At 43.2% G+C, this 72,089-nt stretch overlaps 3 protein-coding genes across 3 annotated transcripts in view; 1 reads left to right on the forward strand and 2 right to left on the reverse strand.

The window, feature by feature from the left end:
• Window positions 1-24,432: 24,432 nt before the first annotated feature.
• Window positions 24,433-31,008, reverse strand: LOC124653505 (protein ZINC INDUCED FACILITATOR-LIKE 1-like). The gene is made up of 17 exons (XM_047192560.1): window positions 30,909-31,008; window positions 28,674-28,714; window positions 27,782-27,842; window positions 27,547-27,649; window positions 27,320-27,422; window positions 27,195-27,248; window positions 27,030-27,092; window positions 26,869-26,918; window positions 26,675-26,753; window positions 26,217-26,384; window positions 25,868-25,955; window positions 25,674-25,759; window positions 25,482-25,589; window positions 25,194-25,238; window positions 25,013-25,101; window positions 24,816-24,859; window positions 24,433-24,631 (listed from the first exon to the last, which is right to left on the reverse strand). Exons 2-17 carry the CDS (start codon window positions 28,683-28,685, stop codon window positions 24,525-24,527), a joined length of 1,260 nt encoding a protein of 419 aa, XP_047048516.1. The 5' UTR covers window positions 28,686-28,714; window positions 30,909-31,008; the 3' UTR covers window positions 24,433-24,524.
• Window positions 31,009-34,361: 3,353 nt separating this feature from the next.
• LOC124658395 (2'-deoxymugineic-acid 2'-dioxygenase-like) lies at window positions 34,362-35,935 on the reverse strand. The gene is made up of 4 exons (XM_047196738.1): window positions 35,756-35,935; window positions 35,410-35,660; window positions 35,010-35,328; window positions 34,362-34,757 (listed from the first exon to the last, which is right to left on the reverse strand). The coding sequence occupies exons 1-4, from the start codon at window positions 35,879-35,881 to the stop codon at window positions 34,506-34,508; spliced, it is 948 nt and encodes a 315-aa protein (XP_047052694.1). The 5' UTR covers window positions 35,882-35,935; the 3' UTR covers window positions 34,362-34,505.
• A 36,117-nt stretch (window positions 35,936-72,052) lies between these two features.
• LOC124655535 overlaps window positions 72,053-72,089 on the forward strand; it is a 1,480-nt gene continuing 1,443 nt past the window's right edge. The window contains exon 1 of the mRNA XM_047194411.1: window positions 72,053-72,089. This exon is cut by the window's right edge and continues 1,443 nt beyond it. The gene's annotated coding sequence lies outside the window, so the exon portion shown is untranslated.

Genomic DNA, 72,089 nt, shown 5'->3' on the forward strand with positions numbered 1-72,089 from the left:
CCAAGGCATCCCCTTCTTCATCGACAAATTATCAGGTTCCTCCCCTGAAACTATATTTTTATTCGGCCACATCTTATGTGCTTTTTCTTGGAGCGTCGGTTTGTTTTTGTTTTTGTTTTGTTTGAATAAAATGGATCCTAGCATTTACTTTATGGGAGAGATACACGCTCCGCTGTAGCATATGGACAAATATGTCCTTGGTTTCTACTCATAGTATTCATGGCGAAGTTTCTCCTTCGTTAAATTGTTATACGGTTGGAATTGGAAAATGATACATGTAGTAATTGCTATAAATGTCTTGGGTAATGTGATACTTGGCAATTGTTGTGCTCATGTTTAAGCTCTTGCATCATATGCTTTGCACCCATTAATGAAGAAATACATAGAGCATGCTAAAATTTGGTTTGCATATTTGGTTTCTCTATGGTCTAGATAATTTCTAGTATTGAGTTTGAACAACAAGGAAGACGGTGTAGAGTCTTATAATGCTTTCAATATGTCTTTTATGTGAGTTTTGCTGTACCGTTCATCCTTGTGTTTGTTTCAAATAAGCCTTGCTAGCCTAAACCTTGTATCGAGAGGGAATACTTCTCATGCATCCAAAATACTTGAGCCAACCACTATGCCATTTGTGTCCACCATACCTACCTATACTACATGGTATTTTCCCGCCATTCCAAAGTAAATTGCTTGAGTGCTACCTTTAAACAATTCAAAATTTATTACCTCTTATTTGTGTCAATGTTTTATAGCTCATGAGGAAGTATGTGGTGTTTATCTTTCAATCTTGTTGGGCAACTTTCACCAATGGACTAGTGGCTTCATCCGCTTATCCAATAAATTTGCAAAAAGAGCTGGCAATGGGATTCCCGAGTCCCAAATTAATTAACAAAAATAGACACTCCTCCATGGTATGTGATTGTTGGACGGCACCGAAGGATTCGGTTAGCCATGGCTTGTGTAAGCAAAGGTTGGGAGGAGTGTCATCATAATAAAACTAAAATAAAAAGGCACTCCTTCATGGTATGAGATTGTTGGCGGGCACCCGAGGATTCGGTTAGCCATGGTTTGTGAAAGAAAGGTTGGAAGGAGTGCCATCCAAAAATAAAATAAAATGGGAGCCGCTCTTTGAAGGTTTGTCTGGCAAGGGGGTTAGAGTACCCGCTACCATTCGTTGACAACAACATACACCTCTCAAAACTTTACTTTTATGCTCTCTTTATGTTTTCAAAATCAAAGCTCTAGCACAAATATAGCAATCGATGCTTTTCCTCTATGAGGACCATTCTTTTACTTTCATTGTTGAGTCGGTTCACCTATTTCTCTCCATCTCGAGAAGCAAACACTTGTGTGAAGCTGTGCATTGATTCTTACATATTTGCATATTGCATTTGTTATATTGCTTTGCATTGACAATTATCCATGAGATATACATGTTACAAGTTGAAAGCAACCGTTGAAACTTCATCTTCCATTGTATTGCTTCAATGTCTTTACTTTGAATTATTGCTTTATGAGTTAACTCTTATGCAAGACTTATTGATGCTTGTCTTGAAGTGCTATTCATGAAAAGTCTTTGCTTTATGATTCAGTTGTTTACCCATGTCATATACATTGTTTTGATCGCTGCATTCACTACATATGCTTTACAAATAGTATGATCAAGTTTATGATGGCATGTCACTCCGGAAATTATCTTTGTTATCGTTTTACCCGCTCGGGACGAGCAGAACTAAGCTTGGGGATGCTGATACGTCTCCAACGTATCGATAATTTCTTGTGTTCCATGCCACATTATTGATGTTATCTACATGTTTTATGCACACTTTATGTCATATTCGTGCATTTTATGGAACTAACCTATTAACAAGATGCCGAAGTGCTAGTTGCTGTTTTCTGCTGTTTTTGGTTTCAGAAATCCTAGTAACGAAATATTCTCGGAATCGGACGAAATCAACGCCCAGGTTCCTATTTTACCCGGAAGCATCCAGAACACACGAGAACCGCCAGAGAAGGGAGGCGGGGCCACCAAACCCTACCCCGGCGCGGCCAAGGGGGGGCCCTAGGGTGTGGGCCCCCTTCGACCTTCCTGCGCCGCCTCTCCGCCTATAAAAAGCCCCTGGATCGAGAAAACCCTATCACGATTGACGAAACCCACGAAACCTTCCGGAGCCGCCGCCATCGCGAAGCCAAGATCGCGGGGACAGGATCTCCGTTCCGGCACCCGTCGGAGCGGGGAAGTGCCCCGGAAGGCTTCTCCATCGACACCGCTGCCATATCCACCGCCATCTTCATCACCGCTGCTTGCTCCCATGAGGAGGGAGTAGTTCTCCATCGAGGCTCGGGGCTGTACCGGTAGCTATGTGGTTCATCTCTCTCCTATGTAGTTCAATACAATAATCTCATGAGCTGCCTTACATGATTGAGATTCATATGATGATGCTTGTAATCTAGATGTCATTATGCTAGTCAAGTGAGTTTTACTTATGTGATCTCCGGAGACTCCTAGTCCCACGTGTGTAAAGGTGACGAGTGTGTGCACCGTGTGGGTCTCTTAGGCCATATTTCACAGAATACTTACTCATTGAATGGCATAGTGAGGTGCTTATTTATATCTCTTTATGATTGCAGCATGTTGTATCACAATTTATCTATGTGCTACTCTAGTGATGTGTTATTAAAGTAGTTTATTCCTCCCGCATGTGTGCAAAGGTGACGATGCGTGCACCGTGTTAGTACTTGGTTTACGCTATGATTATGATCTCTTGTAGATTATGAAGTTAACTATTGCTATGATAATATTGATGTGATCTATTCCTCCTACATATGCATGAAGGTGATAGTGTGCATGCTATGCTAGTACTTGGTTTAGTCTGTTGATCTATCTTACACTTAAGGTTACTAAAACATGAGCATTATTGTGGAGCTTGTTAACTCCGGCATTGAGGGTTCGTGTAATCCTACGCAATGTGGTCATCATCCAACAAAAGTGTAGAGTATGCATTTATACTGTTCTGTTATGTGATCAATGTTGAGAGTGTCCACTAGTGAAAGTGTAATCCCTAGGCCTTGTTCCTAAATACTGCTCGAGTTACTACTCGCTTGTTTACTTGTTTTACTCGCGTTACTATTGCTGCAATACCACCACTATCAACTACACGCCAAGCACTTTTCTCGGCACCGTTGCTACTGCTCATACTTATTTATACCACCTGTATTTCACTATCTCTTCGCCGAACTAGTGCACCTATTTGGTGTGTTGGGGACACAAGAGACTTCTTGCTTTGTGGTTGCAGGGTTGCATGAGAGGGATATCTTTGACCTCTTCCTCCCTGAGTTCGATAAACCTTGGGTATCCACTTAAGGGAAACTTGCTGCTGTTCTACAAACCTCTGCTCTTGGAGGCCCAACACTGTCTACAGGAAAGGAGGGGGAACGTAGACATCATGGGTGTATCCATTACATCATTCATACAATGATATAACCTTGTTATTAATAACATCCAATGTTCATGATTATGAAACTAATCATCCATTAATCAACAAGCTAGTTAAGAGGCATACTAGGGACTCTTTGTTGTTTACATATCACACATGTATCAATGTTTCGGTTAATACAATTATAGCATGGTATATAAACATTTATCATAAACATAAGATATATAATAACCACTTTTATTATTGCCTCTTGGGCATATCTCCAACATATCCTTCTTTCAATTACCTAAATGTATTTGGATTATCTACGGTCAAGATTCTTTTGGCAAGGGGATAGTGAAAAGAAGAAATACCCACCTCACTAAGTGGAGTATTGTGTGTCGGCCTAAAGACCAAAGAGGGCTTGGTGTTCATGACCAAAGAATATTTTCAGGAAGTGAGCCTAGCTCAACTGGTTGGGAGAGTGGATGTACAAACCCAACACCTGAGTTTAAATCCTCACGGACGCGAATTAAGATTCCTATTTATACTTAAGGCCCAGGCTGGTCTTGGCACTCATGCAATTTATCTTGAGGACTATGCTTTAATCTTAACCAAGATTAAAAATCTTAGTACTCATGCCAAATGGCTGTGTGCATCCCTGGTTGGTGCAAAGACCGGGAAGTGAAATTCTCCCCATTTTTTAGAGGAACAGAGCAAGGGCGGATCAGAAGGGCAGAGCAACGGACGACGGAACTCCTTCCCCGCTCGATCTCCCTCTCCCTCCCGGGTCGCTCCCCCTCGGGCGGCTCCGGAGGGGATCCATCTACCCCGACCCTATCCCTCTCCACACCTGCCCCGGCAAGGCCGCTGCCATCGTCGGCGCTGGCGCTGGTGGCAGCGCCCGACCCGCCAAACGGTGGAGTGCAGAGGAGGCGGTAAGTCCGGTGGCGCATCTAAGCGGGGAGGTGCGACGGAGGAGGCAGCAAGGCGACTGGATGTGGGACGCCGGCGGTTGGGCGGCGATGGCGCGATGATCTGGCGGCAGCGTGGGCCTGATTTGGGCCCGATATAGGCCTAGAGGGTATGGACGTTCTGCTTCGAACTATGCAGCGCCGCCGGGTTTCTGGACGGGGATCGCAACCCGCTGCCGAGTCTTCTTCTCTGCAGTCGCCATGGGCTTGGTGGCGACGGCTTAGCGAGGCATACCTCCTTCGTCTTCGTTGGGCGACGGATGGCGGCGTGGGGGCCTATTCGTCCGCGTCGAAGAATAAAGGTGGCGGTTCTAGGATTCTTTTCGGACCAAGTTTGACGATCTTTTGGATGCTTGTTCCAACCAGTCTGGGTGGATTGTCGTGTTTCGGAAGGCCCTGCCGGTGAAATTCATTGTGCGAATAATGCCTAATTATTGCTGGATTGGGTGGTTTCGGTCGTGCGCACCCATGTTTTTTATCTGTCCGTTTGGTTTTTGAGGGGGCGCATTGAAGCTCTGCTGGCTGTTAATATCATGGAGCTCGTTTTCTTTCCATGGTGCTAGCGGAGAAGTGCATCAAGCCGAGATCGGTGGAATAGCTATGATGGTCGGATCTTGGTGCTGAGGTGGAATTGGCTTGGCGATTCATGACTTGTAACAACGAATGGTATGTGGGGGTGACTGCACATGAGAAGTTCAGAGTCTTATCTTTCAGGGTGAAAATCCAAGGTCTGACCTTAATTGGTTGTGCCTGGAAATGTTCTTGTTGAAGGCATTGTTTTGAGAAAGATGACTTTCTTCAGGGCGAAAACCTAAGATCTATGATCGGGGCGATGATATCATTTGTGCACTGTTTTCTTCTTGGAGGTGTCACTTACGAAGAAGCTGAGCTTCTGGTGTTGTCTTGGTGGTGTCAGTGTTGATGTTTCAAGTTATGGATCTCTGTTGCGGGACCTTTCTTTTCTGTAATTCTTTTTCTCTTTTTTGGCTGTGTGCATCCTTTATGTCTGATGTCTACGGGTGCTTCTATTCTTGTAGACAGTGTTGGGCCTCCAAGAGCAGAGGTTTGTAGAACAGCAGCAAGTTTCCCTTAAGTGGATCACCCAAGGTTTATCGAACTCAGGGAGGAAGAGGTCAAAGATATCCCTCTCAAGCAACCCTGCAATCACGATACACGAAGTCTCTTGTGTCCCCAACACACCTAATACACTTGTCAGATGTATAGGTGCACTAGTTCGGCGAAGAGATAGTGAGATACAAGTAATATGGATGTATATGAGTGGTAATAACAATCTGAATAAAATATGGCAGCGAGTAAACATGCAACAGAACAGTAAGTAAACGGAGTTTCGATGCTTAGAAACAAGGCCTAGGGATCATACTTTCACTAGTGGACACTCTCAACATTGATCACATAATAAAACCACTCTACACTCTTTTGTTGGATGATGAACACCACTAATTGCGTAGGGCTACAAGAGCACCTCAATGCCGGAGTTAACAAGCTCCACAACATTCAATGTTCATATTTAAATAACCTTAGAGTGCATGATAGATCATTGCAATTACACCAAGTACTAACATAGCATGCACACTGTCACCATCACACTATGAAGGAGGAATAGATCACATCAATACTATCATAGCAATAGTTAACTTCATAATCTACAAGAGATTACAATCATAACCTACGCCAAGTACTTACATGATGCACACACTGTCACCGTTACACCATGAAGGAGGAATAGAGTACTTTAATAACATCACTAGAGTAACACATAGATGAATAGTGATAAAACCTCATATGAATCTCAATCATGTAAGGCAGCTCATGAGATCATTGTATTGAAGTACATAGGAGAGAGATTAACCACATAGCTACCGGTACAGCCCTTAGCCTCGATGGAGAACTACTCCCTCCTCATGGGAGACAGCAGCGGTGATGAAGATGGCGGTGGTGTCGATGGAGATGCCTTCCGGGGCACTTCCCCGTCCCGGCGGCGTGCCGGAACGCAGACTCCTGTCCCCGGATCTTGGCTTCGCGATGGCGGCGGCTATGGAAGGTTTCTCGTACCGTGGCTTTTTTCGTATCGAGGTTTTAGGTCAGGGACCTTTAAATAGGCGAAGAGGCGGAGTCGGAAGGCTGACGAGGCGGTGACACAATAGGGGGGCGCGGCCCAGGCCTTGGCCGCGCCACCCTGTCATCTGGTGGCCCTGTGGCCCCCCTCTGCTGGCTCTCGGGTGTTCTGGAAGTTTCGTGGAATTCTAAGATGCTGGGTGTTGATTTCGTCCGATTCCGAGAATATTTCCTTACTAGGATTTCTGAAACCAAAAACGGTAGAAAACAGCAACTGGCCCTTCGGCATCTCGTCAATAGGTTAGTTCCGAAAAACGCATAATAATGACATATAATGTGTACAAAACATGTAGGTATTGTCATAAAAGTAGCATGAAACATAAGAAATTATAGATACGTTTGGGACGTATCAAGCATCCCCAAGCTTAGTTCCTACTCGCCCTCGAGTAGGTAAACGATAACAAAGATAATTTCTGAAGTGACATGCTATCATAATCTTGATCAATACTATTGTAAAGCATATGAGATGAATGCAGCGATTCGAAGCAATGGTAAAGATAATGAGTAAACAAATGAATCATATAGCAAAGACTTTTCATGAATAATACTTTCAAGACAAGCATCAATAAGACTTGCATAAGAGTTACTCATAAAGCAATAAATTCAAAGTAAAGGCATTGAAGCAACACAAAGGATGATTAAGTTTCAGCAATTGCTTTCAACTTGTAAAATGTATATCTCATGGATAGTTGTCAACATAAAGCAATATAACAAGTGCAATAGGTAAACATGTAAGAATCAATGCACACAGTTTAAACAAGTGTTTGCTTCTAAGATAGAAAGAAGTAGGTAAACTGACTCAACATAAAGTAAAAGAAAGACCCTTCGCAGAGGGAAGCATTGAGTACTATATTTGTGCTAGAGCTTTTCATTTTGAAAACAAGAAACAATTTTGTCAACGGTAGTAATAAAGCATATCTGTTATGTATAATATATCCTATAAGTTGCAAGCCTCATGCATAGTATACTAATAGTGCACGCACCTTGTCCTAATTAGATTCGATTAACACGGATTATCATTGCATAGCATATGTTTCAACCAAGTGTCACAAAGGGGTACCTCTATGCCGCCTGTACAAAGGTCTAAGGAGAAAGCTCGCATTGGATTTCTCGCTTTTGATTATTCTCAACTTAGACATCCATACCGGGACAACATAGACAATAGATAATGGACTCCTCTTTAATGCATAAGCATTCAACAACAATTAATATTCTCATAAGAGATTGAGGATTGATTGTCCAAACTGAAACTTCCACCATGAATCATGGTTTTAGTTAGCGGCCCAATGTTCTTCTCTAACAGTATGCACACTCAAACCATATGATCATGAAAATCACCCTTACTTCAGACAAGACGAACATGCATAGCAACTCACATGATATTCAACAAAGGTAAAAGTTGATGGCGTCCCCAGAAACATGGTTACCGCTCAACAAGCAACTTATTAAGAAATAAGACACATAAGTACATATTCTTCACCATAATAGTTTTAAGCTATTTGTCCCATGAGCTATATATTGCAAAGACAAAGAATAGAAATTTTAAAGGTAACACTCAAGTAATTTACTTTGGAATGGTAGAGAAATACCATGTAGTAGGTAGGTATGGTGGACACAAATGGCATGGTTATTGGCTCAAGGATTTGGATGCACGAGAAGAATTCCTCTCAATACAAGGCTAGGCTAGCAAGGTTGTTTGAAGCAAACTCAAGTATAAAAGGTGCAGCAAAGCTCACATATGAACATATTGTAACTATTATAAGACTTTACATTGTCTCCTTGTTGTTCAAACACCTTAACCAGAAAATATCTAGACTCTAGAGAAACTAATCATGCAAACCAAATTTTAACAAGCTCTATGTAGTTCTTCATTAATAGGTGCAAAGTACATGATGCAAGAGCTTAAACATGATCTATATGAGCACAACAATTGCCAAGTATCAAATTATTCAAGACATTATACCAATTACCACATGCAACATTTTCTGTTTCCAACCATATAACAATGAATGAAGAAATCAACCTTCGCCATGAACATTAAAAGTAAAGCTAAGAACACATGTGTTCATATGCAACAGCGGAGCGTGTCTCTCTCCCACACAAGCATGATGTGATCCAATTTATTCAGAGAAAGAAAATAACAAAACGAAAATAAAAGCACACAGATGCTCCAAGTAAAGTACATAAGATGTGACCGAATAAAAATATAGTTTCAAGAGAAGAAACCTGATAAGTTGTCGATGAAGAAGGGGATGTCTTGGGCATCCCCAAGCTTAGATGCTTGAGTCTTCTTAAAATATGCAGGGATGAACCACGGGGCATCCCCAAGCTTAGACTTTTCACTCTTCTTGATCATATTGTATCATCCTCCTCTCTTGACCCTTGAAAACTTCCTCCACACCAAACTCAAAACAAACTCATTAGAGGGTTAGTGCATAATCAAAAATTCACATGTTTAGAGGTGACACAATCATTCTTAACACTTCTGGACATTGCTCAAAGCTACTGGAAGGTTGTGGAACAAATCCATCCAACACAGCAAAAGAGGCAATGCGAAATAAAAGGCCGAATCTGTCAAAACAGAACAGTCCGTAAAGACGAATTTTAAAGAGGCACCAGACTTGCTCAGATGAAAATGCTCAAATTGAATGAAAGTTGCGTACGTATCCAAGGATCACGCACGTAAATTGGCAGATTTTTCTAAGTTACCTACAGAGAGGCATATTGAAATTCGTGACAGCAAGAAATCTGTTTCTGCGCAGTAATCCAAATCTAGTATTGACTTTACTATCAAAGACTTTACTTGGCACAACAATGCAATAAAATAAAGATAAGGAGAGGTTGCTACAGTAGTAACAACTTCCAAGACTCAAATATAAAACAAAATTGTTGTAGTAAAATAAAGACATGGGTTATCTCCCAAGAAGTGCTTTCTTTATAGCCATTAAGATGGGCTCATCAGTTTTAATGATGCACTCGCAAGAAATAGTAGTTGAAGCAAAAGAGAGCATCAAGAAGCAAATTCAAAACAAATTTAAGCCTAACCCACTTCATATGCATAGGAATCTTTTAAACAAATAAATTCATGAGGAGCAAAGTGACAAGCATAGGAGGATAACACAAGCGCAATTTCAAGATTCTCAACATAAAGAGGGGAAACTTAATATTATTAAGATGCATATAACCTTGTTTCCCTCTCTCATAATAACTTTCAGTGGCATCATGAACAAATTCAACAATGTAACTATCACATAAAGCATTCTTATTCACATGCATAAAAGTATCATTACTCTCCTCATAAGCATAATCAATTTTATTAGTAATAGTGGGAGCAAATTCAACAAAGTAGCTATCATTATTATTCTCATCATCAAATATAGGAGTGATACGTCTCCGACGTATCGATAATTTCTTATGTTCTATGCCATATTATTGATGATACCTACATGTTTTATGCACACTTTATGTCATATTCGTGCATTTTCTGGAACTAACCTATTAACAAGATGCCGAAGTGCCAGCTCCTGTTTCTCACTGTTTTTGGTTTCGAAATCCTAGTAACGAAATATTCTCGGAATTGGACGAAACGAAGACCCGGGGCCCTATTTTTCCACGGAGCTTCCGGAAGACCGAAGAACACACGAAGTGGGGCCACGAGGTGGCCAGGCTATAGGGCGGCGCGGCCCAAGCCCTGGCCGCGCCGACCTATAGCGTGGGCCCCTCGTGACGCCCCTTGACCTGCCCTTCCGCCTACTTAAAGCCTCCGTCGCAAAACCCCTGATGCGAAAAACCACGATACGGAAAACCTTACTGAGACGCCGTCGCCGCCGATCCCATCTCGGGGGATTCTGAGATCTCCTCCGGCACCCCGCCGGAGAGGGGATTCATCTCCCGGAGGACTCTACACCGCCATGGTCGCCTCCGGAGTGATGAGTGAGTAGTTCACCCTTGGACTATGGGTCCATAGCAGTAGCTAGATGGTTGTCTTCTCCTCATTGTGCTTCATTGTTGGATCTTGTGAGCTGCCTAACATGATCAAGATCATCTATCTCGTAATTCTATATGTTGTGTTTGTCGGGATCCGATGGATAGAGAATACCATGTCATGTTAATTATCAAGTTATTATACATGTGTTGTTTATGATCTTGCATGCTCTCCGTTTCTAGTAGAGGCTCGGCCAAGTTTTTACTTTTAACTCCAAGAGGGAGTACTTATGCTCGATAGTGGGTTCATGCCTCGCATTGACACCTGGGGAGTGACAGAAACCCCTAAGGTTGTGTTGTGTCTGTTGCCACTAGGGATAAAACATTGGCGCTATGTCCGAGGATGTAGTTGTTGATTACATTACGCACCATACTTAATGCAATTGTCCGTTGTTAGCAACTTAATACTGGAGGGGGTTCGGATGATAACCTCGAAGGTGGACTTTTTAGGCATAGATGCAGCTTGGATGGCGGTCTATGTACTTTGTCGTAATGCCCAATTAAATCTCACTATACTTATCATGTCATGTATGTGCATTGTTATGCCCTCTCTATTTGTCAATTGCCCGACTGTAATTTGTTCACCCAACATGCTTTTATCTTATGGGAGAGACACCTCTAGTGAACTGTGGACCCCGGTCCATTCTTTAATACCGAAATACAAATCCGCTGCAATACTTGTTTTTACTATTTTCTCTGCAAACAATCATCTTCCACACAATACGGTTAATCCTTTGTTACAGCAAGCCGGTGAGATTGACAACCTCACTGTTTCGTTGGGGCAAAGTACTTTGGTTGTGTTGTGCAGGTTCCACGTTGGCGCCGGAATCTCCGGTGTTGCGCCGCACTACATCCCGCCGCCATCAACCTTCAACGTGCTTCTTGGCTCCTCCCGGTTCGATAAACCTTGGTTTCTTTCCGAGGGAAAACTTGCTGCTGTGCGCATCATACCTTCCTCTTGGGGTTGCCCAACGAACGTGTGAAATACACGCCATCAAGCTCTTTTTCTCGGCGCCGTTGCCGGGAGATCAAGACACGCCTGCAAGGGGAGTCTCCACTTCTCAATCTCTTTACTTTGTTTTTGTCTTGCTTTATTTTATTTACTACTTTGTTTGCTGCACTTATATCAAAACACAAAAAAATTAGTTGCTAGCTTTACTTTATTTACTATCTTGTTTGCTATATCAAAAACACAAAAAAATTAGTTTACTTGAATTTACTTTATCTAGTTTGCTTTATTGTCTTGTACTCAATATTAAAAATACAAAAAAATTTAGTTACTTTTGTTACCATGTCTAGTCCCGTAGTTGTTACTCTATCACCTGAGGAATCAATCTTCACTTTTAAACAAGGAGGTGAAGAGAATTTCAAAGAAGCATGGTCTAGAATTTTTGATTCTTATAGTAAAACTGAACCTAAAATGACCTTAAGCTTGCTCCTTAGTAATTTCTACTTTGGACTTATTCTTCGTTATAGATATGCCTTAGATGTTGTAGTGGGAGGAGATTTCCTTCATTGTGATGGGGATCAAGCTTTTAATGCTATAAGGAAATTGATTACATCATTTAGCTCTGATAATAATTTTGATCCATCCCATGCTAGTATGCATAATAAATTAAACACTATTGAAACAGATATATCTTGCTTTAAAAAAGTGTATAACCGAATTCGCGAATACTATGATTATGTTCCATTAAGCTTCGGACCTTCAATGTGGGTGCCTACCATTAAAACTACTATTGGTGGTGAAATTTTTTATGCTCGTTGTGATATTATGTCTGAGTTTTGCCTTATGCCCGAAAATATTTATAAATCTTTGACACTATGGGAACTCACTCGAAGGAGGAGAAGAAATAACTCTTGCGGATAACTCTGTTGTAATTCCTAAGGGTATAGCTGAAGGTGTTTTCACAACCTTTCTTGGAAGGACGGTATCCACTGATTATCTCGTTATTGAATGTGTAGGGACAGGACAAATCACGTTTGGAAGATCCCTGCTAAAACTCATGGGAGCAGTCATAGATGTTGGGAAAGGCACTCTAAATTTTACCTCTAAATTCCCTAGACCAAAGAGTAAGAATAAGAGTAAGAAAGGTAAGAGCAACACCCCTGGTAAGAATGCCAACGCACCACCCTTTGACAACACTTGATACACACTTTCTGCGCCTAGCTGAAAGACGTTAAAGAAAAGCGCTTATGGGAGACAACCCATGTTTTTACTCCAGTATTTTTGTTTTATATTTGTGTCTTGGAAGTTGTTTACTACTGTAGCAACCTCTCCTTATCTTAGTTTTATGTTTTGTTGTGCCAAGTAAAGTCTTTGATAGAAAAGAAAGTACTAGATTTGGATTATCTGCGCAGTTCCGCATTTCTTTGCTGTCACGAATCTGGGTCTATCTCCCCGTAGGTAGCTCAGAAAATTACGCCAATTTACGAGCATGATCCTCAGATATGTACGCAACTTTCATTCAATTTGAGCATTTTCGTTTGAGCAAGTCTGGTGGCCTAATAAAATCCATCTTTACGGACTGTTCTGTTTTGACAGATTCTGTCTTTTATTTCGCATTGCCTCTTTTGCTATGTTGGATGAATTTCTTTGATCCACTAATGTCCAGTAGCTTTATGCAATGTCCAGAAGTGTTAAGAATGATTGTGTCACCTCTGAACATGTGAATTTTTATTATGCACTAACCCTCTAATGAGTTGTTTCGAGTTTGGTGTGGAGGAAGTTTTCAAGGATCAAGAGAGGAGTATGATGCAATATGATTAAGGAGAGTGAAAGCTCTAAGCTTGGGGATGCCCCGGTGGTTCACCCCTGCATATATTAAGAAGACTCAAGCGTCTAAGCTTGGGGATGCCCAAGGCATCCCCTTCTTCATCAACAACATTATCAGGTTCCTCCCCTGAAACTATATTTTTATTCGGCCACATCTTATGTACTTTGCTTGGAGCGCCGGTTTGTTTTTGTTTTTTGTTTTGTTTGAATAAAATGGATCCTAGCATTCACTTTATGGGAGAGAGACACGCTCCGCTGTTGCATATGGACAAATATGTCCTTAGGCTCTACTCATAGTATTCATGGTGAAGTTTATCTTCGTTAAATTGTTATACGGTTGGAATTGGAAAATGATACATGTAGTAACTCTAAAATGTCTTGGATAATTTGATACTTGGCAATTTTTGTGCTCATGTTTAAGCTCTTGCATCATATACTTTGCACCCATTAATGAAGAAATACTTAGAGCTTGCTAATTTGGTTTGCATATTTGGTTTCTCTAGAGTCTAGATAACATCTAGTATTGAGTTTTGAACAACAAGGAAGACGGTATAGAGTCTTATAATGTTTACCATATGTCTTTTATGTGAGTTTTGCTGTACCGTTCATCCTTGTGTTTGTTTCAAATAACCTTGCTAGCCTAAACCTTGTATCGAGAGGGAATACTTCTCATGCATCCAAAATCCTTGAGCCAACCACTATGCCATTTGTGTCCACCATACCTACCTACTACATGGTATTTATCCGCCATTCCAAAGTAAATTGCTTGAGTGCTACCTTTAAAAATCCATCATTCACCTTTGCAATATATAGCTCATGGGACAAATAGCTTAAAAACTATTGTGGTATTGAATATGTACTTATGCACTTTATCTCTTATTAAGTTGCTTGTTGAGCGATAACCATGTTTCTGGGGACGCCATCAACTATTCTTTGTTGGATATCATGTGAGTTGCTATGCATGTCCGTCTTGTCTCGAAGCAAGAGAGATCTACCACCTTCATGGTTGGAGCATGCATATTGTTAGAGAAGAACTTTGGGCCGCTAACTAAAGCCATGATTCATGGTGGAAGTTTCAGTTTGGACATATATCCTCAATCTCATATGAGAATAAAAATTGTTGCCACATGCTTATGCATTAAAGAGGAGTCCATTATCTGTTGTCCATGTTGTCCCGGTATGGATGTCTAAGTTGAGAATAATCAAAAGCGAGAAATCCAAAATGCGAGCTTTCTCCTTAGACCTTTGTACAGGCGGCATGGAGGTACCCCATTGTGACACTTGGTCAAAACATGTGCATTGCAAAGATCCGGTAGTCCAAGTTAATTAGGACAAGGTGCGGGCACTATTAGTATACTATGCATGAGACTTGCAACTTGTAAGATATAACTTTCATAACTCATATGCTTTATTACTACCGTTGACAAAATTGTTTCATGTTTTCAAAATAAAAGCTCTAGCACAAATATAGCAATCGATGCTTTCCTCTTTGAAGGACCATTCTCTTTACTTTTATGTTGAGTCAGTTCACCTATTTCTCTCAACCTCAAGAAGCAAACACTTGTGTGAACTGTGCATTGATTCCTACATATTTGCATATTGTACTTGTTATATTACTCTATGTTGACTATTATCCATGAGATATACATGTTACAAGTTGAAAGCAACCGCTGAAACTTAATCTTCCTTTGTGTTGCTTCAATACCTTTACTTTGATTTATTGCTTTATGAGTTAACTCTTATGCAAGACTTATTAATACTTGTCTTGAAGTAATATTCATGAAAAGTCTTTGCTATATGATTCACTTGTTTACTCATGTCATCACCATTGTTATGATCGCTGCATCCACTACATATGTTTACAAATAGTATGATCAAGGTTGTGATGGCATATCACTTGTAAATTATCTTTGTTATCGTTTTACCTGCTCGGGACGAGCAGTAACTAAGCTTGGGGATGCTTGATACGTCTCCGACGTATAGATAATTTCTTATGTTCTATGCCATATTATTGATGATACCTACATGTTTTATGCACACTTTATGTCATATTCGTGCATTTTCTGGAACTAACCTATTAACAAGATGCCGAAGTGCCGCTTCCTCGTTTTCTCGCTGTTTTTGGTTTCGTAAATCCTAGTAACGAAATATTCTCGAATTGGACGAAACGAAGACCCGGGGCCCTATTTTTCCACGGAGCTTCCGTAAGACCGAAGAACACACGAAGTGGGGCCACGAGGTGGCCAGGCTATAGGCGGCGCGGCCCAAGCCCCGGCCGCGCCGACCTATAGCGTGGGCCCTCGTGACGCCCCTTGACCTGCCCTTCCGCCTACTTAAAGCCTCCGTCGCAAAACCCCGATGCGAAAAACCACGATACGGAAAACCTTACCGAGACGCCGTCGCCGCCGATCCCATCTCGGGGATTCGGAGATCTCCTCCGGCACCCCGCCGGAGAGGGGATTCATCTCCCGGAGGACTCTACACCGCCATGGTCGCCTCCGGAGTGATGAGTGAGTAGTTCACCCTTGGACTATGGGTCCATAGCAGTAGCTAGATGGTTGTCTTCTCCTCATTGTGCTTCATTGTTGGATCTTGTGAGCTGCCTAACATGATCAAGATCATCTATCTCGTAATTCTATATGTTGTGTTTGTCGGGATCCGATGGATAGAGAATACCATGTCATGTTAATTATCAAGTTATTATACATGTGTTGTTTATGATCTTGCATGCTCTCCGTTTCTAGTAGAGGCTCTGGCCAAGTTTTTACTTTTAACTCCAAGAGGGAGTACTTATGCTCGATAGTGGGTTCATGCCTCGCATTGACACCGGGGAGTGACAGAAACCCCTAAGGTTGTGTTGTGCTCGTTGCCACTAGGGATAAAACATTGGCGCTATGTCCGAGGATGTAGTTGTTGATTACATTACGCACCATACTTAATGCAATTGTCTCGTTGTTAGCAACTTAATACTCGGAGGGGGTTCGGATGATAACCTGAAGGTGGACTTTTTAGGCATAGATGCGCTTGGATGGCGGTCTATGTACTTTGTCGTAATGCCCAATTAAATCTCACTATACTTATCATGTCATGTATGTGCATTGTTATGCCCTCTCTATTTGTCAATTGCCCGACCGTAATTTGTTCACCCAACATGCTTTTATCTTATGGGAGAGACACCTCTAGTGAACTGTGGACCCCGGTCCATTCTTTAATACTGAAATACAAATCTGCTGCAATACTTGTTTTTACTATTTTCTCCGCAAACAATCATCTTCCACACAATACGGTTAATCCTTTGTTACAGCAAGCCGGTGAGATTGACAACCTCACCGTTTCGTTGGGGCAAAGTACTTTGGTTGTGTTGTGCAGGTTCCACGTTGGCGCCGGAATCTCCGGTGTTGCGCCGCACTACATCCCGCCGCCATCAACCTTCAACGTGCTTCTTGGCTCCTCCTGGTTCGATAAACCTTGGTTTCTTTCTGAGGGAAAACTTGCTGCTGTGCGCATCATACCTTCCTCTTGGGGTTGCCCAACGAACGTGTGAAATACACGCCATCAAGGAGGCATATTATAATCATAATTAAATTTATCCTCCATAGTAGGCGGCACCAAAAGACCACTATCATTATAATCATCATATATGGGAGGCATATCATAATCAACATAAACTTTCTCCTCAATACCCGGAGGGCTAAAGAGATCATTTTCATCAAAACCGACCTCCCCAAGCTTAGAATTTTCCATAGCATTAGCAACAATAGTGTTCAAAGCATTCATATTAATAACATTCCCATTAGCATGCATATAAAGTTCCATGGGTTTTTTAATTCTCTCTTCAAACACATCATGTCCTAATTCAAGATAAAGTTCATAAAGATCTCTCATATTTTTGTTGTTTTCCATTATGCCTAACTAGTGTAAACAAGAAACAAAAAGATGCAATTGCAGGATCTAAAGGAAATAGCTTCGAGCACACACACAACGGCAACAGAAAAGTGCTTAGTTACCTGAGACCGGAATATGAGTGCCTTTTACCTTTCCTCCCCGGCAACGGCGCCAGAAACGTGCTTGATGTCTACGGGTGCTTCTATTCTTGTAGACAGTGTTGGGCCTCCAAGAGCAGAGGTTTGTAGAACAGCAGCAAGTTTCCCTTAAGTGGATCACCCAAGGTTTATCGAACTCGAGGAGGAAGAGGTCAAAGATATCCCTCTCAAGCAACCCTGCAATCACGATACAAGAAGTCTCTTGTGTCCCCAACACACCTAATACACTTGTCAGATGTATAGGTGCACTAGTTCGGCGAAGAGATAGTGAGATACAAAGTAATATGGATGTATATGAGTGGTAATAACAATCTGAATAAAATATGGCAGCGAGTAAACATGCAACAGAACAGTAAGTAAACGGAGTTTCGATGCTTAGAAACAAGGCCTAGGGATCATACTTTCACTAGTGGACACTCTCAACATTGATCACATAATAAAACCACTCTACACTCTTTTGTTGGATGATGAACACCACTAATTGCGTAGGGCTACAAGAGCACCTCAATGCCGGAGTTAACAAGCTCCACAACATTCAATGTTCATATTTAAATAACCTTAGAGTGCATGATAGATCATTGCAATTACACCAAGTACTAACATAGCATGCACACTGTCACCATCACACTATGAAGGAGGAATAGATCACATCAATACTATCATAGCAATAGTTAACTTCATAATCTACAAGAGATTACAATCATAACCTACGCCAAGTACTTACATGATGCACACACTGTCACCGTTACACCATGAAGGAGGAATAGATTACTTTAATAACATCACTAGAGTAACACATAGATGAATAGTGATACAAAACTCATATGAATCTCAATCATGTAAGGCAGCTCATGAGATCATTGTATTGAAGTACATAGGAGAGAGATTAACCACATAGCTACCGGTACAGCCCTTAGCCTCGATGGAGAACTACTCCCTCCTCATGGGAGACATCAGCGGTGATGAAGATGGCGGTGGTGTCGATGGAGATGCCTTCCGGGGGCACTTCCCCGTCCCGGCGGCGTGCCGGAACGAGACTCCTGTCCCCCAGATCTTGGCTTCGCGATGGCGGCGGCTCGGGAAGGTTTCTCGTACCGTGGCTTTTTTCGTATCGAGGTTTTAGGTCGGGGACCTTTAAATAGGCGAAGAGGCGGAGTCGGAAGGCCGACGAGGCGGTGACACAATAGGGGGCGCGGCCCGTGCCCCGGCCGCGCCACCCCGTCATCCGGTGGCCCCGTGGCCCCCTCCGCCGGCTCTCGGGTGTTCTGGAAGCTTCGTGGAATTCTAAGATGTTGGGCGTTGATTTCGTCCGATTCCGAGAATATTTCCTTACTAGGATTTCGAAACCAAAAACAGCGAGAAAACAGCAATCGGCCCTTCGGCATCTCGTCAATAGGTTAGTTCCGAAAAACGCATAATAATGACATATAATGTGTATAAAACATGTAGGTATTGTCATAAAAGTAGCATGAAACATAAGAAATTATAGGTACGTTTGGGACGTATCAATGTCATTAGGACATGATGTTGTTGCAGAGACTGGGTGGAATTGGTATCTCCGCGATATTAATATATGCTCTTTATCAAAAAAAAGAACAGGGCTCTGCTAGGTAAATGGTTGGCTAAGCTACTCACCGAAGATATGGGGTCTGGCAAACTATTTTAAAGAGGAAGTATGTTGGCTTAAAAGCGATATCCCAGGTCTATTGGAAACCCGGGGACTCACACTTTTGGGCTGGACTTATGGCGACGAACAAGTTATTCTTTTCATTTGATTTTTTCTCTATTGAAGATGGGTCTCAAATTAGGTTCCGGGAGGATAGGTGGCTTGGGAACACCACTCTCCGGGAACAATATCCATCTTTATATAATATTGTGCGTCATAAAGGGGTACCCTGGCAAAGGTGATGGAGTCTTTCCCACTAGCCGTGACGTTCAGAAGAGATCTCGTCGGGCCTAGGCTTGCATCTTTGAATGCACTTCTATTGCGGTTAGATTATGTCATCTATCGCAAGGGTCATATGAGTTCAGTTGGAATCTAAACGAGAATGGTAAATTCTCGGTGGACTCCATGTATAGGGCTTTGGTTCAATCTAGTCAGCAGGTAGTTGATAATAAACTTATTTGGAAGATGAAGATACCACTAAAAACAAAGGTTTTTTGCATGGTATCTTCGCCGCCTTACTAAGGACAACCTTGCTAAATACAACTGGCAAGGGAGTAAAAAGTGTGGTTTTTGTCATCAAGATGAGACAATTAAACACTTATTCTTCAATGTCATCTAGCGAAATCTATATGATCAATCATCCAAATAGGTTATACATTATACCCAACACCTAGTGTCGCCCATATTTTCGGTAATTGGCTTAACGGGGTGGATCGTAGGTTTAAAACACTTATTAGGGTAGGAGCAATCGCCGTTATTCAGTCGCTTTGGCTAAAATACCAAGGTTTTTAATGAAAAAATGTTTCTCTCATACAGATTATCTACCGGTACACTGTTCATGGTCGTCGCTCCAACGTACGGATGATCGCTACCTCTTTATGGAGGTATCTACACAGTTGGAGGACACAACGAGAGATTTTATTATCCAATATGGGTGGCAGCATAATCTCAGGATTGGTCCTTCGCCTCCTTAGTTGTCGATGACGTGTGGATTCTCTCTTTGTAATGAATGTTTAGTTCTATCGGTTTAAATTTTGTAGCTATGTGCATCTTACCTATGAAGATACCAGGTGTAATACTTAAACCTTTTTAATAATAAAGTGCCGTTTATATATATATATAAAGAATCTCAAAGCATGATTGAACGTCTAGAGACGCCCACGTACATGTAAATAAAATTTTCCGGCTATCATAGAGAGATCGTGCTCTTGGTAGTCCAACTATCACGTGGGTTTTCATTGACTAGTGTTGACTAGTGTTCGTTTTCTCTTCTCCAGTTTGTTCGGACCAATGAATTTCTCCTATTATCATGAAGAAAAGACTTATTCGAGCTCTGGGGGGCATGTACAATTAATGATTATATATCTTAACAATGTCATCTATTATAATTTATGATGTGAAAGAGAGAGAAATAGAAAAAGAGGTTTGACTTAATTCTCTCACTACCTCTATTCCAAATAAAACAAGGCGTATATTTCAAAAATGAAAGCATACTAAGTTTGATTAAATATATTCACGAAAATAAAAATATTCATAATAGTTAATAAATGCACTAAGAAAATGCATATAGGTTTGGTAATCTAGATATTCATATTTTTGTCTCTAAAATTAATCAAACTTAGAGAATATTAACTTTTAACTAAGGGCACGTTTGGTTGCCTTGCATGACTGCGCCAGCGAGATGGGAGCACTTGCGCGTCGCGAACGGGCCATGGGCCACTTTTGGCGGGTCGTTTGGTAGGTTGTGCGACCTTTTGCGCGCCGGAGAAGGAAGACAGACCACATCGTTTGGTTACATACGAGCCCAGTTCTAGCCTCACCATTTGTCCACATGGTGACCTTACCTCTCACCTCTTTGGCACGTCGACGATCCCAAAAGCAGACACCACCATGGCACCGCCGTCACGCCAGTTAAAACCATCACCACGTCGCCGACCACGAAGACGAAGAGCACCATGACACCGCCGGTCACGCCGGTCACAAGCATGGGCACGTCGCCGACCACGAAGATGAAGACAACCATGACATTGTCGGTCACGCCGATCACAAGCATGCGCACATCGCCGACCACGTAGATGAATACCACCATGGCACCATCGTTCACGCCGGCCAAGCATCACCACCTCGCCGACCATGAGGACGAAGACAACCATGACGCCGTTAGTGACGCCGGCCACAAGCATCAGTATGTCGTCGACCACGAAGACGAGACCACCATGACACCGCCGGTCACGCCGGTCACAAGTATCGCCACGTCGCCGACCACGAAGACAAAGATCACCATGACACCACCGTTCACGCCCGTCACAAGCATAACCATGTCGCCGATGACGAAGTTGAATACCACCATGACACCGTCGGTCACGCCGGTCACAAGCATCACCACGTCGTAGACCACGAAGATGATCGAACATCACCATGCCACCACCACCATGGATTATCACCTCTCACATATCATCACCAAGTCGCTATCTATAAAGATGACAAGCGAGAAGTTGAGCAAAAGTAATACAAACTATACTCATACATACGTACACATTACAGTATACTAGTGAGTCATTTATTTATCCGTCTATGTTCACCAAAACGAAAACCTTTCAACATGAAAATCATGCGGAATGGTGAGGTGAACCCACCCCTCAAAGGAAATTTCAAACGGTTGAGCGTGTCCGACGAATTTGGCAAAATTCGCTCAAAATCTCATACACGAAATTGACGATTTACGACTGACGAAACTCGAAACTCATTGTGAGAATTGATTCCTATCATCAACACTAAATTTGAATAGAGGATGTGTGGAGTAGTGTAAGGGAGAGTGAGTGTAACCCAGAGTACGTGCAGGCGTTGCATGAGTGGAGCCAAGGAGGCGTGAGAACGGGCCTGGCCCCGGAGAAACTGCCATTTCGGGCGTTCCTCCGGGCTGTCCCGGAGGTGCTTTGAGAACCGGTTGATGCAAGAACGCAGCTCAGCCCAGGCATCTAAACGGGCCGAAAATTGCTGGCCCGATGCGAGCCAAGGGGCATGCAGCCTACCAAACGCACCCTAAATGTATTTCCCTTGTTTTATGGAATGGGAGGAGTAGGTAAGAGATGATCTCTTAGCAACAATCTCTCTCGCCACATATTTAGGGATATCTTATTACTAGATATAAGACTAAAAAATATTTCATTCTACATCATATTTTACGGCTATGTCTAAATTACATGGTAGGATTAAGATAAAATGTTTTTATTAATCATTGTTCATGCCCTGGTACTCTGATAAATGCGAATAATCTCTGTAATCTCCAAAGGACCACTCTGCGATGAAGAATGGCATGGTCGAGCATCTACCACACAAATGTCATGTCCGAGGATGAAAACAACGACTCACTGTCTCCGGGCATGGCCACAATGTCCAAGCATTTTTCAAACTAGTGTCATGTTCTTACTTTTCCTCTCATTTTTTTCACTATGCGGACTCTTGTGTTCCACGACTCAGTGACACAACCAATGTGACACCACGGGCTTCTTGTCTCGTCGCCAAGTTAAGTGAACCTAGACACATTTTAGCTTATAACTTGTCTAATTCTGCAACAAGTATTTATGGCTGAACCGCTGAAGGGAGAAGTATATGTATGTGTGAGTTCTTAAAATTAGCTGATTTTCTGGTGGTGGGTGCAACATGGGCGGAAAATGCTTGGACATTGTGGGCGTGCCAGGAGAGAATGAGGTCCTGCAACCAATTGGTGAGCTTGGGAAGACGACGGAGACAAACCACACACTAAAAGTCACCATCGCGTGAGATCAAAATTGGTAGACTCAGCTAGACACATTTTAGGTTATAATAATTACTAGCTTGTGAGAACTGAGTTCCAGCTCAGTGGCAAGGCAAGCGAGTGTGCAGCCAGTCCACCTGGGTTCGAATTCCCATCTCGCGGTAGTTTCTCAGGGAGGGGTGAACTTTAAATCGGATTATCATTCTAGCGTCCATCTGCTGGGAGTCTCATCCTAAACTAACAACGTATAGCCAAGAGAGGGATCATTTCTCCGTTGGTCAATGTTTTTTTTTAATAATAACTAGCTTGTCTAATTCTGCACAAGTATTTATGACTGGAGGGAGCAGTATATATATGTGTGAGTTCTTACTGGAATACTACACTACACAGTGGAAAAATTAGCTGATTTTTCTCGTGGTTGGTGCCATATGAGGGGAAAATGCTCGGACATTGTGGGCGTGCTAGGAGAGAGTGAGGTCCTTCAACCAATTGGTGAGCTTGGGAAGGCGACGATGACAAGCCACACACTAAATGCCACCATCGCGCGAGATCAAAATTGGTAGACTCAGCAATGCGCAAGATGCCATCGGCCGTCCCCATATACTCACCAGTGCGATCGACGCCACTGCCCCGGCCTGCCCTGGATCGTCTCTCGGATATCCTGTCGCCAACAGCCCTCACCTCGCCGTCGCTGCAGTCCTCTCCATTCGCACACATTTTCAACTTCTGTCGCATTGCAGCCAATCAATCTAGCAATAGTAACATGTTGCTAACGGAGCTCGCGTGAGTCGCGGTTGATGCGGCCGCTTGCGCGATTAATTATTGTTTTTTGTGCGATTAATTCTTCGCCAAAGGAAAAGCCGATAGAGATCGATACATGACCACCTGGAACCTGCATACATTTATTCAGTTCACCAGAAAGCTTAAATTGATGTAATGAAGTGGACGATATAGTTTAGCAAAGTATTGCAACTGAATCACAAGACCAAATCCGAGGAACGCTACCACTTGAGCTCGCTGACAGTGGTTACTGACAGTGCAGCGCTCTCCATTGATCCATTCACAAAGTACACAGTAGATTATTTCAGTGTATAGTGGCAGATTACTAGGCCATGGATCCATGATGAATGTGTGACTGTGCGCGTGAGTGCTTTGGCAGTCCCACCTGAAGCCGCCAACGGTGACCAGCTCCTTGTCCTTCTAATTTAACTTTCAGGGAAGAGCAGGTTCACGGAGATTTTCCCACAAATATGGATGATAACTGATGGATGAGTGCCTACGTATTTCTGTGGAGGTGAGTGCGTTGCGATCATGATCATGCATGGCTTTTATTACAAAAGCCAAGGCTCAGATCATTTGTACGATTGTTGCTGATCGATCGACCGATCCTTTTCGCTGGCTGCCCGCGGTAGCTTTTGGCTCCACTAATCCGTGTCTTTGCTTCGATAAAGCGGTGAAATCAAGTGAAGCGCATATCCATTTCTGGGAGGACATGGACAACTAGGTCGACCATCTTCTTGTTTTTCCTCTGGCCTCTTTTAAAAACCTTTCCATCTCTTTTAGGTTGCTTGTTTTCCTTGAGAAAAATATTTGTTGCATGACGATAAGTAAGGTTTGAAATTTGCGGTTCGAAGGAATACAATAAAATTGGAAGAATGTTTACTGTTGTCATACTACAGTTTGCTGTTGCCACAAATATAATGAAATTTGACGAACGTTTATGTTATTACAAAAAAAAATGACAGGTGGCAAAATCCTTTCCGCTATCGTTCCTATCTACACTCTTCTCCCACCGCAGGTAGTACCAGGAAAGGCTCAAACAGAAATATGAGACCAAGGAGCTGCACCAGATTCAGCACCAAGAACACCACTTGATCACCTGCAGTTAGGAGAATAAACTAGATCAACACAAATACCTCTTCTAAGTCATCGCACAAATCTCTAACCCAAACAACATTAGTTGGTAGTTTGGTACACAGTAGACGGTACGATGTAACGGGATAGGAAGTTTTCTGCAGAGATGGAACCTATGATGAAAGGTGCGGTGCAGGTTGATAGGTTACCTGGGAAGAAGGTGCTGTCCTGATGTTTCTGCGCCCACGAGAATCTGCATTGATTCATTAACAATATTAGGCGTTAGAGAATCAGTTATTGAGCACCATAACTACAGATTTTTGCTCAAAACTGAATTCAGAAGCATAATTGTTTCACCCAGTGCATAGTATTCATGGAAAAAGATGTAATGCAAAGAGGTACTTACAGAATACCTGCCCCTATTGGAGCAATTGCCTTGAAAAACGACATGGCGGTTGTTGATATACCATTTGCTGTGCCTCTTTGTTCTTGACGCTGGTATTTCATTTCAGAACATTTGTCTTATCCAATTTATACATGCAAACACGCTACCGAAAAAGTTTTCTTGGTTTATATGTTTTACATACCACAGCATTGTTCTGAAGAAGGCAAAGTCCTGTACCGGCAGTAATCTGAACAAGTATGCAGTGTACACGGATTAGATACACTGGGATACATGTTTTGCAGTCTAAGAGCTACTGTCTCTACCTTGCCTACTGGTAAGCACCTGAACTAGAAATTGAGCAGAAAGTAGTGAATCGTTATGGTAAAGAGAAGATATGTAGGCACTCCTTTTCTTCCATTGGCTTTCATGTGGTGCGGTGAGGTAACATAAAGTAACTTAACTTGGGGGAAATAAAGTGCAGAATACTTACTGCAACTATGCTTCTCATCATGGCTGCAGAGTAGAGAGCGAAAGAAAGTTTGACTCCAGATAAGTATGTCATAAAGGGATAAGTACTAACAATAAGTATAGAAAGAGCCTACAACATCAATGTCAAATTATCAGCGATGATCATGAAACTTGATTATTAGTTTTTTCAAAGGCGAAATAGGAGATTACTCACAGAAGCAACACGCGATGAAATAATTGGTCCCAGAAATTTATTAACCCAGTGATATATGATTAGCTGATATACAAGAAGACTAGCACCTGTGCAAAAAGAGAAAACAGCTCACCCAGTGATACACACATGCGCCTTTAAAGTTGCATGAAACTTCAAAAGGTAAAACATTAGGTAAAGGCAGAGGGATGCAATACCTGCCACAGCAAGAACCGCACCAATATCTTCGGACGAGAAGCTAAGACCACCATACTTTCTGTCACTGACAGCCCACAAGGAAAGTATCTAGTATTGAAAGATACCCATGAAAGCTAGAGTTAGTCAAGTATAATTATCAAATCTGAACGTAAGTGGTACTATGATAAGTAAATGAATACTCCCTCCGTTCCATATTAGTTGTCGCTGATTTTAGTTATGGCTGATTTGTTGCAATTTTATACTAAATCAGCGACAACTAATATTGAACAGAGGAATTGTAGCTTTTAAATGGATTTACTAGATCTGTCATTTAGTAGCAGAACACAAGAATTCAGAAACAAAGTGTACCTCACTATATGCAGTGTCATGAAGAGCAAAGAAACAATAGGACACCATTGTTGACATCCATGGCAAATTTTGGAGCAAGCTCTTCTTGCGAGGTGAATCGCAATCTGATGGCAAGCCTTTGACTATTCGGATATCCTTTTCTGGATTTTTATGTTTGTGCATAGTCTCCTGTCAGTTCCATTTGAAAAATATAACCATACCAATATTTTCACATCAAGGCATCTTGATTGTAATAGCTTACCAACATTTATGCCCATAATTATGAATCTATTAACGGCATGTATACATGGAATTTTCAGTATTGGCTAATGTGGATGAAATGGTAGAAATAATTTCCAAAAAAACTGAATTGTAACTTCTATAGCATATGGATCCAAAACTGAAAGACTAAAGTAATATTATCATTTCTGTTAGCATTTGCTAAATAGATTAGGTTAAGAGAGTGAAACTATACATACCGGCATCCATATACAACTTATTATTAAAACTATAGCAGCAAAGATTGACACGCCTAGAGAAGGTAAGAGATATGGGAACCTGCAAAAACAGTCCAAATAATTAGCCATGACGCCCATGAGTATGTCCTACGTGCGACCATAATCGCAAGCCGTTTGGTAAATGACTATATATATCATGTTTTTGCAGGATCTACCTCCCGAAAACTGACTCCATGGAAAATATTTGTGGGTATTTTTCAGCTGGCTGCCAGAAGGAGAGTGGAGTAAGAAAATGAAAGCAGTTCGTTGTATTCATTTTTGTGGAACTAGCAATTGTACAAGTGCAATGCACGTTCATTTATACACACACTAGTACCTGAGCAAGGTAGCCTCCAAGAGCTGGACCAATAACAAGGCCTAAACCCCACGCTGTGTTCATCTTTAATGAAAGAAAACTATATCAGTATAATCCTTGTATTAAAAGGATTACATAATACAACAACAGAAATTTGAAATAACGCAGAGTTGCTCGAGAGATTACAACTGAGAGCCCAAGAGCTCGATGTTCAGTTCGACAAACTTCAACAGCATATGCCTGCATGGTGAATACATATTTTGTTATCAGGATTGAGATGCTTTCTTTAAAAAACAAGTAAATTTTAATACCTTTACTGGAGCAAGTAAACCATTTAGAGAACCTAAAACTAGTCTTGTAGAAATTGCCATCCAGTACTCTGTACTTAGCCCGAATAGCGTGTTAAATATGACACTGCAATATGGCAAATGCTTATTACGTGATAAATGCTTTACTAAATAACATGATAAAAACAATGTTTCCATGTTTAACCAGAAAAAAAGTCAATAATATGAACTGGAACTGATGCTATACTTACACAGACAAGATGGAAAATACAATTACTGGCTTCCGCCCAATACGGTCCGCGACATTACCCCAAAAAATCGCGGAAATTGCTCTTCCAATCATGTACGAAGAAGCTACATTTGAAAACAAAAGTATAGAAGTTCGAGTTCTATGTACTTATATATTTTCTTTTCGATAAAAGTACTTATATATATACAAGCTACACTATGATAAATTATTTCTGAAGAGAGGGCCAGATACCATACCAAGAAAACCAGCATAAGATCCAATATCTTCCTCTGTTTTAGCAATGTGGAAGTCTCTAATCTATATGGCGGGACACATTGAGATGATATTAGTAAAACATATTTTATTTGCACGAAGTAAAATAGATTATGATCAAGACAACCACAACTGTTATTTGCATCTCCGATGCCATCTTATGACTACTCTTTCTTACTATTGTGAGTTTTGGAGCAAAGTTGAAATATCCGGTGGGATAAATTGGTTAAATTTAAGAGACAATTAAGGGATGCATTAAAATAATTTAAAATCATAATCTACATAAATAAAAATTTAATTGTATTTATTATTTATGGTGTTAAGGATTTGCCCACACATAATATTACCTACCTTGCTTTAGGATGCGTAAACTTTCCTAGACAGAGTATGGAACCAAAGCAAGAGAACAGTCAAATGCAGGCAGCAGGGAGCACCTCATGTTCAAGAATAGAAAATGAAATCGCATTTTGAAATTTTCAATATATTAATTTTTTTGGACATAGTCAATGATTTATTACGAGCAAGCAAAATCTCAATGCAAAATCCTATAATTCTGGGTTACACAAAAAAAGGAAAATTCCAACAAATGTTAATGCACTATTCACTATACTTAGATTCACACTTTACCAAATTTGCGTAGCCTAGAACATAGAGTATTCCACATAAAAGTTTTGTACGCTTGTAGTATACATGAACATATGCTGCATTTAGTATTTTTTCATATTTTTAAAAACTTTAAAATATGAATCTATTTATAAAAAATAAAAAACTCCCTTGATCTTGGACTCCATTTTGTGTTTCCGACCAAAGTAACCTAAACTACTATGCAACTTAAACTAGTAGTTGATGAGGTAGGCCGAACAAGAAAATGCATACCATGAAATACATAAAGGGGAAGATGCACGTGATTGGTAGAGCTGAAAGAGACAAAGAGAAGGCATATATTGTCAGAACGTGGAAAAGAATACGATGTGTTAGGTGAAAATGCAGGATGCATCGTGTATGCAAAAGGAACAATCTGACAGTAGAAACATGCACGCATTTAAATACACGATAAAGGAACAACCATCATGTGGTGCCCTATGCTGCTATTGGTAGCTTTTCAAAGATGATCATTGTAATTTTGTAAGAACACTCATGCATGACGTAAATATAATAATATAGACGTCATGTTGTAAAAAAATCTTCAAATGTGGTGGAAAATTATGAGAGTATGTGGCCCACACGCAAAATATTATCATATAGCTTGTTCAGTGCTCACTGCTTTGGTACTCGCGAGCCATGCCTTAATACCAATTGCTTTAGAAACAAACGCACACGCTTGCATACACCCGCATATAACTACCCCTATGAACATCTTTAAAAGTCCGAGCCATGCCTTGGAATATCAATTGCTTTAGAAACAAACGCAGACACTTGCATACACCCGCATATAACTACCCCTATGAACACCTTTAAAAGTCTGAGCCATGCTCGTTCGGTCTTATGCATGCACACTCTACCCCTATGAACACCTTCGTATGACTGAGCCGGCGGGTCAGGTTTTGAGATTGACGAGATCATGATGAACGTCTCGCTATTGATAGGAACATCAACTTCTACTAAAAAATATGACACTTTTATGAGACAATGTCAAACTTCAGATTTGAACTTTGTGAACTCAGGTAAAACCACCCACCCTAGTCATCCAACCACTGGCTAACATGTATCGTTGCCTATTGGGCTTAGGGTCCTTTCCTAGTTTTGCCCCCCTGCTTGTGGGGCGGGAAAATAAGAATGTGTGAAAGCGCTAGAAGGAACGATGATTCCTATATACTCCCTTTGTTATATTTTGGGAGTTTAACTTAAACTCCCAAAACATCTTATATTTAGAAACACACCGTTCGTTGAAAGTCAATCTATCGATCCGAGGAAAATGCTTAACGAGACCATGGTTTACTCACTTTTAGGAATTTGCAAAAATCTTGTTGCTAAGACTTAAAAAGAGAAATAACATATGTAGGCGTTGGGAAGAAATAGAGATCCCGAAGAAATACTCTTGAAATTTTTCACAAAACAATATGTACATTCGCGTCCTATTAAAAATTTGTGAAAATACAACTTTCTCATTTTTCAAACAACCTACAAATAGCCATACATTCGATTCGCGGTTTAAGAGATAAAATATTTTTAAAAAATTGTGTGGAAATATTTTAAATTTTGTTAAAGGGTAGGTGACATCATCATTGTACATGCATGCATGGCAACTGCGTCTAGTGAAATTGTTATTAGTTGGGACCGAGAGCTGTAATGTCAATATGTGACGATGTTTCAAAGATCTACGGATTAGTACAACTAGAAAACATTAGAGGGTTTTGCCAAATATGTGATAATGGGTAAAAATTGGGATTTGTCTAGATTTTCTTAAGTTTTTTCTCACATTAGAAAAAGTGCGACCGCAATTTAAAGAAAAGAAACAGGTTTGACTTTTCTGCACTGTGATTATATTTCTTCTAGGTGACTGAGACATAGAAAAACCATAAAAATCAAGTTAGCCGATGGACCATGTATGCTTACCACTGTTAATCTACAACTCAAAAGGCCTGATATCCTCCAACTGTCCATAGCTTTGAATTTTTTTAGACTCAAACCGAATCCGCAAAATATCCTAAAATAAAATCCTAGAATATTGCAGAGAATTTTCAGCGAAAGCTGCTAATCAGCGTCACTCTCTCTCTTCCGGATTCCAATAATTGTTGTAAAAACTCAGATCTCTTTTCTATCTTGGTCCTTGCGTATATATGCACGCAAGATTCAAAAAGTTGTTCCATCCCCTCCGTAGCCCCATGCAACGGTATATGCGGGTAGAGACGGGTGCGATCCCCTCCGTAGCCCCATGAAAATAGAGCCGTACGGGCCCGAGGTCGATGAATTGTGGCCTACTTCTGCAAGCTGTAGTACGTACCTACGGCCACCGGAAACACCGTACGTGTATTTCGGACAGAAACTAACCAAAGGAAAAACTACACGGTGGTGTATATATATGCAAAGATCATAATGTACTAGGTACGTTGCAACGTAAAAGCAGTAATCTAATCTTAGAAGACGCATTTGCATTGGTTAATTACGTACATGAGGCGAGCGTGGTGATGCCGACGAAGAAGAGCTCCTTGCAGGGGATCCGGCCGCCGCTGCTCTCCTTCCGCCGGTCCAGCGCGCAGCCGGGGCACCCTTCCTCGCGGTAGCAGCTCGCCGCCGGTAGCAGCGGCGCCCCCAACGCCACCGCCGCCGCTCCTTTTTCCTCGTCCCCCATTCCGATGATCCGGCAGTAGCGGATGGACGAACCACTGTCGATCTCTTCTTCAGAGTTTAATTTGGATTGTGCTCCACCTAGCTAGCTACCTACCGGGTTCTTTCTCCGGTGAGGGTTTATATACCGGTGGCTAGCTGGCTAGCATCCAGCGCTCCAAACACCAAGGGCTGGAAAGCTAGCTGCACGCGGTGTACGCTTCTTGATCCATCGATCTGCGCCGCGCGTGACGTGTACACGTGACTCCCGAAGTGCTATGTACGCTTTTTGGTCCGCTCCTGCCGGTTGTTGGATGTACTCCACTAGATTGGACGCGCGCGCTTCGTGTACGTGAACCTGTGGAGGTGTCAATTTAGTTTTTAGGGTTTCGGTGTGGCAAATTGCCTACAACCTCGATCTTACAATACGAATACAAATTACATACGTGTACGGGCGGAATACAACCACGCCTCGTGCACAGACCGGTCTCAACACACCCCCTCAATCTAAACTGGTGCATATACAAGATTTAGTTTGGTGCTAAAACGGTCCGACTTCTGTTGTGTGGCTGGTTTAGTGACACTAGTAGAAAAATGGGCTTCCGTCCAAGCCTTTAGTACCGGTTTCCTTACGAACCGGTACTAAAGGGTGCATTAGTACCGGTTGCACTGTTCACACCTTTAGTACCGGTTCCAAAGGACCGAAAAATCTTTAGTACCAGTTCGTGACACGAACCGGTACTAAAGGGTAGACCTTTAGTTAAAAATAAAATGTTTTCAGATTCTTATATGTTATGCAACCTACTATTCGGTGAAATTAAGAAATTCAAATTTTGACTTTTTTTGCTAAAAAAGTCCGGTTACCCAATTTTTAGATTCTCAAAATTCCAAATGAAAATATGAAAGCAGGAAGATTTTAGTTTTTTTCCAGAAATTTAGAATTTTACTATTACTTTTAGCAAATTATAATATTTTCAAATTTTCAGGTTTTAGGTTTGGCAAAAAAATATTAAATATTTAAAAAAAATAAGTAAAAATAATACAAATTAAAAAGTTAATTTTATTTATTTATTCAACATTATTATTACATCATTACTTTTGTTTATTAAAAAAATTACTTGGAATTTAAACAATAAAGAAGTGTGACCGCGACCAACATGTTAATAGGATTGATATGATACTACTATCAAGAACATGCGCGCGAAGCACTTGGAAGTGAGACGGGAAGGAACTCGGAAGTTAAGCGTGCTAGTGCCGGAGTAGTGTGAGGATGGGTGACCGACCGAGAAGTTTGACCACGGGTAAGTAATTTGACTAGAGATTAAGTGTAGTTAGAGACTAACGGAAATACTAGAAATTCTGAAAAAAAAGGAGTGAAAAAAATAAAATAAAAGAGGGAGTGAAAAATAATTAGAAAAAATGGATTAAAAAATTAAACGAAATAGCCTTTAGTACCGGTTCGTGTTACGAAAACCGGTACCAAAGGTCTGAAGCCCCGCGGGTTCCTCCGTGCCCACGTGGAGGCACCTTTAGTACCGGTTCGTAAGGAACCGGTACTAAAGATGGGAGGCCTTTAGTACCGGATCTTTAGTAGCGGTTCCAAATCCGGTACTAAAGGCACTTTGGAACCGATACTAAAAGGGGGTTTCTCTACTAGTGTGAACACATCCAAAGCACCAGCAGTAACTCACTCATGCACGAACTGGAAGTCAATCTCAACGTGCTCAGTTCGAACATCAAACGCATTATTTATTGCTAGGTAAGTATAGTAGCTCCTAAATTGTTGCATCATAAAATGGGGACACACTGCTAAGAAACTCTTAGCTCTTTGAGTAACGATTGGGTCTTGTACTCTGCATTTGTACTAGACCTCGAGACAATAGTCTGTTTCCTCAAACTCCACGAAACAAGATTTGGTCCAACAAAAATCGTAAAATAATTAGTGGAGCGACAATCATCAACACATTCTATCTAGTCTGCATATGTAAACATGTTGATATCCACAGAAGAACACTTGTTCAAAGTTCACTTAACATAGCACATGATAGCGGATTTTTTTAAATAATATTTTTGTTTTCATTTTATAAATAATACTTGATTTTGAACTTTTCCAAAAATAATACACTGTCGGGTTAGTGTTTCCCGATTAGTACTAAATGGGTTCCCGAACCCGATTAGTGCTAATCGGAGAAGACTACCCCGATTACTATCAAGCACATGCATGTAGGCACATGCAGCCTAGGGGCAGTCGGGTTCCTCTACCCGACTAGTACTAATCGGGTTTCTTTAACCCAGTTAGTACTAATCGGGTTCCCTTATTTTTGAAAAAGTTAAAATTGAGTATTATTTGTAGAATTAATGGGAAACAAGTATTATTAAAAAAAATCGCCACAGGATACGCTTAACAGCTTCGCAGTGTATTTCTATAGGCTGAGACAGGGATTGACACACCTTGTTGACAACTAAAGAAATATTTGGATGTGTGAAAGTCAAGTACTGGAGAGCCAATATCATGAGCAGTTTGCTCGGTGCCAACGGTGTTGAAGTGGATTTGCAATTCTCCATACTAACTCGATGTAGAAGAACATGTGCATACTTACGTTGAGTTAACGTTATGCTCCTATAATTGTAAGGGGAATGGTGTTTTGGCACATGGGAGCATATGCTCCCTTTATTTTGAAATGCATGTTACATACATTTTGAAATTTTAAAAAATTGAAACGAAAAATTCGAACGTACATCTTCACGTGCTACGCGCTCACAAAGTTGTTTCATAAAAATCCGACTTGTCGTGTGACGTGTGTAAAAAAGACAAAATTCAATGCTGAAAATAAGGCTTTTCAGGAGATAAATTTTCTCTATTTTACAAAACATATTGGTTCCTCGCGAAACTTGACGAACGTACGTATATTGTGGAGATGTACATGTAGAATTTTTTGTCAAAATTTTTTGACATTTCAAAATATAATTTTTTGATAGAGGGAGCATATGCACCCGGGAGCCGAATTGAATTTCCGGACCCTTCATGTCCAACAAAATAATCTAAATACCAAGATCCTTAATAGGGAAGGTGTTGGAGAGGGAGCTCACCATCCCATCAACAACAATAGGGCTAGATCCACTAATGACAATATCATTAACGTAGACCATCATGTATATGTGAATATCACCCTCATGAAAAATAAACAGGGTCGTATCGGCCTTAGAATAAACATGCTCAAACGAGCATACCAAGCTCGAGGTGACTGCTCAGCACCATAAATAGTACGCTGAAGCCATTATTTACGAGTACATGCATCCATTATTTGTGGTTTTATTGCATCACACGATCATCACAATACATTTGTATTACATCTGAGAATCAGATGTAACTGGTATCCACGGCCTTTTACAAAGACATGACGGGTGGAAATGGGAATAAATCACATCTATTTTTGCGCATCATATTGCTGTCTTGTGGCTGATGGTGAGTACGCTTGACAATCCGTCCTTAACAACTCCGTGCATGTCATAGAACTCACGATACGTGACGGCATGGTAGATTGGTGGGCTTTCCTTGCTAAGGAACTCCTCGGCGGGGCTGATGAGGCAATCCCACGCCGGTGTGATGAACACCCCCACTGATCTCCGGCTCTCCTTGGGGTTGGTCACCACCCTGTGCTCTATGCTCTTGAGCATCCCATTGGTCACAACCTGCAAGGATCAATTAATCATTCAGTTAACCTGGTGTTGATTACTGCTGGCCTGATAACGATCGATTGTTGGATTACAAAATTGGTTTTTATTCTGAATTTTATTCTCAAATTCTATCTGAGAGATTTGCGATCGTTGTAGAAACTCTATTTTCGCTACAAGAATTACCTTGCCCGAAAGAAAAAAGAGATACCAAGTTTCAGAATTTACACTACATTCAATATTTTCCTTTTTAGAAGACACATTTGTTACCTGGAGCGGGAGGCCAAAGTTAACGATGTAGGCATTAGGCATGGTCTCCACAGTGAACCAGCTTCCTTTGTAAGAGAACTGGAGACCGGGAACGGTGCTAGGGATGAGAAGGCTGAGTAGGTTGCGGTCACAGTGCGGCGGTAGGCCAACTCCTTCAGGGTCTCCACACGGTGGGTACTGGTTCAGGGTCAGGTTCATATTGCCGCTGCCGAGATCACCCTCGAAATAGTCAGGCTGGAGCCCCATGCCCTCGCTCAGCAGCCGCAGCAGCTCATCGCCCATGCCTCGCGTATGCACAGCGAACCTCTCGAAAACCTCCCTGCACATTTAGCACGAATTGAGGGTTACTCCTATATAATTGTGTCAGCCACTCCTTGATTTGCATGTAGCAAAATCTTACCGGAGCTTCTCGGGCTTCTCCGGCCAATCCTTCTTGCTGTCACCGATGGGAAACGTCGACGAGAGGCGGAGACAATCGAACCAGAACTTGGCGCCGCTGTTCTTGTAAGTGGATCCTGTGAAGAACCGGTTGGGTTTCAGATTGTCATCTGAGTGGAAGGACTCCCTGTCCGCGGCCGGCATCGCGAAGAACTCCTCGCACACTGCTTCCATGTCCCGCCTCACCTGCTCTGGGACGCCGTGGTTGATCACCTGTTTCATTAAAAAAGATGATCAACCATACAAGCTTAGCTGAAGTTAAGCATATACATATGGAGTATTTGCCCTCTTGGCTGCTGTGGACTAGCCTGGAAAAAACCGATGTCCTTGCCGGCGTCGAGGATGGCGCGGCTAATCTCTTCGCGGCTGAGGGAGAAGTCGACAACAGGCAGGGAGATGAAGCCCTCCGGGAGCGGTGCCTGCAGATTCCCCATGGAACAGTCGGTGAATATGATAGGCCGGGAGAAGAATTGGTAGTGATCGCTCGTTAGCTGTTGTTCTTTGCACTATGCTGGCCTTTGAGTCCACCACCATTTTTATAGTCGTCGAGGTGATCTTGCCAGACTTTATTTATGGATGCAAATACTCTTTTTCTAGGTTTAGAATACTTCAAACATTTTTTGTTTAGCATTTGGTGAATATTTTCAGTAGAGTCGCAGGTGCTCGACATGTCTGGCAGCAAGAAGCTTGCCGTCTTGGACATGCCCAAATAAGACTCTGCACTATGACGTTGCTGCTAGCTAACCACTGCAAGCAAGACCTTTGCCGCTTATGCAGTTGGACACTGGAGTAGTTCGCATTTCATTTTCGAATGTAGGAGCACCACCCTCAAATTAACTTAACATGAAGCTGATAAGACCACTCCATTCATTGAATCTTAATATAAAACTATGTATGTGTTTCTGTACAAAAGAAACAACTTTGCTGATGACATGTGTATTGGTTGTATCTCAAGATATGGTATTTAATACGTGTGTGATCAGTAGTTCGGTACTAAGATTATAACTTTGTAGCCTATTTGCGGCACCTACACATAAATGTCCACATGAGAGGTTTTTATGGAACACCGATTTTGAGAAGTCATGAAATTAATTTTGTGTTTCTTTGAAGAGTTATCAGGACTTAAAATTAATTTTCACAAGAGCGAGATTTTTTGTTTTGGTAAGGCCAAAGAGAAAGAGGAACAGTATAAACAACTATTTGGTTGTGAATCTGGTTCTTTACCCTTTAGATATTTGGGAATCCCAATCCATTATAGAAAGTTAAAAAATTCTGAATGGAATCTTGTGGAAGGTAGATTTGAGAGAAAATTAGGTTGTTGGGCTGGAAAATTGCTATCATATGGGGATCACCTTGTATTGATTGATTCTATTCTTACTAGTTTACCGATATTTATGCTATCTTTCTTTGATTTACCTAAAGGGGTAAGGAAGAGATTTGATTTTTTCCGATCACGTTTCTTTTGGCAATGTGAGGAAAATAAAAAGAAATATAGGTTAACTAAGTGGAACCTGATTTGCAGGCCTAAGGACCAAGGTGCTCTTGGAGTTGAAGTACTTAAGATTAAAAATTCTTGCCTACTAAGTAAATGGTTATTTAAACTTCTTTCTGAAGAAGGGCTATGGCAACAACTTTTAAAAAACAAATACCTTTCGCAGAAAACATTAGCTGAAGTTGAAAGCAAGCCTACTGATTCACCGTTCTGGAAAGGACTAATGAAGGTTAAAGGGGCCTTTTTTAGTAGAGGAAAATTTAAAATAGGTTTCGGGGAAGGAGAGCGTTTTTGGGAAGATAGATGGTTAGGTGATCAGACTCTAGTATCCCAATATCCACAGTTATATAACATAGTCAACCGTAAACATGATACGGTGGCAAATGTTATGAGTTCTACTCCACTAAATATTGGTTTCCGGAGAAGATTGATTGGCGATAAATGGGATCAATGGGTGCATCTATGGCAAAGATTAATGGAGATAAACCTAAATGAGTGCGGTGATATGTTCAACGGGCATGCTAGATATCTTCATAAATACCGTTGGAAAATAAAAATCCCACTAAAAATTAAAATCTTTACGTGGTTCCTCAGTAAGAGAGTCCTCTTAACCCGTGATAATCTAGCAAAAATAAATTGGAATAGAAATACAAAATGCTCTTTCTGTGACGATGAGGAATCAGTTGAACATTTGTTTATTTCCTGTCCTTTTGCTAGGTGATGGCGTGTATTTCACACGTTCGTTGGGCAACCCCAAGAGGAAGGTATGATGCGCACAGCAGCAAGTTTTCCCTCAGAAAGAAACCAAGGTTTATCGAACCAGGAGGGGCCAAGAAGCACGTTGAAGGTTGATGGCGGCGGGATGTAGTGCGGCGCAACACCAGAGATTCCAGCGCCAACGTGGAACCTGCACAACACAACCAAAGTACTTTGCCCCAACGAAACAGTGAGGTTGTCAATCTCACCGGCTTGCTGTAACAAAGGATTAACCGTATTGTGTGGAAGATGATTGTTTGCAGAGAAAACAAGTAAAAACAAGTATTGCAGCAGATTTGTATTTCAGTATTAAAGAATGGACCGGGGTCCACAGTTCACTAGAGGTGTCTCTCCCATAAGATAAAAGCATGTTGGGTGAACAAATTACAGTCGGGCAATTGACAAATAGAGAGAGCATAACAATGCACATACATGTCATGATAAGTACAGAGTGAGATTTAATTGGGCATTACGACAAAGTACATAGACCGCCATCCAACCGCATCTATGCCTAAAAAGTCCACCTTCGGGTTATCGTCCGAACCCCTCCAGTATTAAGTTGCAAAGCAATGGACAATTGCATTAAGTATGGTGCGTAATGTAATCAACAACTACATCCTCGGACATAGCGCCAATGTTTTATCCCTAGTGGCAACAAGACAAAGCACAACCTTAGAACTTTCCGTCACTTCGTCCCGGTGTCAATGCGAGGCATGAACCCACTATCGAGCATAAATACTCCCTCTTGGAGTTAAGAGCAAAAACTTGGCCAGAGCCTCTACTAATAACGGAGAGCATGCAAGATCATAAACAACACATATGCAATAACTTGATAATTAACATAACATGGTATTCTCTATCCATCGGATCCCGACAAACACAACATAGAGTATTACAGATAGATGATCTTGATCATGTTAGGCAGCTCACAAGATCCAACAATGAAGCACAATGAGGAGAAGACAACCATCTAGCTACTGCTATGGACCCATAGTCCAGGGGTGAACTACTCACCATCACTCCGGAGGCGACCATGGCGGTGTAGAGTCCTCCGGGAGATGAATCCCCTCTCCGGTAGGGTGCCGGAGGAGATCTCCAGAATCCCCCAAGATGGGATTGGCGGCGGCGGCGTCTCTGGAAGGTTTTCCGTATCGTGGTTTTTTCGCATCAGGGGTTTCGCGACGAAGGCTTTAAGTAGGCGGAAGGGCGGAGTCGGAGGGCTGACGAGGGGCCCACACCACGTGGCGGCGCGGGCCCCTCCTTGGCCGCGCCGCCTTGTGGTTTGGCCACCTCGTGGCCCCACTTCGTATGCTCTTCGGTCTTCCGGAAGGTTCGTGGCAAAATAGGACCCTGGGTCTTCGTTTCGTCCAATTCCGAGAATATTTCGTTACTAGGATTTACGAAACCAAAAACAGCAGAACAACGAATCGGCACTTCGGCATCTTGTTAATAGGTTAGTTCCAGAAAATGCACGAATATGACATAAAGTGTGCATAAAACATGGGTATCATCAATAATATGGCATAGAACATAAGAAATTGTCGATACGTCGGAGACGTATCAAGCATCCCCAAGCTTAGTTCTGCTCGTCCCGAGCAGGTAAAACGATAACAAAGATAATTTCTGAAGTGACATGCCATCATAACCTTGATCATACTATTTGTAAACATATGTAGTGAATGCAGCGATCAAAACAATGGTAATGACATGAGTAAACAAGTGAATCATAAAGCAAAGACTTTTCATGAATAGTTCTTCAAGATAAGCATCAATAAGTCTTGCATAAGAGTTAACTCATAAAGCAATAAATCAAAGTAAAGGTATTGAAGCAACACAAAGGAAGATTAAGTTTCAGCGGTTGCTTTCAACTTGTAACATGTATATCTCATGGATAATTGTCAACATAGAGTAATATAACAAGTGCAATATGCAAGTATGTAGGAATCAATGCACAGTTCACACAAGTGTTTGCTTCTTGAGGTGGAGAGAGATAGGTGAACTGACTCAACATAAAAGTAAAGAGAATGGTCCTTCAAAGAGGAAAGCATCGATTTCTATATTTGTGCTAGAGCTTTTATTTTGAAAACATGAAACAATTTTGTCAACGGTAGTAATAAAGCATATGAGTTATGTAAATTATATCTTACAAGTTGCAAGTCTCATGCATAGTATACTAATAGTGCCCGCACCTTGTCCTAATTAGCTTGGACTACCGGATCTTTGCAATGCACATGTTTTAACCAAGTGTCACAATGGGGTACCTCCATGCCGCTCGTACAAAGGTCTAAGGAGAAAGCTCGCATTTTGGATTTCTCGCTTTTGATTATTCTCAACTTAGACATCCATACCGGGACAACATGGACAACGAGATAATGGACTCCTCTTTAATGCATAAGCATGTGGAAACAATTATTATTCTCGTATGAGATTGAGGATATATGTCCAAAACTGAAACTTCCACCATGAATCATGGCTTTAGTTAGCGGCCCAATGTTCTTCTCTAACAATATGCATGCTCCAACCATTAAGGTGGTAGATCTCTCTTACTTCAGACAAGACGGACATGCATAGCAACTCACATGATATTCAACAAAGAATAGTTGATGGAGTCCCCAAAAACATGGTTATCGCACAACAAGCAACTTAATAAGAGATAAAGTGCATAAGTACATATTCAATACCACAATAGTTTTAAGCTATTTGTCCCATGAGCTATATATTGTAAAGGTGAATGATGGAATTTTAAAGGTAGCACTCAAGCAATTTACTTTGGAATGGCGGATAAATACCATGTAGTAGGTAGGTATGGTGGACACAAATGGCATAGTGGTTGGCTCAAGGATTTTGGATGCACGAGAAGTATTCCCTCTCGATACAAGGTTTAGGCTAGCAAGGTTATTTGAAACAAACACAAGGATGAACGGTGCAGAAAAACTCACATAAAAAACATATTGTAAACATTATAAGACTCCACACCGTCTTCCTTGTTGTTCAAAACTCAATACTAGATGTTATCTAGACTCTGGAGAAACCAAATATGCAAACCAAATTAGCAAGCTCTAAGTGTTTGTTCATTAATGGGTGCAAAGTATATGATGCAAGAGCTTAAACATGAGCACAACAATTGCCAAGTATCAAATTGTCCAAGACATTTTTAGAGTTACTACATGTAGCATTTTCCAATTCCAACCATATAACAATTTAACGAAGAAGAAACTTCGCCATGAATACTATGAGTAGAGCCTAAGGACATACTTGTCCATATGCTACAGCGGAGCGTGTCTCTCTCCCACAAAGTGAATGCTAGGATCCATTTTATTCAAACAAAACAAAAAACAAAAACAAACCGACGCTCCAAGCAAAGTGCATAAGATGTGACGGAATAAAAATATAGTTTCAGGGGAGGAACCTGATAATGTTGTCGATGAAGAAGGGGATGCCTTGGGCATCCCCAAGCTTAGACGCTTGAGTCTTCTTAGAATATGCAGGGGTGAACCACCGGGGCATCCCCAAGCTTAGAGCTTTCACTCTCCTTGATCATATTGCATCATACTCCTCTCTTGATCCTTGAAAACTTCCTCCACACCAAACTCGAAACAACTCATTAGAGGGTTAGTGCACAATAAAAATTAACATGTTCAGATGTGACACAATCATTCTTAACACTTCTGGACATTGCATAAAGCTACTGGACATTAATGGATCAAAGAAATTCATCCAACATAGCGAAAGAGGCAATGCGAAATAAAAAGGCAGAATCTGTCAAAACAGAACAGTCCGTAAAGATGGATTTTATTAGCCCACCAGACTTGCTCAAATGAAAATGCTCAAATTGAATGAAAGTTGCGTACATATCTGAGGATCATGCACGTAAATTGGCTTAATTTTCTGAGCTACCTACAGGGAGGTAGACCCAGATTCGTGACAGCAAAGAAATCTGGAACTGCGCAGTAATCCAAATCTAGTACGTACTTTACTATCAAAGACTTTACTTGGCACAACAAAACTTAAAACTAAGATAAGGAGAGGTTGCTACAGTAGTAAACAACTTCTAAGACACAAAATAAAAACCAAGTACTGTAGCAAAATAACACATGGGTTATCTCCCAAGAAGTTCTTTCTTTATAGCCATTAAGATGGGCTCGGCAGTTTTAATGATGCACTCGCAAGAAATAGTATTTGAAGCAAAAGAGAGCATCAAGAGGCAAATTCAAAACACATTTAAGTCTAAAATGCTTCCTATGCATAGGAATCTTGTAAATAAACAAGTTCATGAAGAGCAAAGTAACAAGCATAGGAAGATAAAACAAGTGTAGCTTCAAAAATTTCAGCACATAGAGAGGTGTTTTAGTAACATGAAAATTTCTACAACCATATTTTCCTCTCTCATAATAATTTTCAGTAGCATCATGAGCAAACTCAATAATGTAACTATCACATAAAGCATTCTTATCATGAGTCTCATGCATAAAATTATTACTCTCCACGTAAGCATAATCAATTTTATTAGTTGTAGTGGGAGCAAATTCAACAAAGTTGCTATCATCATATATAGGAGGCATGTTGTAATCATAAAATAAAATTTTCTCCTCAATGCTTGGGGGACTAAAAAGATCATGCTCATCAGAGCCAGCTTCCCCAAGCTTAGAATTTTCCATAGCATTAGCAACAATGGTGTTCAAAGCATCCATAGTAATAACATTCCCATTAGCATGCATATAAAGTTCCATGGGTTTTTTAATTCTCTCTTCAAACACATCATGTCCTAATTCAAGTTAAAGTTCATAAAGATCTCTCATATTTTTGTTGTTTTCCATTATGCTTAACTAGTGAAATAAAAACATGCATGATATTAAGTAAAGTAAAACAAGTAACTAATTTTTTTGTGTTTTTGATATAGCAAACAAGATAGTAAATAAAGTAAAGCAAGACAAAAACAAAGTAAAGAGATTGAGAAGTGGAGACTCCCCTTGCAGCGTGTCTTGATCTCCCCGGCAACGGCGCCAGAAAAAGAGCTTGATGGCGTGTATTTCACACGTTCGTTGGGCAACCCCAAGAGGAAGGTATGATGCGCACAGCAGCAATTTTTCCCTCAGAAAGAAACCAAGGTTTATCGAACCAGTAGGAGCCAAGAAGCACGTTGAAGGTTGATGGCGGCGGGATGTAGTGCGGCGCAACACCAGAGATTCCGGCGCCAACGTGGAACCTGCACAACACAACCAAAGTACTTTGCCCCAACGAAACAGTGAGGTTGTCAATCTCACCGGCTTGCTGTAACAAAGGATTAACCGTATTGTGTGGAAGATGATTGTTTGCAGAGAAAACAGTAAAAACAAGTATTGCAGCAGATTTGTATTTCAGTATTAAAGAATGGACCGGGGTCCACAGTTCACTAGAGGTGTCTCTCCCATAAGATAAAAGCATGTTGGGTGAACAAATTACAGTCGGGCAATTGACAAATAGAGAGAGCATAACAATGCACATACATGTCATGATAAGTACAGTGAGATTTAATTGGGCATTACGACAAAGTACATAGACCGCCATCCAACCGCATCTATGCCTAAAAAGTCCACCTTCGGGTTATCGTCCGAACCCCTCCGAGTATTAAGTTGCAAAGCAACGAGACAATTGCATTAAGTATGGTGCGTAATGTAATCAACAACTACATCCTCGGACATAGCGCCAATGTTTTATCCCTAGTGGCAACAGCACGGCACACCCTTAGAACTTTCTGTCACTGTCCCAGGTGTCAATGCAGGCATGAACCCACTATCGAGCATAAATACTCCCTCTTGGAGTTAAGAGCAAAAACTTGGCCAGAGCCTCTACTAATAACGGAGAGCATGCAAGATCATAAACAACACATATGCAATAACTTGATAATTAACATAACATGGTGTTCTCTATCCATCGGATCCCGACAAACACAACATAGAGTATTACAGATAGATGATCTTGATCATGTTAGGTAGCTCACAAGATCCAACAATGAAGCACAATGAGGAGAAGACAACCATCTAGCTACTGCTATGGACCCATAGTCCAGGGGTGAACTACTCACTCATCACTCCGGAGGCGACCATGGCGGTGTAGAGTCCTCCGGGAGATGAATCCCCTCTCCGGCGGGGTGCCGGAGGAGATCTCCGAATCCCCGAGATGGGATTGGCGGCGGCGGCGTCTGCGGAAGGTTTTCCGTATCGTGGTTTTTTCGCATCGGGGGTTTCGCGACGAAGGCTTTAAGTAGGCGGAAGGGCGGAGTCGGAGGGCCGACGAGGGCCCACACCACGGGGCGGCGCGGGCCCCTCCTTGGCCGCGCTGCCTTGTGGTTTGGCCACCTCGTGGCCCCACTTCGTATGCTCTTCGGTCTTCCGGAAGGTTCGTGGCAAAATAGGACCACGGGTCTTCGTTTCGTCCAATTCCGAGAATATTTCGTTACTAGGATTTCTGAAACCAAAAACAGCGAAAAACAGAAGCGGCACTTCGGCATCTTGTTAATAGGTTAGTTCCAGAAAATGCACGAATATGACATAAATGTGCATAAAACATGTAGGTATCATCAATAATATGGCATAGAACATAAGAAATTATCGATACGTCGGAGACGTATCACTAGGCTTATTTGGCGAGTGATTTTTGTTGCATATAATATTCCACCTCCATCCAATGTCACAAACATGTTTGGGAATTGGATTAATGGAACTGACAAAACTGATAAAGCCAGGATTCACATTGGTGTTTCGGCTTTATGTTGGTCAATTTGGAATTGCAGGAATGATATTGTTTTTAATAGAAAGGACTCTACTAATTTGTTGCAGGTTATCCACACTATGGTCCACTAGATCCAGCTTTGGCGTTTCTTGCTCCCGGAGGACCAGCGGGAGTGCATGGTTTCTGGATGCAACTGCCTTCGAATGGTTTCCCAGGATATTTTCTACCATGCTACTTGGCGGCCTATTAAGAGATTACATGATACTCTTTTTTCGGTGGTTGATTTTTGTATTGACCTTCGTTATCCCTGAATTGTAAACGTTGAATATTCGTTTCATTAATAAAAGGCTGTGTGCATCAACCGATGCAGAGGCCGGGGCTCACCCCATTTCGTAAGAAAAAAAGCAGTTTTTTCTTTATTAGACTAGATTTCCGGTACTCGAACAGTAGCCGGAACTACCCCCACCACCAGAATTCTGATACCAGTTTACAAATTTCTGATAAATTTGAATTTAAATGATTTAAACTTGTATAATTAGGAAGTGAATGGTTAGGCAAACACAACAAAACTTTAGCATGTCAATAAATCATCTCATTGATCTTAAAACCGTGGATCAACTAGGGTAGCATCTGTGCGGGTAGGTACTATATCTGTGGGTATAACTTCGGATCTAAGAGAGGACGAGAGGGAGTGGGAGGCATACCTTCTCCCTGAAAGAACATCCCTCATATTATGTTTTGTGTGTTTGATGTCAATGTATGTGATACACTAATGTTTGTTTAAGTGGTACATGGACTATATAGATACATTTTTATGTGTGTTGGATGTGGTCAGTTCTGTCAAAAAGAAACCGCAAAAAGATCATCAGGCCGGATAATCCGGGCCGGATATTTCCAAAATATCCGGCCCCCAGTTTTCGGCTAAGGATTTGAAGTTTTGTGGCTCGGTATGTTTACTGGATAGGGGCCGGACATTTGCCGGATATTGTCCCGGTTTTGTCCCAAGGCCGGATTATCCGGGCCGGACATTTCCGAAATATGCGGCCCCCTCGAAAATGGCTAAGGACCTGAAGAAAAGCAAGTCTGGATAGTGGCCGGATATTTGGCCGGACATTCTCCCGGTTTTGTACCTGAGGCCGGATTATCCGGGGGGGGGGGGATTATCCGACCCTTACTTAGGCCGGATTATCCGGCCCCCCGGAAGCCCCAACGGCTGGATTTTGGGGAGGGGTATTTATACCCCTCTTCTTCTTCCTTCCTCCTTTGCTCAATCATTGCACAAGAAATCTGCCAAGCTTCACCTCCATTAGAGCCACCTCAAGAAACACAAGATTTGCAAGATCTCCTTCCTCCCCCAACCAAAGCTCTTGATCTTTTGAGATTCGAAGGAGAAGACACCGATCTACATCCTCACCGAAGCGTTTTTCATTTCCCCCTCATTTGTTTGAGGGATCTCATGCTAGTGTTCCTATTTGGTTCCCTAGTTGATTTGTGTTGATGTGTTGTTGTTGATTGTTGTATTGTTACAGATTTGGGAGCCTCCAATTCAGTTGTGGATGTGTGCCCCAAGAACCTTGTAAAGGCCCGGTTTCCGCCTCGAGGAAATCCCTTAGTGGAAGTGGGCTAGGCCTTCGTGGCGTTGCTCACCGGAGATCTGAGTGAAGCCTTCGTGGCTGTTGGTTTGGCTTTCGTAGCAACCACACTCCTCCAAACGTAGACGTACCTTCTTGCAAAGGAAGGGAACTACGGGAATCATCTCCGTGTCATCGCGTGCTCCACTCTCGGTTACCTCTATCCTATTCTATCTCTTATATTGCGTAGCTATATCTTGCTTAGTTGCTTATCTTGTCATATAGGTAAATTCACTTAGTTTCATATCTAGAGAATTTACCTTTGTGTAAAGCCTAAATTGAAAAAGAACTAAAAATTGGTTAGCACCTATTCATCCCCCTCTAGGTGCGGCATACGATCCTTTCAATTGGTATCAGAGTCTCGGCTCTTATTTCGGGCTTAACCGCCTAAGAGTATGCCGGACGAGGTGCCTTCGGAAGGGGCCGCTAAGATGGTCTCCATGGAAGACTTCAATTCGTTGAAGTCCTCCATGGAAGCTCAAATGGAAAGCATGAAAAATATGATTGCCGAGCTTTTGACTCCGGTCCCTCCCAAGGCTCCCATAGTAGAGGTTAAGGACACGGGTGCGTTAGAAGAGGGAGATGCTTCGGCATTACCCTTCTCTACCAAACCCGTGGAAGGTGATAACTTAAACACTATCAAATCTCCCATTGCATCTCCTAAGGGAACTAGTGGAGGTGAGAGCTACAATCGAGTAGCTCCACCTTTTCTATCTCCCGATATACCGGTTCCCCATCCCCATATGAACATTCGGGGCGACCCACCTAAGTTTTCCGTTGAAAATTTCGATACTTGGCAATTTGAGTTTCGCTCTCATGTTTGCGAGTGCCTCCAATGAACTTTGGAGAATCATCGTGGAAGGCTTCAAGCCATACAACCCCGACAAGTTGACTAGAAGAGAAGCGGTTGATAGTCAACTCAACAACACCGCCTTGCACATGATTCAAACTAGTGTGGGGACAAAGGATTTGTCTCGTGTTCGGAACTACACCACCGCCAAGGAAGCTTGGGATGGTTTGGCCGCTAGTTGCATTGGAAGTGAGAGCACGAGAAGGAACAAGTATAATGCTCTTCGGAATAAAGTCGAAGGATTCATGAGGCTACTGGGATGAAGATCATGAAGTCATGTATGGAAGACTTCTCACCGTTGCCGATTCCTTCGGCTTATTGGTGCCACCCACATCAATGACTCTTGGATCAAGGAGAAGTACATTGAATGCATGATGCCGTTTGTACCCATTGACGTCAAAACTCTTGTCGGTAGAGAATGCTATCCCTCTCTCACTTCTCAACAAGTCGTGCACGAGATGCAAGCTCTCAAGGTGCTTGAGCAAAACTCTCATGATTCTCGCAATCGAGCTCTTAGGATGACAAAAGGGTCCAACCTTGCCTTGGCGGTCAACTCCATTGAAGAAGTGATTCCTCAAGAATATTATAGGGCATCTTGGAGTATGTCCTATCCGGAAGACTTGGAACACCACTACCATGACCACATGGCATTCCATGCTAACTCCTTTTGGGTTGACCCATCCAAGGCCAAGGAAGACAACATCAAGAGAAACAACTCAAGGGGGTTCACAAGTTCGGGCCCAAGGACAAGATCTTGCTACAATTGTGATGACAAGCGTCATTTCATTGCCGAGTGCCCTTATGAGAATAGGGAGACTCATGGTGGAAGGCTCATTCCCAAGGACAAGAGCAAAGAATCAAAGGGCAAATATTCAAAATCCCCCAAGAAGAAATTCTACAACAACAAGACCAAGAAGGGCAAGAGGCCCTCAAAAATTGTGCTAGTGACTAGGGAAGAATATTCTTCCGATGAAGTTGAAAGCTCTAGTGATGATGAAGATGAAGAAAGCTCAAAGGAAGTGGCCTCCATTGTCACCACCAACATTCCCTCTTCATCTCTCTTTGAATCCCCCAATGAGAATCCTCATATCAAGAATGCACATTGCTTCATGGAAAGGTCCTCCTTGGACACATCCATTGTGCTATCAACTCAAGAAGAATATACCTCCGAAGATGATGATGTTGATGATGAAGAAGATGCAACCTCTAATGGATTGGTCGCTCTTGCCTCCCTATCCACTAACTCTTCATCACCAAGTGAATCCCCCAATGAGGTCATTCATGTGGAGGAATAAAGTTGCCTCATGGCTAAATCCTCTGAGGTATCATCTCCTAACCCCTCTATGACTAACATTTCAAATGAGCTAGGGGTTGATCTTGCTAGTCTAAAAGTGAAACAAGAAATGCTAGAGTTTGATGATTTCATTCTTAACCTACAAGGCAATACTAAAAAGCATGTTTCAAATCTCATGGTTCGTATGGCTCAACTAAATGGTACTCTTGAGAAAAAATGCCAAATAGAGAGAGAAGACTCTCTTGAACTACATGCTCTTAGAAATGCTCTTGAGGAAAGTCAAGAAACTATAGCTTCTCTTGAAGAGAGGTTAGAAAATCTTGGAGATCCTCAAGATAAAATTAACAAGCTCACTAAAGCTAGAGATCTTGCTAGAGCTAAGTCTAAAGTGCTTTCTAAGGAAAAGGCCAAATTTGGTGTTGATCATGAGAAACTTGTGAGAGATCTAGATGATCTAGACAAGGCACACAAAGCCTTGAAGAATGAATACTCTCTCCTCTCCAAGTCTTATGAGCAACTTCAAATTAGGCTCGCCTCATATGACATACCTAGCACCTCTACTCCTTTATGTGATCATGCAAATATTATTGAGGAAAATGCTAGGTTGAAGGATGAACTTGCTAAGGCCTCCTCTCCCCAAAGTAATCTTTCCTTGGATGATCTTTTGAGTAAGCAAAGATCAAACAATGGGAAGGAGGGCCTTGGCTATAATGCCAAGGCAAAGAAGGCAAACAAGCAAAAGGCCAAGCCCGCACAAGAGAAGAAGAAAGCCATCACTAATGGTGAAGCCCCCAAGGGCAAAACCATAAATGATGATGATGCGGGAATTGCTAACCCTCACTATGTTTTATTTAAAGATTATTATGGTGATGTTTATGCTAAATATGTTGTCCCATATGATGGTTATGTTGCTTGGTCTATTTGGGTCCCAAAGACCCTTGTTGCTAACAAAAGAGGACCCATTGAAAAATGGGTACCTAAATCCAAGAATTGATCTCATGTAGGACTATGCCGCCGGAGGTTCAAAATGGGTACTTGATAGTGGATGTACAAGTCATATGACCGGCGGCAAGAACCTCGTCAAGGAGTTGAGGCCTAACATAAATGATATCACTCTCTCCTTTGGCGATAATTCTACATCCGAGGTATTGGGTTTTGGCAAGGTTGTGGTTGCACACAACATTACTCTTGTGGATGTCATGCTTGTCAAAACCCTTGGTTACAATTTGCTTTCCGTTTCCGCCGTTGGCAAGATGGGTTTCGCCGTCTTTATTGATAAAGATATTGTGGTCCTCTTGTGGAGCAAGACTCTAAAAGTCGCTTTCGTTGGGTATCGCGAACACAACTTGTATGTGGTGGACTTTTCGGGGAAAACCACGTCAAGTGTGATGTGCCTATTCGGAAAGGCGGATGTGGGTTGGTTGTGGCATCGCCGCTTGGCCCATGTCAACATGAGAACTTTGCAAAGTCTTCACAAGGGGAACCATATTGTGGGACTAATGGAAAATGTGTCTTTTGCCAAAGATCGTGTTTGTAGGGCTTGTGTTGAAGGCAAAATGCATGACTCTCCGCATCCAAGCAAGACTATCATCTCTTCCAAGAGGATCTTGGAGCTCCTTCATGTGGATCTCTTTGGTCCCGTCGCTCATGCAAGTCTTGGTGCGAAGAAACATTGCTTGGTGATTGTTGATGACTACTCAAGATACACTTGGGTCTACTTTCTCAAGACGAAAGATGAGACTCAACAAATATTCATTGACTTTGCCACCGAGGTGCAACGACAACACAACCTCCTCATTATGGCAATAAGAAGTGACAACGGCTCCGAGTTCAAGAACTATACTCTCAATGATTTTCTTAGTGATGAGGGGATTCGTCATCAATATTCCGCTGCTTACACCCCTCAACAAAATGGTGTTGCGGAGAGGAAGAACCGGACTCTTATGGATATGGAAAGATCTATGATGGCGGAGTATAAATCCCGCTATAACTTTTGGGCCGAAGCCATCTCCACCGCTTGTCACTCTTCTAACCGGCTCTATCTCTACAAGGGCTTGAACAAGACTCCATATGAAATACTCACCGGGAACAAGCCTAATATCTCATACTTCAAGGTGTTCGGGTGTAAGTGTTTCTACAAAATCAAAGGAGTTCGTTTATCTAAATTTGCTCCTAAAGCTTTGGAGGGTATATTTGTTGGTTACGGTGCCGAATCTCACACTTATAGAATCTTTGATATATCTTCCAAGATTATCATTGAATCTTGTAGTGTGAAGTTCGAAGAAAATGATGGCTCCCAAGTGGGGCAAGTTGATGTTTGTGCAGGTGATGAAATACCTCAAGATGCCATAGTAAGAATGGGTGTGGGATTTTTCCGCCCCATTGAGGGACACGGTGTGGCGTCTCGGGAAGAACTATGCTCTACCACGGTGGAGCCCTCATCTTCTCAACATCAAAAAACCCTACCTAGTGAAGCAAATGATGCACCAACCCAAGAACAAGAACAAGACCCTCCCTCTTGTGTGCAAGATCAAGGACAAGATCAACCAAGAATTCATGATGGCTCCAATGAGGATCCAATCAACTCTTGCCCTTCTCCGAATATTGTTCAAGATCAAGCACATGAGGATGAGCAACCTCAAGAAATTGAGGAAGCTCAAGTTGAAGGTCAAGACGGGGACCCAAAAGATCAAGTTGATCAAGTGACACCTCCAAGGCCAAGTAGAACCAAGGAGGAGATCGAGGCCCGTCGTCTAGCAAGAAGAGAAAGGCAACTTGAGCGTCTTGAACACACACATGACAAGGTTCTTGGTGATGTAAGGGCAAAGGTTTCCACAAGAAGGCAATTGGCTAACTTTAGCAATCATCATGCTTATATCTCCTTAGTGGAACCCAAGAAAGTATTTGAAGCCCTTGAAGATTCGGATTGGTTGGAAGCTATGCACGAAGAACTCAACAACTTCAAGCGCAACAAAGTATGGTCCTTAGTAGAGAAGCCAAAGGGGTGCCGCAATGTTATAGGCACTAAATGGATATTCAAGAACAAGCAAGATGAGTTTGGAAATGTTGTGAGGAACAAGGCAAGATTGGTGGCTCAAGGGTTCTCTCAAGTTGAGGGAATTGACTTTGGAGAAACCTATGCTCCCGTGGCTCGCCTTGAGTCCATCCGTATCCTTCTTGCTTATGCATCGCATCATAACTTTAAGTTACAACAAATGGATGTGAAAAGTGCATTTCTTAATGGTCCTTTGCATGAAGAGGTTTATGTTAAGCAACCCCCGGGGTTCGAGGATCTCAACTTTCCTAACCATATCTACAAGCTTGATAAAGCACTTTATGGTCTCAAACAAGCTCCTAGAGCTTGGTACGAGCACCTTAAAGAATTGCTGGTAGACCGTGGGTTTGATGTTGGGCTAATCGATCCCACTCTTTTTACTAAGAGGGTCAATGGGGTGCTTTTCGTTTGCCAATTATATGTTGACGATATTATCTTTCGCTCTACTAACAAAGCTTTCAATGATGAATTCTCAAAGCTTATGACCGATAGGTTTGAGATGTCTATGATGGGAGAGATGAAGTTCTTCCTTGGTTTTGAGATCAAGCAATTGAGGGAAGGAACCTTCATCAACCAAGCAAAATATCTCCAAGACATGCTCAAGAGGTTCAAGATGATCGAGTTGAAGGGTGTAGCCACTCCTATGGTTACAAAATGTCATCTTGCACTTGATCCCAATGGTAAAGAGGTGGATCAAAAGGTATATCGCTCCATGATTGGATCCTTGCTTTACCTTTGTGCATCTAGACCGGACATAGTGTTGAGTGTTGGTGTGTGTGCAAGGTATCAAGCTTCTCCTAAGGAGAGCCACATGATGGCTCTCAAAAGAATCTTTCGGTATTTGGTTGATACCCCAAGATATGGTATTTGGTACCCCAAAGGCTCAAGTTTTATTCTCAATGGATATACCGATGCGGATTGGGCGGGTGACAAGGATGATAGGAAATCAACTTCCGGGGCTTGCCAATTCCTTGGTAGGTCCTTGGTGTGTTGGTCTTCTAAGAAGCAAAATTGTATATCTCTCTCCACCGCCGAAGCCGAATATGTTGCCGCCGCAAGTGGATGCACTCAATTGTTATGGATGAGGCAAACTTTAAAGGAATACGGTGTCATTTGTAACAAAGTGCCTCTATTATGTGACAATGAAAGTGCCATCAAGATTGCCTATAATCCGGTGCAACATTCAAGAACGAAGCATATTGAGATCCGGAATCACTTCATTAGGAATCATGTTGTCCGTGGTGATATTGAGTTTATCTATGTTCCTACCAAAGATCAACTTGCCGATATATTCACGAAGCCTCTTGATGAAGCAAGATTCTCTTATTTGAGGAATGAGCTAAATATCATTGATTCAAGGAGTATAGCTTGACCATCTAGCAAACACACCTTTGTCTCAAAACTTTATTTGGTTTTTATGTGGGCATGGAAATAGGGGGGGTGCGGTTTAAATTATTGAGCTATCCCTCCCCCCATAATGCCAACATTAAGATATCATTCTCTTTATATCATATGTTGATATGTGAGCTTCAATGATGAGTAGTGGCTTGGACCCAAGATATATCTTCGCGGTGCCATGCCACAACACTCATATATGGTGGCCTAGGCCACCACACTCTTCTTTGTGAAGAGTTGGAGTTATTTGGATCTTATCGTTTTTATTTTACAACTCCATGTTCTTATGGGAAATCACTCTAGTTTGGCCTTATTTGCTCATATCTTGCAAACTTGAGTGATCATGTACCATTAACAGTTTGTACCCTCTAAACCTAAGCCTACACTCTCCTATAAGCCACTTCCATCTTGCTCATTTGTCATGTTTGGTAAAAAACTTGGAGTTTGAGGTTTCTCGGTCGGATGATCTAGTTGCCCCATCTTATTGGTAAATATGCATCTTATATGTGACGTGATACATTACTGCACCACATATGGGTTCACACAAATAACCAACTAAAGATAGGCAGGATTTCTGGTATTCTGGAATTTTCCAGAAAATCGGATAATCCGGCCCCCTGGCACCCCGGAATATCCGGCCGGGCCGGATTATCCGCCCTCACTTTGGGCCGGATTATCCGGCCTGGGCGTTTTGCGGGAGGACTAAGAGAGGCCGCGGGGAGGACAGTTGCCACAGCAATCAGTTCCCCCACGCGCCCTCCTCTTCCTCCTCAGCCGCCGGAGCTCCTCCTCCTCGCCGGAGACGCCCCGTCCGCTCCCTCTCGGAGTTTTTGGGTGGATCGGGTGCCTCTCCTCCCTAGCTACCTTCTCCTGCAAGCGGCTTTCGCAATGGATGCGGGTATGACTCACAATCCCTAACCCTAGGTGTTGTGATTTGTATGTGCTATTTTCTTGGTGATGATGGTATCTAGTTGTTCCAAATCGTGTGTAGTATACTCCTCTTGCATGCTATGAGGCCGATCTGGTCATAGACAAGTTTTTGATTGGAAGAACTGCAAGATTCGCAGGGCCGGATTATCCGCACCCCGCAAAGACCGGATTATCCGGCCTGGCCGGATTATCCGCCCCCAGGGGACACCAGATTATCCAGCCTAGAGCTTCATCGCCGCTGCAGTTCTGCTTTAATCTATCGTGTCTAGACTTGTACCGACTTATAGTATGTTTCTAGAGTACATTACTGTATCATACATGACTTATGAGCATTATCTTCTCTTTGCTATCCGTCTATGCTATTCACAGGTCGTGTTTCTCGGGTTGCTCGGAGACGCCCAAGGGCTGATCGGTCAAGTGATGAGTTCGCACCCAACGCTCCTCGCAAGTCCTCAGCATCTAGGCAGAAGAACAAGACCACAAGGGAAAACTACAAGACCATGGACCCTGTCTCCTATTCCGCTATCCGCATGAAGAACTGGTACGAAGACCTCCCAAGGGATGAAGAGACAGAGGGCAGGAAATACTGGTGCATGGAGCAGGAGTTCATCTACAAGGACATTTATGAGCTCATGAAGAATCTGAGACCCATGCAAGCTATCGATGTGGACCTTTTGGCAGTCAACAATCATTTTGAAGATGCAATCTGGGTAGCTGGCAGGTTGGGATTGAAGGATATCATGAAGATTCAATGTGACTATAGTCCAGAGTTGGTGAAGCAATTCTTTGCCACATTGGCCATCCAGAAAGATGAGGACCGCACTATGGAATGGATGACTGGCTCCACTCACTGTAGGGCCACCTTGCGCCATTTTGCTGGTATTCTTGGAGTTCCTGCAGGAGGAGGTCGTCGTCTCCATGGACCACAGAGGGCAGATAAGAGTGTGCTGTTGATCTCTATACATCAGCTGGAAAAGTTGGTTCTTCCAAGGGGCTGCTTCCCATCTATGGTCAGTTACTCAGGTTCTTTCGGGCCACCATCTCTCTAAGTGGTGGTAACAATGATGCTCTCCGGGGAACACTTGTGGATCTTATGCACCTCAGCTTTAGGTGTGCTCGTGATGTTAATGAGGAACGGAACTACACTATTGATGTCATGGACTTCATCTTCAATGAGATTCATGATGCCATGGTCTCCCGGACCACCATACCTTATGCACCTTATATCCAGCTCCTCATCAACAACTCTGTGGCCTTGGGTGGTGAAGACTTGAGCGGGTACCCATTGATGAAGCACCATGTCAAGAAGGCTTACAAGCTTAAGCCAGTCTCTTCTGCTACACCTGCACCTGACTCCTTCATGGGTGATGCTTGTTCTAGTGGTTTTGCTCCTGCTCGCCATCCTGACCTCCCGGCTATGAAGAAACAAGTGAGCAGGCTCAGTTGGTTTCAGCGTCACATCCTTTGCATGAACATTGAGATCCATAAGGAGAACTATGCGGCCAGCCGAGAGCGTTCTGAGATTAAGCATACTCAGGCGGTTATTTTTCACAAGCTCAGTGGTGAGCAAGGACCCCCACCTCAGCCTCCAGTTCACCCAGGTTACAGTGGGTGGCATTCTGCACAGGTTCCGTGGAGTGATCTTGATGATTGCATTCAAAGGTCCAACCTCAATCGCCGCTCTCCGGATGCCCCTGACACTGATGAAGAAGAAGAAGAAGAAGCGGCGTACCAGTCCGATGATGAAGATGGCTCCGAGTGATCTCCTTGGGCGAGTAGCATCGCGCTTGTCCCCTTTTTGGCGTCTCGATGCCAAAGGGGGAGAAGTGTTATATTAGGAACTCTCTCGGGGATTTGCATGGTTTGGGCACAAGCATATGCGTTTATCACTCTTTTATTGCTTGTGTTCCCTCTTATTTGAACTATTTGGTTTTCTTGTGTTCCGTTTAAAACTATGTGCTATGTGGTGTGAGACATTGTTATGGTTTTCGGATTTCTATTTGATGAGATCAAGGCTATTATATTATGTGTGATGCTATATCTCCGTATTATATATCTACACATGGGTATGATTTCTAGCATCCTATCTCAACTTCATATATGTCTATGTCTCTTGTGAGAGCTCATGTTGGATATCTCTTGTGTTGAGGCACCTCGCTCCTATGTGTTGTGTATTTGTATTCAAATGCAAATTACTTATATGCACACATGTAGGGGGAGTGCCTCTATGTTTTGCCATCATGCTTGTTTCTATAGTGATTCTCTTGCAAATCCGTATATTGTCATCAAACACCAAAAAGGGGGAGATCGAAAGAACATCTCTCATATTATGTTTTGTGTGTTTGATGTCAATGTATGTGATACACTAATGTTTGTTTAAGTGGTACAGGGACTATATAGATACATTTTTATGTGTGTTGGATGTGGTCAGTTCTGTCAAAAAGAAACCGCAAAAAGATCATCAGGCCGGATAATCCGGGCCGGATATTTCCAAAATATCCGGCCCCCAGTTTTCGGCTAAGGATTTGAAGTTTTGTGGCTCAGTATGTTTCTGGATAGGGGCCGGACATTTGCCCGGATATTGTCCCGGTTTTGTCCCAAGGCCGGATTATCCGGGCCGGACATTTCCGAAATATGCGGCCCCCTCGAAAATGGCTAAGGACCTGAAGAAAAGCAAGTCTGGATAGTGGCCGGATATTTGGCCGGACATTCTCCCGGTTTTGTACCTGAGGCCGGATTATCCGGGGGGGGGGGGGGGGGGATTATCCGGCCCTTACTTAGGCCGGATTATCCGGCCCCCCGAAAGCCCCAACGGCTGGATTTTGGGGAGGGGTATTTATACCCCTCTTCTTCTTCCTTCCTCCTTTGCTCAATCATTGCACAAGAAATCTGCCAAGCTTCACCTCCATTAGAGCCACCTCAAGAAACACAAGATTTGCAAGATCTCCTTCCTCCCCCAACCAAAGCTCTTGATCTTTGGAGATTCGAAGGAGAAGACACCGATCTACATCCTCACCGAAGCGTTTTTCATTTCCCCCTCATTTGTTTGAGGGATCTCATGCTAGTGTTCCTATTTGGTTCCCTAGTTGATTTGTGTTGATTTTTGTTGATGTGTTGTTGTTGATTGTTGTATTGTTACAGATTTGGGAGCCTCCAATTCAGTTGTGGATGTGTGTCCCAAGAACCTTGTAAAGGCCCGGTTTCCGCCTCGAGGAAATCCCTTAGTGGAAGTGGGCTAGGCCTTCGTGGCGTTGCTCACCGGAGATCTGAGTGAAGCCTTCGTGGCTGTTGGTTTGGCTTTCATAGCAACCACACTCCTCCAAACGTAGACATACCTTCTTGCAAAGGAAGGGAACTACGGGAATCATCTCCGTGTCATCGCGTGCTCCACTCTCGGTTACCTCTATCCTATTCTATCTCTTATATTGCGTAGCTATATCTTGCTTAGTTGCTTATCTTGTCATATAGGTAAATTCACTTAGTTGCATATCTAGAGAATTTACCTTTGTGTCAAGCCTAAATTGAAAAAGAACTAAAAATTGGTTAGCACCTATTCACCCCCCCTCTAGGTGCGGCATACAATCCTTTCACTCCCTTCGAGGAGGAACCGGATGGAGTCAACATGGTGGCGGTGGCGACGGTGTGGGTGAGCGGTGGCGGCGATGGAGCTTCCCGTCGGCACAGCGCTAACCCTAGATCGGATTGCTATGTCGGTGGGGCGTACGGAAAACGCGGTGAACCTCGTACTGCGAGCCACCGGCCCCCACCTCTCTTTATAGCGCTGGCGACAGCGGCGCACCAACCATAACGGGTTGGGCGCCCCCGATCAGGGCGCAGGTCAAAAGGGGCCCGATGGGCCGTTGGGCCCACTTTGGAGAGAGATCAATCTAACATTCTCCCCCTTGATCTCAACTTTAGTTTTAACTTTATACTTTCATTTTTCGTCCATTTTGGATCAGTCCATAGGGCATGTTTCATCGTCACGGATCTATTGCCGATGGAATCAGATAGCCCCAATACTCTTCTCTGTTTTGAAACAAATTCTTTTACTTTTGGGCTTCTTATGATCCAGTAAGACTTTCCCTTAAACCCATGCCGGCTACGTGTTCCTTGAACACGCTGGGTGGTAAGCCTTTCGTTAGCGAATCCACAAGTATATATTTTGTCCTTATATGCTAGAGACTTATAGTTTGATCCTGGACCTTGTGTTTGACAACATAATACTTAACCTCAATCGGTTTCGTAGCATTACTCGACTTGTTTTTGTGAGCATAAAATACTGTGGGCTCATTGTCGCAGTACATCTTTAGTGGTTTGTCAATACAATCTACCACTTTCAAGTTGGGTATAAATTTATTTAACCATAATGCCTGCCCCGTGGCTTCATAACATGCTATAAATTCTGCTGTTTGGAGCTTCTCCACGAAATAGCTCCCCCTACGAGAGTGAATACATATCCAGATGTTGATTTTCTATCATCTTTATCTCCCGCAAAATTTGCATCTGAATACCCTCTTATTTCTAGGGAATCAGATCTTCTGTATGTTAGCATGTAGTTCTTTGTGCCTTTCACATAACGCAATGCCTTCTTTACTATTTTCCAGTGTTCAAAACTTGGATTTTCTTGATATCTACCGAGTACTCCGGTGATAAAAGCTAAGTCAGGGCATGTGCACACTTGCGCATACTGTAGGCTTCCAATGGCCGAAGCATATGGAACCGCTTTCATTTGATTGAGCTCGTATTGATATTGGGGACTTTGATGTTTCCCAAAACTGTCACACTTGCCTATAGGGGCAGGTGTGGCACTGCACGTATGCATATTATACTTACTTAGAATCTTTTCTAAATAAGCCTTTTGTGATAGTCCTAATACTCCATTCTTTCTCGGTGAATTTCTATGCCCAACACATATGATGATTACCAAGATCTTTCATATCAAAATTTGAGGACAAGAACTTCTTTGTCTCTTGCAGTAGACTAACATCACTACTGGCAAGCAGAATATCATCCACATACAAGCTTAGGAAAATATATTTCCCACTTTTAAACTTTGCATAAACGCAGTTGTCCTCAATATTTTCTTTAAATCCAAATCTATTAACTATTCCATTAAACTTTAGATACCACTGTTTGGAGGCTTGCTTTAATCCATAAATGGATTTCTTTAGGCGGCATCCCATTTCTTCCTTGCCCTCCATGATAAAACCCTTGGTTTGTTTCATGTAGACATTTTCTTCTAAATCCCCATTTAGAAATGCCGTCTTTACATCTATTTGATGCAACTCTAAATCAAAATGCGCAACTAGTGCCATTATGATTCTGAAGAAATCCTTACATGAGACCGGAGAAAATGCCTCATTGTAATCTATCCCTTCTCTTTGCGTAAATCATTTTTCCACAAGTCGTGATTATTACTTTTCGATATTTCCATTGGAGTCATATTTTATTTTGTAGATCCATTTGCAGCCCACTGTTTTGGCTCCTTTTGGAATATTTTCTAAGTCCCAAACATTGTTGGTACTCATCGATATCATTTCGTCTTCTATGGCCTCCACCCACTTTGATGAATCTAGGATTCTCATGTCTTCTTCATATGAAGTGGGATCACCTTCCATATGAACTGTTTCTGTGTTGTAAACTTTGTAATCAGTCGAAATGGTTGATTTTCCAGCTCTTGTAGACCTTCTAGGGGCCTCATTCTCTGGAGCATTTTGTTCCTCAACTTGTGGCTCAGCTTCTGGGGTTGGCTGTTGTTGCTCCCTTTCATGCTCAACAAATGGTTAATTCAGTTCCGGAAGGACAGGTTCCGAATTTCACTTATCGTTGTCATGGGTGGAGTCACAACAGGCGATTGCACCACAATCGCAAGGATTATCGGTGCAGGTGCACATAGTAGTGCAAAAATGGCTCCTGAGTCATCGGATTAGGTGAATGCACCCTGTTCTCCTCAAGATCAATTTTCCGAACTACCATGCTCCCCCTCATCATTTCGTCCTCTAAGAAGACAACATGTCTCGTTTCCACAAACTTTGTGTATTTATCTGGATAGTAGAAACGATAACCTTTTAACTTTCCAGGATAGCCAATAAAAAGTGCAGCTGACTGTTTTGGTATCTAACTTTGTGATATTTGTATTAAATACTTTGGCCTCGGCAGGGCTCCCCCACACTTAAAGGTGGTTTAGAGAAGGCACTCTTTCTGTCCATAGCTCATACGGTGTTTTGGGCACCGATTTTCTTGGTACTCTGTTTAGAATGTAAATAGCGGTTTTTAACGCCTCAATCCACAATCCCAATGGTAGGGTTTAATAGCTCATCATACTGCGCACCATATCCATAAGGGTACAGTTGCGCCTTTCAGCTACCCCATTCTGCTGAGGTTCCCGGCAACGAGTATTGGGCAACTATTCCAGTCTCCTGTAAGAACCTTGCAAAAGGTCCAGGGACTTGGCCATACGGAGTATGTAGACCATAGTACTCCCCTCCACGATCAAATTTAAATATCTTTATTCTTTTATCATGCTGATTTTCAACTTCATCTTTGAATATTTTGAATTTATCCAACGCTTCTGTTATTTCTTTGATTGATAAATATAGCCATATCGGGAGTAATCATCCGTTAATGTTATGAATGAATCATAGCCATCCACACTTTTTACAGGAAATGGTCCACATATATCGGTGTGAATTATTTTTAGTGTTGTTGTGCTTCGATTTGTACCCTTTTTAATTTGCTTTGCAAATTTTCCTTCAATGCAATCGATGCACTGTTCTATTTCTGAGAATTTTAATGGAGGAAGAATATCATTTTTAAAAAGTCTTTCTATCCCCCCCCCTCGAAATATAGCCTAAGCGACAGTGCCATAATTTTGATGATTCATCGGCTCTTTTTCTTTTCTTTTGTTCTTTTTTCGACGCGGGTATTTGTTCATTCGCTTTACACACAGACAATACTTTTTCACACAAGGACAATAAATAAAGCTCATAGTGGAGTAAAGCAACCCCCACATAAGTATTATTACACCATATGGCACACTTGCCATGTCCAAAATAACACTGATAATTGTGTTTATCCAAACGTGATACACTAATCAAATTTCTATCTAAAGAAGGAACAAATAAGACATCTTTAAGCAGAATAGTTAAGCCATCAACTAGCTCCAAGAGGACATCACCAACAGTTTCAACTTCTGCTTGAATTCCATTCGCGACTTCAACGCATCTTTCGCTTCTTCTCGTAGTCCGTGTCGAATGGAATCCCTATAAAGAATTTGCAACATGAACAGTTGCACCTGAGTCAATCCACCAAGTAGATTTCGAAAACTGTGTATACAAGGATTCATTTACAAAGAAAACTAAATTGTTACCTCTCTTTGCCATTAATTTTTCAGCCAATCAGGGCAGTCTTTCTTGTAGTGCTGTTGCGGTCAGAAACCCACCGGCGAGCAGCGATGGGCAACACTGTAGAGCCGGGAGGCTCCCAGGACTGCGGCTGGCCCTGGTCCCTCCGAGCGACGGCCCGCAAAGACTCGGCACGCATGTCCGATGCTGATGCAAGGGCGTGCCACCTGACCTATACCTGGTCAGGAAGGTGTTAGATGTGCCTCGCTTAGTTTCCTGCATGGCATACACGTAAACATTAAATACGAGCCTCGATCGGCTCTCGGGTTGTCCTGTGAATCGGCTCAAGGAGCCGATCCACCCATGATCCGTACGAGGTGTACGATCAGATGGTGGTCCTGCTTGATCAAAATAAAGCTAAAACGACCTACTACGATTTAGGGTTTTCACCGCATAATCGGAACATCCTACTCGTGATTGAGCACTGGCGGCCACGCACGGTGATCGTAAACCGACCCTAGACAAGGCCTAAAAACCAACACGAAGTTGATCCTCGGAACATCCTGTCTAGGGCTAGCAAACTACACCCTACGCGCCACTTGGATCCTTCAACCCGTTTGTAAGGCCTAACTATGCGAGATATTAAACTAATCCTTGAAGAACAAGGAGCAATCATGACGGATCGGATCTACTAAATAATGATCAAGCGGGGTGCCGCCCTTACACCCAAGATAGGTGTAAGGGCGGCTAGATGTCTAAGGGTTGCATGGGCGAAAGCATATGATACGATGAAACAATGCTAACCCTAAAACATCTATGATAACTACGTTGCTCGCCATCAACAAGGCTTCGATACGAGCAACGCATGAACAGCGAATAAACGTGTCTTGCCTAGATCGCAAGATGCGATCTAGGCAGCATGATGCTTACCGGAAGAAACCCTCGAGACAAGGGAGTTGGCGATGCGCCTAGATTGGTTTGTGGTGAACGTGATTGTTGTTTATTTCATAAACCCTAGATACATATTTATAGTCCGTAGACTTTCTAACATGGGAATAATCCCAACCGGGCACGAGCCCAAACTCTATCTAACCGACACGTATCCTACTATATTACAGGTACACGGGCAAACTAGCCCAAACTTTGCATATAAGGCCGATTCATGTATTTCTTCCATGTATATTCTTCAAGCCCATCTCCAATCGCGGCCCACTTCTGATCCCGTCAAATTCTGGTGATAACACATGCCCCCCTGGTTTTGGAAATGACAATTCCAAAATCACTCTGCTTTTTCTTCGTCGGGTCATGTCGTGGCGAGAGCGGAACCGCTGCAGTATCCTTCATCATGATGCCTTGCCTTCTTGACTTCTATGCGCGATTCGACAATTCTTTGGCACCACTTCCTCGGAAACTGCTGTAACATTAACTCTCCCCAATATCCCATTATTTAACCGCGTCGAGCAGTTCGCCCCTTCACCCTCCTGCTCCGTACTAGCCATCGGCAAAAATCTCCATTCCTCCGTAGCCATGTCTTCTTCCTCCTCCTCCTCCTCTTCTGCCTCCTCAAACCTCTCCTACGTATCATCTCCCTTCCGTGAGCCGACGCCAGAGTGGGGCTCGTTGGCGGCGCACGACATCCTCGCCCCAACGACGTGGGACAAGGAGGAACACGATTCCTCCATCTGGTCCGAGGATGACAAATCCTTGACCGACGGAGAGGACGACCTTCAATTCCTCGTCGACGGGGAGGAAGAGGCGGAGAGCGAGGACGACCGCTTCTCCTGGGACGACGACAGCGATGACGACGATGAGGAAGACGAGGCTCCCGTAGAAGGCTACGGGAGCAGCGATGAGGAGCCTATCAGCAGCTGCGCTGGCGGCAACGACGATGATGACGAGGGCAGCAACGGCCCTTAGATTAGGGACTAGTAGTAGTAGTCGGCTTTTGTTCTTTCTTCCCCGAGCAATCGGCTCTTTCTGTGTAAGAAATCCCACTATTAATGAAGAAAATATTCCCCAATTAATCTTGCTTTCTTGTCAACTTTACCGATCGTCGAACGAAGTCGCTGTACAGAGAGCCGATGGTAGGGCATCGGCTTGTACTATAAACGCGATTTGAGGCCAAGCCGTTGCCTATCCACACGGTCCAACAGGTCTAGCTCACGTCCAAACCATCCTCCAATCTTAAACGTGCAGATTGAACTCCTCCGCAACCACTAGGAGATTCATCCCAAATATCATGATTTCTGATTTGAAACCGATCTGTTAACCTGCTTAATTGAGCTTGTTCCTCTAGAGTCGATGGCAATGCATCGGCTTTTATTATTCTGAAGTCGATGCCCGTGCATCGGCTGTACGCATACTGTTTTTTTTACTGGCCGATTTAGAATCGGCCTCCATATCTCACTGCCCATCCTCCCACATGCTTGGGAAGTACTTCTTGAGATGTTGGCCATTGACGGCCACTGGGAACTTCACACCATCCAACTGTTCAAGCATGTAGGTATTGCCCTTCAGAACCTGGATGACTTTGTAAGGACCGTGCCAATTAGGAGACCATTTGTCGTATGCTTTATCCCTGGTTCCTAGTGGCAACACGGCTTCCCATACTAGATCACCAACTTGAAACTCCTTTGGTCTCACCTTCTTATTGTATGCCCGAGCTACCCTGGCTTTGTTCTCTTTAATCTTCTCCAACGACCAAAGTCTAAGTTCCGTTGCATCCTCAATAGTGTCACTCATCAGGGTTGCATATTCCTCAGGCGTCAGGTCATTCTGAAACGCGACACGTCTCGATCCAGCCGTAATTTCCCAAGGTAATACGGCCTCCTGCCCATAGACAAGCTGGTACGGCGAAGTCTTTATAGCTCCATGGCATGACATGCGATAGGCCCACAAAGCCTCTGACAACGTCTCATGCCACACCCCGGGGTTCTCCTCAATCTTCCTCTTAATCAGCTTGATCGGGCTTTGATTGGATGCTTCGGCTTGCCCGTTGGCTTGAGCATAGTATGGAGATGATCGGATCAGCTTAATCCCCATTTCATCGCAGAACTTTCTGAATTCTTTAGAGACAAAAACCGAACCTCCATCGGTCGTGATGGTTTGGGGAATCCCAAACCTATGAATGACATGTTCTTTGACAAATTGGATAACATCTTCCAATTTTACCTTCTTCATGGGAACGGCCTCCACCCATTTGGTGAAATAATCTGTAATGGCCAGAATCCACTCGTGGTTCTTGCTCGACGGAGGATGAATTTTGCCGATCATATCCATGCCCCAACCTCGAAATGGCCAAGGTTTGATGATGGGGTTCATTGCTGATGCGGGTACCATCTGAATTTTTCCGAACATCTGACACGCTTGGCATCCCTTGTAGTACTTGAAGAAGTCCTCAAGCATGGTAGGCCAATAAAATCTTGATCGCCTAATTAACCACTTCATCTTATGAGCCGATTGGTGAGTTCCACAGGCGCCTTCATGCACCTCATGTAAGAGCCGATTAGACTCGGTTGGTCCCAGGCATTTGAGTAGTAACCCTTCCAACGTCCTGTAGAACATATCATCTTATCCTTTTAGGTGCCCCCCGAGCCGAATCCTTCAAATAATTGAAGATATCGGCTCTCCAATCATCCTGTTCCAGGAACTGTACCTGAACTTCTGACCCGTCTGGCATGTCCTTATATCCTGACGCTATCTGTGCTAGATCATTGGCGTCGGTATTCTGAGACCTTGGGACCCAATTGAAATTGATGTATCGAAAATGTGTCATCAGCTCACGACACTCCACCCAATATGGAAAAAGTGACTCGCTTTCGCATTTGTATTCGTCCGTGAGTTGAGAGATCACCAACTCCGAGTCTCCAAAAAGCTCCACTGCCTCTGCCCCGGCTTCCAAAAGCAACTCCATTCCCTTGCGCACTGCTTCATACTCAGCAACATTGTTGGTGCAAGGGGTAGATAGCCTGATGGCGAAAGAATATGTTGCCCCCCGAGGCGACACGAGCAGAATGCCGATGCCACAACCATCGTCACAAGCCGATCCATCGAAGAACATAGCCCATGCACGTACAGATAGTGCTGCTATATTAGTATTAATCCGTTCAGCTATAAGATCGGCCAACGCTTGTCCCTTGACTGCTTTCGCAGGCTGATACCGAAGATCGAACTCCGTCAACGCAAACATCCACTTACCAAGCCGGCCTTTCAAAACAGGGCCGACGGCATGTGCTTGACAACGTCGACTTGCATATGACGATGATCTCTGCCGTCAAAAGGATGTGATGAAGCTTGGTGCAGGTGAAGAACAGGCAAAGGCAAAGCTTCTCGACCTCCGGATACCTTGTCTCCGCGTCCAACATCCTTCTGATGAGGTAAAAAACGACCTTTTCAACACCCTCATAGAGTTGCACCACCACCGAAGCGATGGACGTGTCAGCTACTGATAAGTAGATATAGAACGGCCTGTCTTGTTGGGGTGGAACTAGTACAGGCGGCGTTGCCAGATACCGCTTAATCTCGTCAAACGCCTGCTGCTGTTCTGCCCCCCAGTGAAACTTGTCATCGGATTTAATCTTCACCAGCGCCATGAACGGCTCGATTCGTCCTGACAGGTTAGAGATGAATCGTCGGACGAAGTTGATCTTGCCGATAAGACGTTGGAGCTCCTTCTTCGTGGTGGCGGCTGCATGGTACGCACTGCCTCCTGACTTTTCAGGCCGATCTCAATTCCCCGTTCATGAACCAGAAAACCTAGGAACTGACCGGCCGTCACACCAAAAGCACACTTCTTTGGATTCATTCTCAGTCCGAACTTCCGAGTTCGGTCTAGGATGCTTCGCAAATCATCCAAGTGTCCCTCCATGGAGACAGACTTGACTACCACGTCATCGATGTAGATTTCCACCAACTTGCCGATCGGATCGTGAAATATATAATTCATGGCTCTTTGGTACGTTGCACCGGCGTTCTTCAACCCAAAGGTCATGACTACATATTCAAACAAGCCTACGCCCTGGTACTCTGAATGCGGTCTTGTGTATATCTTCTGGAGCCATGAAGATCTGGTTATAACCGGCGTTGCCATCCATGAAGCTCAATACCTTGTGGCCAGCAGCTGCATTGATCAACGTTTCTGCCACAGGCATCGGATACTCATCTTTTGGAGTGGCTCTGTTGAGATCTCGGAAATCGATGGCCACACGCCATCGGCCGTCCTTCTTCTCTACGGGAACGATACTGGAGATCCATTCAGCATACCTGCATGGCCTGATGAACCCGGCGGCCAACATCTTCTCGATCTCTTTCTTGACCTCTTCCAGAATTTCGGCCTTCATCTGACGTGCTCGTTGTTGGAACGGCCGAAATCCCTTCTTAAGGGGGAGCCTATGTTCAATGATGCTCCTGTCCAACCCAGGCATCTCTGTGTAATCCCATGCAAAGCAATCTGGGTATTCTTTTAACAGAGCTATCATCTGATCCCTAAGATGTGGATCTAACTTCTTGCTGATAAAAGTTGGTCGCGGCTTATCCCCAGGACCGATGTCGACTTCTTCTAGCTCATCAGCCGATGTAAACCCATACCCTAGCTTTCCGTCACCTGTGAGGTCGACACCAAATACGGGGAGAACGTGTGGTAAGGATAATACGGGCCGATCGCTGGAATCGGCCTTCATCTTGATTGTAACCAGGACTTTTTGGAAGTGTCGGGGCCGATCGCGTGGAACGGCTTCCTCCTTGTCTTCGCTGTGAGAGCTGCTGCCCTCGTCTCTGTCCTTACCAGGGTGGTGCCCGAGTCCTACCATGTTGACGTTGACCGAGAATCTTGGCTGGCACCTCCCCGGGTACGTGCACTCCACCAGGTCAACGGCGTATGCCAGTGAATTCGGCACTTCTGGTGCTGCCAATGCGAATGGCAGCGGTGGCCGGGACTGGAGTGGCATCTCTCCTTGGTGAGTCCCCAGAGCTGGTCCTGACGGAGAGTACTGATGCCTCATGATTTCCTGGATCACGCGAAGAGCGACACGCTCCAAAGTGTTCACCGAGGCTCTCGAGAATGGCGGTGCAGCGAATGAGCTACCATGAAGTTAATCTCCGACGCGAGAGACCTGGTGCGTTCTTCTGACGGGGCGGACAGGTCCACTCCATCGAGCACGCCTTCAGGTGAGAACCCTTTCCACCTGATGCCATGTGAGCGGATTCTGTGAAAAGAGCCGATGAGGTCGGCTTCGAGGATCGCTTTGACCTCGTCATGCTTCTTCTTGAGCTCCTCGGTCAGATCCTCGTACATGACTGGAGTGTCTTCCGCCATCTCAGATGTAGATGGCGATGCAGTTGATGTCGAAGATTGTCCCACCGGGCATGCCAGAATGTGTTGCGGTCAGAAACCCACCGGCGAGCAGCGATGGGCAACACTGTAGAGCCGGGAGGCTCCCAGGACTACGGCTGGCCCTGGTCCCTCCGAGCGACGGCCCGCAAAGACTCGGCACGCACGTCCGATGCTGATGCAAGGGCGTGCCACCTGACCTATACCTGGTCAGGAAGGTGTTAGATGTGCCTCGCTTAGTTTCCTGCATGGCATACACGTAAACATTAAATACGAGCCTCGATCGGCTCTCAGGTTGTCCTGTGAATCGGCTCAAGGAGCCGATCCACCCATGATCCGTACGAGGTGTACGATCAGATGGTGGTCCTGCTTGATCAAAATAAAGCTAAAACGACCTACTACGATTTAGGGTTTTCACCGCATAATCGGAACATCCTACTCGTGATTGAGCACGGCGGCCACGCACGGTGATCGTAAACCGACCCTAGACAAGGCCTAAAAACCAGCACGAAGTTGATCCTCGGAACATCCTGTCTAGGGCTAGCAAACTACACCCTACGCGCCACTGGATCCTTCAACACGTTTGTAAGGCCTAACTATGCAGATATTAAACTAATCCTTGAAGAACAAGGAGCAATCATGACGGATCGGATCTACTAAATAATGATCAAGCGGGGTGCCGCCCTTACACCCAAGATAGGTGTAAGGGCGGCTAGATGTCTAAGGGTTGCATGGGCGAAAGCATATGATACGATGAAACAATGCTAACCCTAAAACATCTATCATAGCTACGTTGCTCGCCATCAACAAGGCTTCAGTACGAGCAACGCATGAACAACGAATAAACGTGTACTGCCTAGATCGCAAGATGCGATCTAGGCAGCATGATGCTTACCCGGAAGAAACCCTCGAGACAAGGGAGTTGGCGATGCGCCTAGATTGGTTTGTGGTGAACGTGATTGTTGTTTATTTCATAAACCCTAGATACATATTTATAGTCCGTAGACTTTCTAACATGGGAATAATCCCAACCGGGCACGAGCCCAAACTCTATCTAACCGACACGTATCCTACTATATTACAGGTACACGGGCAAACTAGCCCAAACTTTGCATATAAGGCCGATTCATGTATTTCTTCCATGTATATTCTTCAAGCCCATCTCCAATCGCGGCCCACTTCTAATCCGGTCAAATTCTGGTGATAACAAGTGCCCAGTCTTTTTGACAGTGAAGACACTGATCTTTGTTCACTGGCATTGGACTGTGCTGGAACTTCTGATGATGCTAGATTGGGCCTTTTCCATATGGCTTGGAAGGAGAGCCATTGTTGCTTTGTGTGAAGGTCATTTTCTTGTTGTTCTTCACATAATTTATGGAACCTCCATTCTGTGCCTTGAGCCTATTCTCCTGTTGCACACACATGGCAATGGTCTTTTCAATGTCCCATTTTCCAGGGTTCATGTTGTAATTGACAACAAAGTTGTCAAACTGTGATGGCAATGAAGCCATGACCAAGTGAACCAGAAGTGCGGGCTTCAGCTCCAGGTCATCATCCATGGGCTTCAGCTTTGCAGCCAGGTTGCTCATCCTGAGGATGTGCTCTCTGATGCCATGCCCAGCTCCAGTGTACTTTTCTGTAACCAGCTGCTTCAGCAACTGGGTTGCATATGTCTTTGAAGAACCAGTGAACTGACTCTTTCTCTTTTTCAAGTACTCCCTAACGGAAACACGGTCTGCAATTGAGCCCACGAACATGTTCTCTATTTTGTTCTTTATGAATGCCATGCATTTCTTATTTGCATTCTGCTACTTTCTATTCTCTAAGGTGTAGGCCATCTCCATGGAGCATGGTCTCTTTTCTTTTTGGCCCATGCATCATCATCATCCTTGTCATCTCTGATAGGGTTAGCATACTTTATGGGCTGCGGTGTTTCAAGCACCCAGTCCACCTGAGCACATATATAAGAAGATGAAATCCACCTTCTTCCCCCACTCTGTGTAATTATCCCCTCTTAGGGTGGGAACATCCTTGATGCAGCCCATCAAGTAGAACCCTCCTGAAAACAACAAAGAAGTGAGAACAGTACAATTGCATATTATAATCCAACGCTAGTCTGAATTAAGACATGCAACTATTCATGCAAATAAAACTATATCAGCGTTCGGCAGAAATAGAGATAAATGCACATATCAATGCAACAAAATATGGTCATGTGATTAATAGCGTTGGTCAAAAATAACAGAACCATAATTATCACAATAATTACTTTTATTCAACTTTGAATTTTAATCATCACTTTTGAATTTAAAAATGTTCCTTTTACTATTTGAAGTGGAAACTAAATTTAAACTATTAACTTTTGAACTTTCCAGAGGCATATCTATCACTCTGTAATTTCTGAACAAATATTTCGTTGGTCCTATTTATTTAGAAAAAACTAGACAAAATTTGGCCAAAAAAAACCCAAAACTGCCTAAAAATGCCTCTGGAATAATAAAAAAACTAGAAAAAACTTTCAAAACTCTACACAGGCCCACGGCCTGCGGCCTGCTCGGCCAAGGCTGCGCCCATGCACAGCGCGCAGCAACGCGGCGCACACGCTGCGGCATGCACGCGGGCCAGCCAGCGCTGCCGATGTGGCCCGCGCGCTGCCTCCACGCGGCCCAGCCATGATGCCGTTGCGGCCCACGCGCTGCCTCCACACGGACCAGCCATGGAGCGCACGCGGCCAGCCAGCGCCGCACGCTCCTGGCCGTCGGATTGAATCCGACGGTCGAGCATCAAGATCGAGACGTATATAACTGGCCGATTGGCTAGAAAACCCTAACCCTAGATGCATTTTCCCCCGTGGGGCTCTGTGTCTCTTCCCTTTCAGCGGTGGGAGAGAGACCGCGCGCGCTCGCTGCTTCCTTGCGACGGCCGGCGGCGCTCTCTTCACTCTTTCTCTCTGGCAGCTGGGGGCGGCTGATCGCGCGTGTGCGCAGCAGGTGGGCGGGGACAAGCCCCTCCCCTTTCTTTTCTTTTCACCACCACCTGAACCCGGCGGCCAAAACCCGGAGGCAGTCCACGGCGGGAACGAGCGGCGAGCACCCCATGTCCCCTTGCCGACGGTGCGTGCACCCGAGGGTGGGCGCACCACCGTCAAAAGGTGCAGAGGTGGTTTCCTTTCCCTCTGACGCCGCACAACTTCCCGTCGAGCAGCAGCCGCAACACGGTAAGGGCGGTAAGAGCTTTGCACTTTTCTTTGCCCCGTCTCGCAGCATCAGCAGCAAGAGGTGTTGCTCTTCTTCCCGATGCCTCGGCATGCCGATGCGCATCGGGAACGAGAGGAGCGGCGCGGCCATGCGGTGGCGTTGACTTTGCCGGAGAGCCTGTGGGCCTCGGTCGGTTGCACTTTTATTTGGTCGGAGGGATGATTAGGGTTTCTTTTCCTGTTTCTTTTCTACCCGAAAAGCACGAGATCAACACACTAACTACGCTATGATACCAATGTTAAAACCGTGGATCAACTAGGGTAGCATCTGTTCGGGTAGGTACTATATCTGTGGGTATAACTTCGGATCTAAGAGAGGACGAGAGGGAGTGGGAGGCATACCTTCTCCCTTCGAGGAGGAACCGGATGGAGTCGACATGGTGGCGGTGGCGACAGCGTGGGTGAGCGGTGGCGGCAGTGGAGCTTCCCGTCGGCACAGCGCTAACCCTAGATCGGATTGGTATGTTGGTGGGGCGTACGACAAAAGTGGTGAACCTCGTACTGCGAGCCGCCGGCTCTCACCTCCCTTTATAGCGCTGGCGACAAGGGCCCACCAACCATAACGGGTTGGGCGCCCCCGATCAGGGCGCAGGTCAAAAGGGGCCCGGTGGGCCGTTGGGCCCACTCGGGAGAGAGATCAATCTAACAATTGAAGCTATGAGTCCACCTCAACGATTGGAGGACGGAGATCTCTTTACGTAGGTGTCTACACGGTTGGAGAATGCGGACGAGTTTATTTTTCAACATGGGTGGCTGCATAATCGGCGGATTGAAGCCAATGAAGCTTAATCTAGTTGGCTCTCTTTGTCTTCTTTATAAGTACTTTTTGTTTCAGACTTAATACTCGAACGGTTGTGTGCATCTTTGTTATGTAGAGGCTGGATGTAATGCTTAATTTTTTTTAAGTAATAAAATGCCTTTTATAAAATAGATGAGTCTTTTAATTTTCGCACGAGGGCCCTTGGGGGTGAAAAGTAAAAGGAGTTGCACGATTCATTGGTCTTTAGAATCATTTCTATCAACATGGTCATGAGTTTTAATCCCTTTTCTTTTCATTGAATTATACCTTTTATTTATTTATTGAATTTTTCGTAATTTATTTTTTCTTAACTTTCTGAATGTTCAAAACTTTTTCTGTGTGTGTAACTGTGTATTGTTCTCGCTGGGTTGCAAGGTGTACCAAAAACTATCATCTTCTAAACCACTCCCGTTACTCCTTACAAGGTATATTTAAAAAAAAAGACAAAATTTCCTGGACCAATTGTCTAGAAAGAATCATCAACAACCACAATAAAAACCAGTATCATTAGATTCATCATAATATCATTTTATATTTTATTTATTTAGCATTTCAGATATCAATATTATTCTATTAATTTGGTCACAAGTCTGAATTTTCAAAAAGCAAATACACGTTGTAAGAAGGAACTTGAGGGAGAGTACTGTGCCAGAAGACACATTTCTCGAAGGATGGTGAATGTCCTCATCTTCTCGGGGTCGCTTTCAGCTTAATTTTGGTAAGGCACAAGTTTCATAACTTTCTTTATCAGAACAGAGAAGTGAAGACTTTCTGGTAAGCATTTCCTAGCACCTACCAGTTC

This window comes from Lolium rigidum, chromosome 5 (assembly GCF_022539505.1).
Source record: "Lolium rigidum isolate FL_2022 chromosome 5, APGP_CSIRO_Lrig_0.1, whole genome shotgun sequence".
NCBI classification, from domain to species: Eukaryota; Viridiplantae; Streptophyta; class Magnoliopsida; order Poales; family Poaceae; genus Lolium; species Lolium rigidum.

What these genes read in the sequence shown, in the direction of transcription:
- LOC124653505 (XM_047192560.1), bottom strand. An exon ending in GTTTACTTGCTCCAGTAAAG is followed by an intron (nt 27,249 to 27,319) that starts GTATTAAAATTT and finishes TTCACCATGCAG; the next exon opens with GCATATGCTGTTGAAGTTTG. An exon ending in TTGGAGGCTACCTTGCTCAG is followed by an intron (nt 26,919 to 27,029) that starts GTACTAGTGTGT and finishes TCCTTCTGGCAG; the next exon opens with CCAGCTGAAAAATACCCACA.
- LOC124658395 (XM_047196738.1), bottom strand. Translation starts at nt 35,881, where the DNA reads ATGGGGAATCTGCAGGCACCGCTCCCGGAGGGCTTCATCTCCCTGCCT. An exon ending in GAGAAGCCCGAGAAGCTCCG is followed by an intron (nt 35,329 to 35,409) that starts GTAAGATTTTGC and finishes CTAAATGTGCAG; the next exon opens with GGAGGTTTTCGAGAGGTTCG. An exon ending in ACTTTGGCCTCCCGCTCCAG is followed by an intron (nt 34,758 to 35,009) that starts GTAACAAATGTG and finishes TGATCCTTGCAG; the next exon opens with GTTGTGACCAATGGGATGCT.